This window comes from Diadema antillarum, unplaced genomic scaffold (genome assembly GCF_040938485.1).
Source record: "Diadema antillarum isolate AM-2024a unplaced genomic scaffold, OU_Dant_1.0 seq00001189_RagTag, whole genome shotgun sequence".
In the NCBI taxonomy this organism is placed as follows: domain Eukaryota; kingdom Metazoa; phylum Echinodermata; class Echinoidea; order Diadematoida; family Diadematidae; genus Diadema; species Diadema antillarum.
The window spans coordinates 716173-788261 of NW_027271987.1; the positions used below are offsets into that span (position 1 = coordinate 716173).

The window sequence follows — 72089 nt, forward strand, 5'->3', positions numbered from 1 at the left end:
GGATCGTTCAGGGTCAAATATAGGAAATTAGTGATTAATCTTACGCTACGTATCTGGAGTACAAAACCTAGATTAATTCCAGCTGAGCAACAATTTGCCCAAACAATATTGCAGTATGACCATAATCATTGTCATATATGGTAGAATTAAAGAATTATATAAATACAAAAGGAATTTTGAGATTCAAAGAATGTATCTGTAAATTACAGTGTATTCGGATAAATGCATCAAGTATTATACGTATGTAAAGCTGCGCATACCCTACGCGAAAATACATTGCTTCGGAATTGTAACCCTCTCTAGTGAAGACGAATTCACTGTTGTCTCCTAGTTTGAACAATTATATTGCAATTCATTAGGAAAAAATATAACATACATATCATATATATATATATATATATATATATATATATATATACATATATTGTTCTGTTGGTAGGTCCTGACGAAGGTCCAATGACGGGCAGAAAGCTTGACAAATAAAAGGGAGACTAAGATCGAGAGCAACGTCCCGCCTCAGTCCAATTTCTTTCAATTATTATACAACCAACAATGCGGCACCGCGCACGTTCGGGACCCAGGGAACTATCTCTCACATTATATATATATATATATATATATATATAATAGGTCCTATATTTAACAAGAAATTTTTGAAAATTCAGTCATATAACTGTGTAATACCTTAGATATTATATTTGTACATTGTTCATGGAATTGTTTAGAATTGGTGTAGGTCTATACTTGTGAAGAAATGCCATGCATAGACTAAATCAAATCAAATTGAATTAAAAACGATTTTAAATCTGAAACGTACCGCAGTGTGGGGTTGTGTCTGTTCCATCGACATGGGGAACTACCTCGTCAACGTCAGTTGCTGGTATAAAAATTATCTGAAACGTTTAGGGACAGTTTATCAGGACGTAGACCATTGAGAAATCTTGTCTTTGTTTCGTGTTTAAAATCTTAATCAGTGTTTCGAAGTCCTCATAAAAACCAATAATATTAGTATCATCCACAATTAATGTAAAGTTAAGAGTTCTGGAAGATTATCAAAAAATATATACATTATTGATATATAATATTGCATATGATTCAACAGAGGACCCAGGACTGATTCATGAGAAATGCCAAATACAATATGAAATTTCGGGAATGGAAAATTTTATATACGCATTACTTTCTGCTGGATATAAAAAATCAATAATTCTTTAAAAAGGTGAACCTAGCAGCCATATCTTTTTCACTTTGATATGAATCAAACTATTACGACTACTGTATAGATGCTATCGTAAAGACCCATGAGAATAGCACAGGTTTTGATCAAAATTAGATTAAAAAAAAGAAAATCATGGATTATCGAATTATTGTTACTTTTGCCTTATCTTTGATTATGATAAGATCTTCTTTAACTTATACCTCGCAGTTGAAGGGTTTGTTGTATATTCTTCTTTTCTTCTTCTTCTCTTTCTTCCTCAAACCTCCGAGGATCGTTTTCTCTGTTGCATACTCCTGTCTATTTCGTTACCTCTTCGTCGCGCTGTAGTCTTGTTTTCTGTCGTGTCGTCAAGTCAGTTTTCTTCCCTATAAGTAGTCTTGTTGCTGTCCCAGTCTTGTCTCATGCTCATTATTTTGTTTGTTATTGTTTTGTGTGTAACTGTTTGTCAGTCTTTCTCTTAGTGTCTTTTTAGTGGGTCCCTCCGTTTTTTCACAGAGTGCATATTGACAATTCTTTCATTTTCGTTACCTCTGCAACAATTGCAATGTATTGATACTGTTAGTTTTTTCATTATTGTTGTTTTCTTTGTACAAATTTACATGCATTGTTTCTGTCACTCAAGAAAGTGAGATTTATGTTTGTATGACTTTATTGTGGAAAAACAAATAAATTCGAACTTGAACTTGAACTTGTATTCTCTCATGAATTCAGAAAGCAGATTCTATAACCGGTACAACATGGGTAAATTATGAGTGTGTTGATAGGGTAACAAATCTCCAATTTTACCTCCGGACAATTCTTCTCTAAATACCTCGTTGTTGTTGTTGTTTTACATATGAAATAGAAAAGAAAAACTTGTATCATTCATATAAAATCTACGCTGCATTGCCATATTTTATAGCCTAGCAATGACGACCTTTGTGGAGAAGAGGTTAGAAGTCCTGACTTACAGACTGAAGTAAAAAAAAAATGTTAATTTCAATTTTGGGAAAATGTGTGAGCTTATGACAACATCGTTTGATGATTCATACTTTGTAGAGTCCAACCACAGTCACAATTTAGGCTGAATATGTATGAAGCATAAAAATTCCACAACTTTCTTTACGTTTTTAAGACAGATTTTGGTAAAATTTTCTCGAAGAACAAGTCTACACATGGTTCTCTACGTCTGTCTCCGTCACAACAGGCAACATCTAATACCAACAATACCATATCAAGCACATTCCATGCCAAGTCAGCTCCCACTTAGTATTCAATACACGGCCAGTATGCTCCACAGCTCTACATCATGCACCCATACCCACGTCCATAACCCAGCAACCTAAACACAACTTTAGTGCCGCACATATTACTATGAAACCCCAGTGACACTTGCAGTGAACAGCCGGGGTAACATAGCTGAACACATGACAATGAAGCACACTGTAATACTCTTCACAGATTTCGTGACTGCTTCTATTCCTTTGGTTTCCTGTATCTTCGCATCGCTCATACTGATTACAGAGATGGCTATCAATGAAGATAATAGTTACTGATAGGGATAATAAAGATAATTCAGATTATTTGCTTAAAAGTGATTTATATATACGTCTCGCATTTGTAAAGAGGTAAGGCGTTTCCATTTTTTTCCACCGAAGTGTGTGTGTGTGTGTGTGTGTGTGAATGTGTGTGTAGGGGAGTGGAGTAGGAGGTGGGGCGGTTCTGCACACCATCCCCTGATGTTGTTGGCTGCGGTATGCGTATGACATCCTCCCTTCCCCTCATCTGCATCCCCTATGTATACAGCCTCAACTTTGTTTTTTCGATATAATCATGGCATTTGTAGGGGAGATAAATAGAATATTTCTTTTGGCAAGGGGATGTCTGTATAGACTGTATACTCCTTTGCAAACACGCACACACACACACACACACACACACACGTAAACAAAATATCGATCAGTGGAAAACTGACAAAACTATCTTATATCGTGTAACTGTTACACTTATGAAATCAATCTAAACGTGTCCCCCCTTTATCTTCGTCGCCATTACGACGGACCATACAATGACAAAGAAATAGTTCTGGAAGGTCACTCAGAGCCAACCAAACACACACACACACACACACACACACACACACACACTTGAATATCAATTAACATTGAGGAACAGACCCCAATTGCAGTATAAAAATGCCCTTTAATCACTTTCTAAAAGCAAATGTGATACAAAAAAAAAGCGAACAACTTATTTGAAGTATACACCAAGTAAAAACTCTTACATGTTAAAGAATTGAATAAGGCACTCAATACAATATCCACTATTTAGCAGGAATCTGTAGGGACATCCTCCATAGCACACCGACGTGAAAACTCCTCCGAAATACATGTACTAAGTAGAATAAGGCTTTGAATGATTTTATTTATTTATGCACTTATCTATTATTATTATTATTATTATTATTATTATTATTATTATTATTATTATTATTACTATTATTATTATTATTATTATTATTATTATTATTATTATTATTACTATTATTATCATCATTTTGCTTACCGAACGTATATGGGCCCATGACGCCCCAGGTAGGTGTTTGACTTGTTCATGGTAGATATGTGGCAATGTTAGTATGATGAGCCCCAAAGAACCACATCTCTTGGTGTTGAGTTGAAATGAACTAGATCTTGTCTTGCCACATCTTGTCGAAGATGTAACCCAAGTTATTCATAATACAATAAGCGCGGGTCGTGTGTGACTACACTATGATCTCTCTTTTATCCAGATGTCAAAAATGTGAACGAAATTCAGACTTCGGACATATCTGGCGTTTGTGGTTATATCCTAATCTATGGGTTTAAAATGTACAAAATTATTGACTACGAACATGATATCTTACCTATTTTGCCATGAAGTACTTGTTCGGGTAAATATCCGGGTGAGGCCTGATTATGATATGCTCTATCTCTTTGATTATACGCTTTCATTGCAGCCTTGCAGCAAAATAATTTATTCGGATTCTAAAAGTGTCAAATTCTAAGAAGAGCGATGCTCGGAAGCCCCAAAATTGGTATACACGTATCTGTATCACAAGGTCACGAGTAAAATAAGATTACATAATTCATCGAAACACATAGCAACAATATCATGACTGGGATTGAAAGTTGTTTCATCTAGCCCGTTGTGATCAACAATCAAATGAGACTGCTACAAAAAGTGGATGATTGTTTAATTAGTGATGTAACCAAGGACAATCTACACGAAGATAATGTGGGTACATTGTAAACACCTCTGTAGGCTGAGAAAACAAATAATGATCAATAATGTTTCAAACATAATTATACATGAAGTTTGTCCTGGAACTTTATCGGAATGCATTGTGTCTCAATTGAACATTCTGTATGTGTGAAAGTCTCTGACTCGGTGAAAGACGTGAAGCAGTCTATTAACAAACATACGAACAATAGGGCCTTCATATACGTTCACAAATTTGGCGCAATAAAATTGGTTCAGTTCAAAAAATGAAAAAAAAATGCAGCAACACAGATTATTTATACTGTCACGAAGAAATACACCCGCAGTACTCCTATTTTGAAGTCATTACTATGGGTATCAATAGAACAGCGCATTAAATTCGTACACTTTACCTTCTATTTCCCAATGTTTACAAAGTTCTGCACCTCTGTATATAAAATCTTCATGAGTAAACATGATACACATGTACCGGTGTACAACCCATTTCAATCACTTCGATGAGCAGACTAGTTTATTGTGGTCCCTGCATGTTACAAGTCTTGGAGGCCTTAGAGAGGTGTTCGTCTTTTACCGTGGAATTCATTGTTATTTACTTACATAAGAAATTCATAATCGACAGAGTCGTTAAGGAATGAGTTTAAAACTTATTTGTTTCATGATATTCAAACTTTTCCCATTTCTGAATCTGATCTGTATCTTTTCGTCATTTCATCAATTCAGTATGCCGTGGGGATTTGACACAACACCAGTTATAACTATCAAAATGTCGAACAGTAGAGAAGACTGCCTGAACAATTACTAGTGATACGATAGTCGAAATGTATAGCGCCTTCATATATATATATATATATATATACGCATAAGATAGGGGAAACTTATATATATATATATATATATATATATATATATATAAGTTTCCCCTATCATATGCGTATGAAGAAATAGCGCGAATTCTACCAGCAGTAATGGGGATGATATTATGGTCTCTTAATGACCGATATTTTCTGACACGTGACACATTGTGTGACACATTCTGTGAGATGGCATTTGCCACGTCATCACTGTTGTCTCGAAATGCGAAGAAGACAATGGGTAGCACTACGGTCCTGGCATCGGGGTCACAGCTGACAGAAATTGAGGAGAAAAGAATTAGAAAACCATTTACAATCATTTATCATGAAAGGATTACAAGTGATTGGAACGATTATGAACATTATCAAGACAAACTCAAAATAAATCACAAAAGACATTCATCCAAGGTTGGGACACACTGTGGTTGCGGAATCTACTTATCAGCATACTACGAGGGTTAATAAAAGTGAATAGACAATATTATGCAACCAGGTTTCACCATTAATCCAAATAACAGATGTGAAAAAATTATATGGATTGCTATTAATTATTATGACATCTTATCAAAAGATACTGATACATACAAAAGATGGTTCCTTTGATTTTGTTTTATATCTGTTTGTAGCTCATGAATTCATTATTCGTTCTCTTATGCATTTTCTGAGGGTCCCATATCGTACAAGTTATGCTTTTTAGTGGTACCCTCCATTTCCATTCTCATCCTTACCTAATTTGTACTATGCATATGTATATGTCAAAAAGATACAATTGTTTTCTTCATTTTGTTACTCATTATCACATACATTTTGTTGATCTACGTTTTGTAATTACACTGCTTATACATTGTATTGAATTTTCTGATTTATTATGAAAATAAATTTGAACTCTGAACTTTTATGTATAAGTATACTACTACTAATAATAATAATAATGATACGTATTATTAATATTATTATCATCATCATTATCATAATCATCATCCTCATCAGCAAGTGTTGGTTCTAATCCTTATAGCATGCAGCAGGTACTGCGTAATTATCTAAATTCATGAAATTATTCCGTCGAAGTGTTTTCATTGCAACTGATTGACAAATTGCCCTACATCGACGTAAATAAGCACTGAAGTAGAACTAACACTCGCTGTCGGGCGAAAGCTCGGTGGTCTGGTGGAGATGACGCCTGTCCGGTGATCAGGATGTCGTAGGTTCGAATCCTGCTCGAGTATGTACGCCCATGATTTTTTATCATGGCTACTGCTAAAAAACACTGATCAATTCAGTGCTTATTTACGTCGATGTAGGGCAATTTGTCAATCAGTTGCGATGAAAACACCTCGATTGAAGAATTTCATGAATTTGAATCAATTTGTTGTTGTTGTTGCTTTTTCAGTTACACCCATCGAAAGCCAACAGATAACGTTTGACTGGCATTCACTTATTTTTACTGGATGACAGTCCTACACACAAACACACATAAACACACACACAAACGTATTTTAGAGAGCACCAACTCCGAACCCCCCCCCCAAAAAAAAAAAAAAAATCTCTCTGTTATATGCCTTTGAAGTTGAGATAATACATTATGTATATATATGGGGGGGGGGGTGTCAGGTAGAATCTTTTATTTGTGAAGGGCCAACTTACGTATATAATATCATAGTACTACTACTCTAAGCAACTTACCCAAGTACATCCGGGCACTGATGACTTGATCCCCATCAACTTCGCTGACACGTGCCACACACGTGTAAGTCCTCTCATAATCCTGCCTGACCTCGGCGAAGCGAAATATCAACCCCGTGGCGTCTATTCGCACTCCTGGGTCCACCCTTGTAGCTGAGTTTACTGCATACACAAAGTGAAATATGGAAAAGCGAATACTAGTATAAGTGCTAGCTAGGTTATGATGTGACGATATTTTGCATGACGGTCTGTTATCTGGAAATCCAACATTTCTCTCTGCTATGTATAGTGACAGCAATGGACCCCTATTCACATCTTTACACATACAACATATTATAAGACCGTACCCAGCAGTAACAGAGTAAGTTCCGTTCCGTGATTGTATTCAGTAATATTATGTTCGTTCTATTTGGTATTTGTTAAAAATATGTTATTTATGGCGTAATTTTGTACGTTTTGTATTCATTGTTATGTTTAGTATACTTTTAATGTATAAAATATATCGAACGTTAGTTAAGTTTAGTATGATTTTACACCGAGGTTGATTTTGTTTATTTGTTGTTATATATTGTTATTGTAGATTCTGAAGAAGGGCAATTAGCCCGAAAGCTTAATTAAAGGGGTGTTACTCAATATCACAGCCACGTCTCTCGCGCAAGTTTTGTTGGCAATATATGTATATGATATATAAAACAACCAAATCCAGGTGAGTGAAACAAACTGTCTACAGAGGCAGAAAACGAATACCATTTGGATAAAGCTCTCAAGTCAGTTTCTCCACACCCACGAGTTGCTGATCAACTCCAAATACCATTAGTGGATATAATTCGACAAACATTTCAATTGAGCTTGCTGCTAATCGATTGATGAAATTAATGTTCTATCACTGATTGGAGGTGAGACAACGCTCTTATATTGAGCCAGCGCAACGCAGTGAAAGATTATGAAGACTATACACCAGTATAATAAGCAATCCACCCAGCATGCAGTCCGTGTCCTCGCGATTTACATTACCGTAATTTACTTATCGTGATCTTTAACTAAGAGAATTGACCATTCATCTCTTAATCCAAATGATATTCTACCATATTTTCATATTTATATTTTCAACATACTTTCCTTGATCATATCATACTGGATATTGGCATAGGGGTAACATGTAACTTTTTTACGTCATGTATAAAAAAATGCAATAGCCCGTTGACCTTGAACTGACATCCCTATCTTTCCATCAGGATATTCGAAACATCATGCATATTTTGTTTAATCCTTACCCAATTATTGTATCACACAGGGCACTCCTAACCGAAGTTATGGTAGAGTAAAAAATAACACTGTTAGCCAAAAGTCAGCATCATCTTTGTTGACATGACATCATGAAGACACTGTAACTTGTATTCAATGGTGGCGCAGAGAAAAATGTCATCTGCCAAAGTTCAAAAACATTATAATGTCGACCCATGAATTACTTTTTTATAGTTTGCCTTGTCTATCTAGCATTTGTTTTTGTGTATACTTGCAATGTCTCAGCGAAATATGCACTCCTTTAAAACGTGTCACAAAGAATTAAAAACAGATTCATCATCTGCAGTGGCTCTCACCTCTCACGTCATCGACGTACCACTCCACAGAAGCATCATCTCGGTTTGGGACGCACTCGAGATCCAGCGGACTACCCTCAGCTATCGTCACATTCCCGGATGTTCTGATGAAGGCAAGTTCCACGCTAGTGTCGCTGGTACTTCCCGCAAAGAGGTCTTGAAGGACTTGAGGAGCAGCGAGGGTCACATTGTAGGACTGTAGCCAGTCTCGGTAAGGAGCGATGCTGGTGTAGTAGCCGTACTCGCCTTGAGCCGCACACTGCTCTGAAGTACCCCCAGTAACAATTCCCAGTTGATACCAGCGCCCTCTATACTTGACTGCAAAAGGACCGCCACTATCGCCTTCACAGGAATCCTCATTAGGTGCACCTGCACAGAACAGGTTGGGTTTTGTAGCAAGCACTTGGCACTGTGCTCGTGATACCACTGGAACATTTATTTCTCTGAGTTCGGTAGAGGGCGCCCCTCCAGCAACTTGACTTCCCCAGCCTGTGACACGACCGACAGAGGCTCTAGCCAGAAGGCGACGTGAAAAGCCTGAAGGTAATAGACAAATAGGCCTCACGTAATCTGTGAATTCCCTCAGGGGTTGCCGTAGACGGATCAGAGCGATATCGTTGATCAAACGGCTCTTCCTGTAGCGAGGATGTTTGATTATTTCTGCTATATCTCTTGTGAACTCGTGACTGCTACGAGAGTGGGTGTCATGATCACCGAAGTAAAGTACAATGTGGTCAGATCTGTACGGGACACAGTGTGCAGCTGTCAACACCCACTGCTGATCGAGAAGTGTTCCGCCACAGAATGTCCTTCTGTCAGTGGTACTGTATAAGCGAACCATGTAGGGAGCCGTCCCTTCCTCCACAGGACCTCCTCCGATGATCCTAGCGTTGTTCCCCTCATCAAAATCACTCCATCCTTCCAAACTCAACCCCCAATCAGAGCTAACATCAGAGATCAACTCTCCTTCCGTCACGACTGGCTCAATGGTCACGGTTGCCGGGTCATTCTGAACCGTAATCGTTCCGCAGACTGTGGGACAGATTAAAAAAAAAATCGACAGATTGACAAATTGCCCTTGCTACATCGACGTAAAAAAGCGCTGAAGCGCTGAGAAGGACGCATGGCGCTCGAGTAGAACAGACGTGTTTTTTTCCGAGAGCACGCTGTAGCACGCTGTAGACTGGACAATTTTGAACAATGCCGTATGAGCTGAGAAGCGGGAACATGACACAAGAGACCCGGCCAGCGTCCCGCAAGTTAAGGGCTATGGAGACCCAGACTGAGCAAGCAGCCTCGGAGTTCGAAAGTTTTGTCAGGAAGGGCATTTCAGATATTCGTGAAATGCTTACGGGTTTTGAGGAGGCTCTAGAATTTCAGAGTAGACGCACTACTGTATTAGAACAGAAAGTTGAGCCACTGGAGAGAAAAGTAAGCAATTTGGACAGTCGCATGCAATCTTTTGAACAGCGTGTTCAACAGATCGAATTCGCAGAGAACAAACTGGAACGTTTTTCTCGCCGCAACAACTTTCGAATTGTCGGAGTACCACAACTGCCGAATGAAAACCCCATGCAAGTAGCTACAAATTTGCTCAAAGATTTGTTTGGACTGGTCGACCCGAAAATTGAGCGTGCCCACCGAGATGGACCTCAGCTGAAGAACCTCCCACGTCATCTTCTTGTGAAGATGCTCTCCTACCAGGACAAGCGGTACATCGTTTCCCAACAGAGAGCTAAGTTAGAGAAGGAGAAATTCTACATAATAGATGACTTAACGAAGAAAGACCGAGAAGAGAAGAGAAAGTGGAAGAAAGAGGTACAGCAAGCCTTTCAGGCGGGAATACGCTATCACTTTTCCGCTGGGAGATGGCGGGATGGGCGTGGCATTCCTGCCGCTTTTTACGCAGCCGCTACTGGCCCGGGCAATACAACCATCCACCCGCTTGACACTCGGGATGACACTCCCCATCGCACTACGCGCTTCTCCTCGGCCAGTAGCTCCGGGAACCGAGTCAGTGAAGGCCGTTCACCGCATATTGATCCCGCACACAGCCCTACAATGACCTACTCGCACAGCGATGACACCCCTCCGCCCCTCACCCGTATTGTCACTGCCATGGTTCATACCCACCCTGAGTAGTTGTGTCCACAGGTTGAAATTACTAGTAAGTCGCTATTACTTAACTCTTAATCTTTAGGAGATGGCGGGATGGGCGCCATATCAGCCTTCGGATATGCACTTAAAGCCAAAGGACCGATATATCGCCTGTGTTAATTTCATTTGCAGCCGCTAGCTGGGTATCATTCGTCTATGCATCGTTGTGCCCGGTCGCTCGGTGGTAAGAACGTCGTTACATCAGTTTCGAAGACGCAGGTACGGCGAAGGGAGCGGTAAATCGTATCGTGACCACTGTTTATTTCATCCGCAGCCACTGTAGCTGGGTATCATTCGTTTTTGGATCCTTTTGCCCGGTCGCTCGGTGTAAAAAACGTCGCTATATCAGTCTTTGGACACTCAACTACGGCCAAAGGACCGGCACATCGCACTGTGACTATCATTCATTTCATTTGCAGCCGCTAGCTGGGTATTTTGTCTGTGAATCCTCACGCCGGTCGCTCGGGGTTTCGTTCGTTACTATTTCAGTCCTAGACACGGCAGCTACGGCCAAGATCGGCTTACCGCACTGTGAGTTTGTAGTCGTGCATTTACATCCTTATGTTCTGCCATATTCTAAGCACCTAAACAGCAGCTCCATATTCACGCGAGTCAATATGTGATACTGTTTCAGTTCCTATGCCGAAATTGTTTTTTGCTCTAAACGGCTTTTTATATGTTTTCTTGTAGGAGTCGTGCTTAGCAGTGCGGCTCTCGGAATCGGAGTCTGATTCGTGTTTGTCATAGCAGCCATGTTTTGGAAATGTTTTTTGTTTTTTCTCGAAGCAAGCCTGATTTTGTATTTTCATGTTAAAAGGGATAGAGGAAAGAACAAATACATATGTCGTATTATCTCTACATTTTCAATGCAAGTTGATGTGTGTGGTACCAAGCTCTCATACTATTGTATTAGAAGTGTTTCGGGATCAGTTAACTTACAAAGTCTGTTTTTAATGAGGTCGTGTTTTTTTGAGTAAAAGAACCTACTGTTATCTATGAATGCATTTGGTATATATTCATTGAACGTCAGAGGTCTTCGTGACAGAGTTAAACGCTTAGAAATGTTTAACTGGTTACGTAGTAAAAACGCAAATATTTTTTTCATTCAAGAATCTCATTCCTCCCCTCAAGATGAAAGTATATGGGCGAAAGATTGGGGACATGGTGTAATTTATTTTTCTCATGGTGCCTCAAACAGTAGAGGTGTTTGTATATTGTTTAAAGACGCCTCGCTGGTTACAATTAATAAACATTATTGTGATAATAATGGAAGACTTCTTATTTTGGACGCTTCGCTTGATAATCAAAAAATTACGCTTGTCAACGTTTACGGTCCAAATATTGATGACTCTTTGTTCTTTTTTGATGTTTTGGAGAAACTGTCTGAATTTGACTGTGAGTCAATTGTTTGGGGAGGTGATTTCAATTGTGTTTTAGATGTTAACCTAGATAAGAAAGGAGGCAGAGCAATTGCTCATTATAATAGTGTTGCTTGTATAAATGAAATAATGGATGAATATAATCTTATTGATGTATGGAGATTTAGAAATCCTAAAACTCGTACATATACTTGGCATTCGAGAAATATCTTTTGTCGTTTAGATTTTTTTCTTATATCATGTAATTTAGTTGTTCAAGTTGACAAATGTGAGATCTCTCCTGGTTTTAAAACAGATCATTCAGCAATATCCCTTAATTTTTCTGTAGTAAATGAAATCAGAGGACGTGGTTTTTGGAAATTTAATACATCTCTTTTACAAGATGAAACATATGTTGAACAGATTCGTAATTGTATTAAAGAAATTAAAACTTTATATTTTGAAATTTTAGACCCAACTACTTTTTGGGATTTTTTGAAATGTCAAATGAGATCTTTGACTCTTAGATACTCTATTAAGAAAGCAAAACAGAATAAGAAATATGAAAATGATTTGCTTGAGAAAATAGGTAATTTAGAATCTGATTATGTTCTAAATCCTTGTTATTCTCTGGCCCAACAGATAAAATGTTACAGAGATGATTTAAATGTTTTGTATGAAAAGAAAACTCAGGGTGTCATTATTAGATCGAGAGCAAACTGGGTCGAGAATGGTGAAAAGAACACTCGATATTTTTTGAATTTGGAGAAAAGGAATCAGAGACAAAAACTTATTACCAAACTTTACAATGATAATGGTGAACTTGTTTCATCGACAAAAGATATTTTAAACACTGTCAAAGATTATTATAAGGTGATTTACACGTCGTGTAATCCTCCTACTGTAGAGTTTGAACATTTGTTACCTAGAGACACTCAGGAAATTAAATTGTCTGAAAATTTAAAAGAAAAATGTGAAGGTTTGATCACACTCAATGAATGTCTACACAGTCTTAAAACTATGAAGAATAATAAAACTCCAGGAACTGACGGATTCCCGTGTGAATTTTACAAATTCTTTTTTACAGATCTTGGAGAAATGTTACTTAATAGTTTCAATTTCTCTTTCACTTCAGGCAAATTATCCGTGGACCAAAGGAGAGCAATCATTAGCCTTATTCCAAAAAAAAAAATCAGGATTTACTTTTTTTGAAGAATTGGCGGCCCATATCTATTCTGAATACTGATTACAAGCTTTTGGCAAAATGTCTTGCCCAAAGGTTAAAGAAAGTGTTGTCTGATATAATAAGTTGTGATCAAACCGGTTTTATGAAGGGGCGATTCATTGGTGAAAATATTAGACTGGCATTAGACATGATTGACTGTGAAGCTACTGGTTTTATGCTGTTAGCAGATATAGAAAAGGCATTCGATAAACTGGAATGGTCATATATGTTTCAAGCTTTAAGATACTTTAACTTTGGAGATGATTTGATCTCCTGGGTGCAAATTTTGTATACTGATATTCATTCTTGTGTTGTAAATAATGGTCATGCCTCTGAGTTCTTTAATCTTACGCGAGGTGTGCGCCAAGGATGCCCCCTTAGCCCGTTACTGTTTATAATCTGCAATGAAATAATGAGTATATGGATTAAAAGAGATGATAACGTTAAAGGGATTATAATCAATGATGTTGAAATAAAGATAAGTATGTATGCTGATGATACAACATTTTATGTTGAAGACACAAACTCTCTTGCCAGAATTATGTATATTATAAATCAACTGAAAATATATTCTGGCTTGTGTATTAACCGCAACAAATCAGATGTTATTGCTTTAGGATATTACAAAGCCCATCCTCCAGATGTATCCTTTTTGGGTTTCACATATTCACCAGGGCCTTATCGCCTTTTGGGTATACGTTTTACTACAAACCCAAATGACTTATTTGAACTCAATTTTAAGCCTAAAATGGAATTACTGAAAAGAATTTTTAGAGTTTGGGCTCCTAGAAATTTAACCCCAATAGGTAAGATTACTCTTGTTAAATCTCTCGGTATATCTCAATTAGTATTTTTATTCTCTGTTCTTCCAAAGCCTCCAGATGATTTCATAAAAGAAATTGAGTCTGTTATATATTCATTTATATGGAGCAAGAAGCCAGATAAGATTAAACGTAAAATTATTATTGGAGATTATAGTGAGGGAGGACTACGAATGATACACATTCAGTCAATGATTGTTGGTCTTAAAACCGCATGGGTAAAACGCTTTTTAAACCCTGATAGTAGGGGTAGCTGGAAATGCTTTTTTGACTTGTCAATGAAAGATCTCGGTGGAGACTTATTTTGGATTTGTAATCTTGATTGCAAGGATATGATTAATCAGGTCGGAAATATATTCATACGAGAAATTCTTGTCTGCTGGAGTAATTTAGTTTTTTCTCAGAACCCTCCTGACAGATATATTCATAATCAGGTTATATGGAATAATTCTTGCATTAGAATTAATGGAAAAGTTGTTATTAAGCATAATTGGATAAATAAAGGTATTATGAGAATTTATCATATTTTGAATGAACAGGGTAATTTTCTTTCATTTTCACAATTTAGAAATAAATATGAAATTCAATGCAATTTTTTGGATTTTTTTTCCATCATATCTGCAATTCCTCTTAACTGGAAAAATCTTGTTAAAAAACCTCAAACTCAAGATAAAAATTATCAAGAAGAACTGATTCTTGAAATTAAGAAAGCTCCTAAAGTATGTAGATTTATTCATAGAAAATGCGTAGATAATTTTCGTGAAGTTCCAAAATCACAAGAAAAATGGAATTCAATTTTGATAGAACCAGTCACTGACTGGAAAAAAATCTATCTCATTCCTTTTAAAAGTTCATTGTCGACAAAATTGCGTTATTTTCAGTTCAAGATTCTACACAACATCCTCGGGGTGAATAAACTGCTAAAACAAATTGGTTTGTCAGATTCTGATTTATGTACCTTTTGTTTAGATACAACCGAGACAATTACACATTTGTTCTGGGAGTGCCCTTATACTCAACGTTTTTTGAGAGAGTTCCAAAGACAAGTTTTGAAAGACGAAGTTATTCTCACATTTAACGATTTCATATTTGGAATCTTAAATGGTCCTTTCACTACATTGAATTCTGTTTTTTTATATGCCAAATATTACATATTCGCCACAAGATGTAAGAACGGTACATTATCTTTGGCGTTATTTCAAAGAGCTTTGAAACATTATTATGAAATTGAAGAAATTATATATCTAAAACAAGGTAAAATCACTGTGTTTTTAGATAAATGGAGACATGTTCAACTTATTTGAACTGTCTGATGTTGTTTCGTTAATATCGTGTATTTCATGTTTCTTGATGATTCAAGGATGGGGCTGATGCAACACTTTCATTTGGTTCGTAGTCAAATATATGGAGGTATTTTCTCTCGGAAACTGGTAACATTCGATTTTGTTTGTAGAAAATAATTCCATACTTGGAATCCACCTTGCATACATTTAGTTGTTGCAACGTCAGGTGGATATTGACGTGTTTACGGGTTGCCTGGAGCAACCTTTGCCGGGGAGGTATGCATGAAAATAGTTTAAAGGTCTATGTACCCGCGAGTTTCTTTTAACGTTGTTATGATGTAAGTTAATTTATGCATGCTTTCGGGCAGGGTATGTTCGTGGCAACCCGGTGGCTTTCTAGGAGCCTACCTGGGTGTGGCGTGTGTAATGTAAATGTATACACTGTACATACTTTCGGGCAGGGTGCATCCTTGGCGTTCCAATGGCTTGCCGGAAGTCCGCTGGGGGCCTGCCTGAGCGTGGGGACGGCGGGTGAATGTTGTTTGCTAATTTCTAGATTTTCTGTCCATGGGGCCTATTAGTATTTACGAATTTCCTTTTATTAGCTGTACATTGCAATGTGGCTGTGCGCGGCCCTGTCGCTGTGCTCAAGTGTTACACTTGTGTACGGCGTCGGGGCTGTGTGTAGTCAATTGCAATGGTCCTGTGGAAGTTATTCAATGTGCACTCGTCGTCGCCATGTCGGGCGGGCCTGGGCGGGCTTTCGGACTGCCAAAAGTTATTTTATCCAATTTTCGCATTCTCGCATGTACGACCCTTTATAGTATGTTTTTTAGTAAGAAGATATTTAAATATTTGAAAAAAAGTATAAAAAACACAGATATGTGTTTAAATTGTTTGTATCAAAGAAATGTTTTTGTGTTGAAGTAATAACTTTGTAATTCATTTATCCTCTGTAAAATTATGTTGCTTCGAGAAATCAATAAATTCTATCATTTGAAAAAAAAAAAAAAAAGCGCTGAATTGATCAGTGTTTTAGTAGTAGCCATGATAAAAAATCATGGCCGTACCTAGTCGAGCAGGATTCGAATCTACGACCCCCTGATCTCCGGACAGGCGTCATCTCTACTAGACCACCGAGCTTCCGCCCGACATTAAGTGTTGGAAGAATGTCAAGAATTTGAATAATTACGCAGTACCCGCTGCATGCTATAAGGATTAGAACCAACATCGGAAGTTCGGTGGTCTTGTAGAGATGACGCCTGTCCGGAGATCAGTGGGTCGTAGGGTCGAATCCTGCTCGAGTAAGCCCATGATTTCTTATCATGGGAACTACTAAAACACTGATCAATTCAGTGCTTATAACAGTCGGTTTAAGGCAATTTGTCAATCAGTTGCAATGAAAATAGCTCAACGGGAGAATTTCATGAATTCGATAAAAGAAAGTAGACATCTTTCAGTAGACACAGTAGTTTTCTAGGGCCTTCACCAAGATTAATGACCTGGGGCCGTATTCTGAGAGCTAATTAAGTGTCTGATTAGCACTTAATTACCGAATTGGTATTCTGAGAGCATGATTAAGTAGGGGGTATATTAACTACCATAGCAACAAGCGTTTTGGCGGGAAGGACATACGCGTTTGCGCGTATCAATGCGCGTGCACCTCTGAGAGGACTTAATCACAGAGTTAATTACGAATCGGTATTCTGAGGGTGTAATTAAGTATGAAAGTTAATGGAAAACTTAATGATACCAAAGAGTGTCATTAACTACTCCGATATCACGCAATACATCGTGTTTTCTCTGCCACAACGATGCTTACCGTATTCGGTAACCGAGGAGCGGTTGAATGTTGTTATCGTGGTATCCGTAGAATTCAGAGAAAAAAAGAAATATAGCCGATCTTCGAGGAATTGATCTTCGCGTGCGTAGGTGAGGGGTTGTAATCAAATACCGGAGTGTGCGCACGGAGCTCTTGGGTTGTAATTACAGGGGGCGTGGAGGAGCGCGCATTGAGGGCATATTTGCGCGTGTAATCATCATTTTGGCTTCTAACAACGCATCTGATTGGATGGAATAACAATTAGATGGGAGGGACCTAAGATAATCACAGGGGACTTAATCATACCTTAATTACGTCCTCAGAATACCGATTTTGCCCATGATTAAGGGGTAATTAACTTCATGACTTAATCACGAAGTTAATTACAGACTTAATTACGACCTCAGAATACCACCCCAGGGGCCGTATTCTGAGAGCTAATTAAGTGTCTGATTAGCACTTAATTACCGAATTGGTATTCTGAGAGCATGATTAAGTAGGGGGTATATTAACTACCATAGCAACAAGCGTTTTGGCGGGAAGGACCTACGCGTTTGCGCGTATCAATGCGCGTGCACCTCTGAGAGGACTTAATCACAGAGTTAATTACGAATCGGTATTCTGAGGGTGTAATTAAGTATGAAAGTTAATGGAAAACTTAATGATACCAAAGAGTGTCATTAACTACTCCGATATCACGCATTACATCGTGTTTTCTCTGCCACAACGATGCTTACCGTCTTCCTTAACCGAGGAGCGGTTGAATCTTGTTATCATGGTATCCGTAGAATTCAGAGAAAAAAAGAAATATAGCCGATCTTCGAGGAATTTTGTCATTTTATGTGAGCAAAGAGGTTGAGATCTTCGCGTGCGTAGGTGAGGGGTTGTAATCAAATACCGGAGTGTGCGCACGGAGCTCTTGGGTTGTAATGACAGGGGGCGTGGAGGAGCGCGCATTGAGGGCATATTTGCGCGTGTAATCATCATTTTGGCTTCTAACAACGCGTCTGATTGGATGGAATAACAATTAGATGGGAGGGACCTAAGATAATTACAGGGGACTTAATCATACCTTAATTACGTCCTCAGAATACCGATTTTGCCCATGATTAAGGGCCTATTAACTTCACGACTTAATCACGAAGTTAATTACAGACTTAATTACGACCTCAGAATACCACCCCAGGAATATTTTAACTGCTGTCGTTGTGCATGCGTAAGTGTGCATGTGTGCGTGCGTCTGTATGTGCATGAACGCGTGAAAGTGGACAAGATTTTTTTTTTGTACATTTTTTTTAAGTGTGTATCAAAATGCCAACTACATTTTCTTGGCATGTCTAGCCTACTGTGTGATCGATAGCCTATTTTATTTGGTACATAGTTACGACTTCTGATGCAGTATGAGCTTTTCATGTTACAAGCACAATTCAGCACAACAGCTGGAAATGAAAGAAGTCCACCAGAGTCTTGAAGTCCAGATAACTTACACATCTCTTCTTAATCTATGATTTACAAACCTGAAATTATCGTACATTAAATCTTTGTTGCTTAGTGATGTCTTACGATTAGGTATGTCGAGGATTGGTGGAGCTTCCAGAAAAAGCCAGGCGTGCGCCCGAGCCCTCACTGTGCCTTCGACGTCTGTCAGAACACAAGTATATTTCCCTTCGTCCTCGGGCTCAAGATTGCGCAAAATCAGACCACCGCCCGGTATCTGTATTCATGGCAGGAGATTAATTGTACATCATCTGCAGTTTTTTAGAAAGGCGACGAGACTCCTATACTACGAGACTAACAATAACAAGTTTGACATCAGCTATACAATGCTATCATTATACAAAGGACATAGAAGTATGTTTACAGACCTCAACCTGCTCAAGGACAGACGAATACTAATTGAAAAAGTATGACAGTGAAAGTATAGATACCTCGAAAAGTTTTGAAAATTGTTGTGCGGTAGCTTTATCATTAAAGAAAATATGTGAAGGTAGTAGGCCCATTCTCCATCAGGAGATGAAATCAATATCAAACATCGGAAGAAACTATCTGAAAATACAGCCGATGCGATTTATCATGACACGAGAACACACCAGTGATATATGGATGTTTATCGTGACATTAGGATGCAACAAACATTATTAGAATGTTGTCTAGCAATAAACCTTCTTTTTTTTTTTGCAGACATTTCCTAATGTGCTAGCGGCTGTAAGTCCCTTAGGTAAGTAGAGTTCCATGACATTTGCTCCTGCGACAATTGCTCCCACGAAACATAAAATCTACCCACAAACATAAATCGAACCCTAATTCCAATCCTCACATCAAAGTAACTCTAAAACCCTATCACAATCCTAACCCTAAATCCCAGCCTAACCCTAAGTCCTTGAAGAAAACAAGACTGGAGAAACTGTCGCGGGAGCAAAATGTCGTGTCACCGGTAAACAGAGATGACTATTCTGGCACTTCAAGAGGGCGCTGCCGCTTTTATCACAATTGTATGCTAATCATCCATTCTACGCATGTGATAGAAACCTGGATGAAAAACAAAAGTGCCTATCAGAACAGGTGACAAACACAGAAGCTCCTGAATACAACAAAACCGCTATCGTATCGTAGTGCTATACAAAATAATCCTGTGCATCATTTGTTTTATAAAATGGGTCGAAAACTAACAGCATTTTTCACGTAAATACCTTTGTGGGTCAATACCAGTCAGCTACATGTAGCACTCGCTCAAGAATCGATGTCCGAAGATGTTCGTCCTAAACATTTACGCACGTCGCACTCGGAAATCCCGCACATATAAGTACTGTACGTATAAGACTAAAGGGCTTTTTACACTTGTAAATTTTTGCTTAGCCCCGGACCAACGGTGGGGCTAAGGGGGGGCCTTAGCCCCACCGTTGGTACGGGACTATCCTTAGCCCACTTTCTGTTTACACTCGTTTTTGCCAAAGTGGGCTAGCCCCACCGATAGTACGGTACTATCTGGCCCTGCAAAATAGCAGGGGTTAGCACCGCAATTGCGGTGCTAGCACCGCAATTGCGGTGCCAAGCAAGTGAGTGTAAACAGAACGAAAAAATAATCCTGGGCTAAGCGACGGAGACGAAGTCCGACCCTCACTGACCAATCAGAAACGAGGTAATCAAGTGCTGCCGGTGCGTGCGTGTACTTGTACAGTACACAGCGTAATTATGAATATTCATGTGGTTTGGAAAGTCCGGGGCTAAGAAATACGAGTGTAAAAAGGTCAGTTTTCTCCTTAGCCCCGGACAAGAGATAGTACGGGACTAATTGGCGAGTGTAAAAAGCTGAAAAAATTGGTACGGGACTAACGATAGTCCTGGGTCAGAGAAAGTCCGGGGTTAAGAAACACAAGTGTAAAAAGCCCTTAAGAGTATACGTACGCCACACATGTTATGCACACAAGAAAGGCCGGCCGGCAGCCCGAACTAGAGGTTGTTTACAGGATTGACAGCGCGTGTAGTAGCGCGCGACGCACTTGTAACAACTGATTGAGTGCGCACTGCTAGTGTAAACATTGTTAGTGAGAAATTAATGCACGCACACGTGACTCATTTCAGCGCTTCCAATTGGCTATATTCTTGAACCCATTTTATAATCGCACATAATCTATCTAACGACTTAAGATAACATTACCCTGCTTGTTCTGTTTTTCAAGAATCCATATAGGGGCATTTTAAACCCTGAGCGTTGTGAGAACCTGTTGCCCAGATGGTTTTGCAATTTATTACCCGGAAGACTTTTACCATTGTATGAATCAAAATGAACTCATTGAGTTCAAATTATTCTTACATGGCAAACAGCCACTCGGATTACAGGGGTCTTGGACCCAACTTTATTCAAAAAAAAAAAAAGGAAACAAATTATACAGGTCTAACCTGTATGGCATCAGCATCTCCGATGGGGATTCTTTCGTCATCTTTGAACCACGTGACGTCATACGTTCGATCTTCAGGGCTGCATTCAAACAGATGTTGTTCGCCTTCTTCAGCGAAGGCATCTTCGGGTGCTTGGGCGAAAAAGCCAAGCATGTCGTAAGCTAGAAGGTACAGGAAGGAAGAACCGAACATGCATGTACTCGCTTTTAAATTTTGCAAGTCATTTCTCTGCCTAAGATTTTTTTCCGTGATAGGCTGTTACATTTCTGTAAAAATCATCCTTATTGGATAAGGGGAAGCGCAAGAGTACTTGGATTGAACATTATCACTAATATTGGTTGAATGATGCACACTAATTGGTATGTTTGCAAGGCAATAAAGAAACGTAGGGTTACCGTTGAATTTTATTTCGTATCAATACTTCTACTAGTGGTATTTCTTCACAAGTTGACGTTCCTAAACGATATAAGGACGCAAATCATGAAAATGTAATATCCTTGTTTATCTATCCCCCCCCCAGCAGTATTTCTGATTCATTCCTCCAGGAATGATGTTACATTTTCTACGAAAAAGCATACCTTGATCTATCGCTTCACATTAACGCTTTATAGATTTCAGAAAGGAAACGCAATTTAGGGGGTATCACACTCGATTTCGACATCAAGTTATCCAATCGAATTCCCTCTCTCATGGATACTCAAGTCCACTCGCTGGTACAGCAGACCACCTTCTGCCAACAGGACTACATGTATTTGCAGGGAGGCGTAGCTGCAGTATCTCGGTTCATGTTGCATCCTCCAGTGTCGTCTGCAAAATCTTCTTGAATTTCTCTTTTTCTACTTCTTCTCAGGTATATTCACCAAACTGAACCGCAATCAATAAAGACGTAATAGTTTGATTACCAATGGTGAAATTTCAAGACACATTTTTTTTTTCGTTCCTGCGAGTGAGCACGGCCTAATAAGAATAAAAGTAAACTTACTGATGCTCAGATCAGCTCTGAGACATTCGTTGCCATCCACCAAGGCCACGCATGCATACTGGCCTTCGTGTGTCAATTCGAATGCGGGTATGATGAGGAGGTCGTTGGTTGATTGGACGAAAATGCCCGGAACGCTGCCTAAAGTAGACAATAATTTACATGAAAATTAGTTGCTTTGAATACAATAAGATATTCCCCCAAGATGATGAATCTAAATATGATTGGAATATAACTTAAGTTCTTTGAAACACTGTAATCCATTGTCGTTACTGAAATATGATGGCATTGGATGGGACGGGGATTTTTATTCACTAAACATTGGTAGGCCTCATGCTCTACGTCCACACGCCACATCGATGTTCATCGGACTGAAAATGTCAATTTAGGTAAATGTGTAGAATTGCTAAGAATTATCGAGACATAATGCACAGAGATAGCAAATGTCGAAAGAGATACAGAGGTTAAAATACATTTGTCTTAAATTCCACATTGTCTCGTTTCTGCATGGTGAATTAGTCATTACATTTAAATACATTCATCAGATCAAGCTGGACTCGAAGAAACGCTGGGGATTGCTATGTGAATACATCAGTAAAGCAATCAATAAACCTCGTAAACATGCTATCAAATAATTGAACCGGCAATAGTCTAATTTAGAAAGAAAAAAATGTTTGATTATCTCAGAGAAGAGAAATAGTTGGGCAAATGTGACGTACAAAAGCGGAGAGAGAAAAGAGAATGACAAAAGAAGATAGAAGTTTCATAAAGATTTCATATCGAGAAGAAAAAGGTAAAGAGATAAAAAGTATTTAAGGTAACTGGACGAAATGCAGTAAAATTGTACTACCCAAAGCAAAAAGACAATGACAACCAATTGAAGATAATTTTACGACTTTCAAACCCAGTAAAGAGGAAACTTAAGGAGAACATGATTTCAATTTTTATGACAACATATTAATTGAATTACAACTTGTGATCACCTGATCGTAATCTGCGATCATCTTTGTACCACGCTATTTCGGCGTTAGGGTCGCTCACCACACAGTCCAGCTGGATCAAATCATTTTCAAAGCTCTGCTGACTGACAGGTCGGTCTAGGAACTCCATGTCTACATTGCAACTGCCTCCTGGTTCTTGAACTTGAGCGACTGACGATGGGAATTGTGATGAACATGGACGAAATTTAAAGTCCGTTGGTAGCATACAACGACCAGCCGTTTAAAGCTGTATATGCTATTTGTAGCATTTTCATACAACGATATTTTTCTCAACACTTTTTACGATTGGCTGTTAACCGGGTTCACTGCTTTATAGTAATATTGTGTGAGGGAAAAGGTTTTGCGTCAGCTTATATTTAAGTTCAGGTTCAACTTTATTTCCATTTCCATTGAATAAACAAAGAAAATAATATACAATACATTAACAGAACATATTTTTGACAATTTCAAAGAAAACGTACATGTGATCACGAGTAACAACAATATTGCCTCTTACTTCCACTTTTCTGCGACTCTAAGTCAGGTTATGTTTTCTCCCTCTCTTTGTCATACTATAAAGATATCAGTAACCATGGTACAAGGGGAACAAAGTTGGCTTATACCAGTGTACAATAAAGATTATTGATGACATCCCAGTTTCCCTTACGCACGAGAAGACGGTTTTACTTTTCATAAAACATATAATTTTTCTCTGTCTCTGCTTTATGATTTCTTGGTATAATCATTTGTACACGTAAATGACTGTAGTATTGGTATGTAGTGTATCAACACACATTTTATATTTTTTAAAACAGATATTTCAGACGTATTTCAAAGCGTTGTTCTGATGCTACGCTTCTCATTTCTCTACCTTCTTCGCACGTCAGCTGAATCCCCAGCCAACCTACGGATGGTTCGCAGATTCGCCTCCCGCTCCCGCCCGTTCTCCTATAGCCTGGCTCGCATTCGTGGGTGCAGAGCGTGCCTGCGGTGAACGGAGGCGAACAGGGTCCAGCAATCGCGTGGTCCGGTGTGACAAGTGCCTCGCATTCTGGTTCTGTGTTGACAGAAACGGACAAGAGAAATGGAAACACTGGTTTATTAGACGCAAAGTTGGGTTTAATTGGTTCAATGAGTTAATTGTCACTTTCCCCCTCTTCTTTCATGTGGAATAAAAAATGATAGTAATAATATTATAAAAAAAAACAGTGGTAAAACTCAACAGCTCCTCAATTTTCATTTCCATAAAGTCCATAATGAAACAAGATTGGATTAATTATCATTATTATCAAAATGATTGTCACTTTACAGTGCGTGTAAAAAAAAAGGTAATCCAACTTTGGGCGCTATGACAAATGTCATGCATGACTCAGCATATGAACTTTAATAACAACAATGACAAACTGTACTTTTTCCAAGTTTGAGTGTCACATTCAGGAACAATGAATGTGTCACTGAATGAATGAGATCTGTCACTGAAAGTGGCCAAATTAGGCCAGCTGTACGAATGTAGGTTTGTGGTTAGAGTTTGTGTTTAGGGTTTCTTCTAACATTTTATGGTCCATAACCTTTAACATGGCTACCTGTCCGAAAACTTGGTCAGTCCTAAAAAGGCCAACTCACATAATAAATTTTTCTCTGTTCATATTCAACACATAGCTCGCAGCGACAAACCATGACTTGAATATGAAAACAGAAGAACGGGTAATGGGTTAGTCTTTGTGGGAGTGACCAAATTATCGACAGCGTGGCCATGTTGGAGGTAATGGACCATTAAAGGTGAGAAGAAACCCTAAACACAAACCTGCAGTCATGTAGGGTGACCTCTTGATTTGACAACTTTCATTAAGAGATCTCATCCAGCGAATTATTCATTGTTGCTTCATAATTATGTGACACTCAAACTCGGAAAAAGTGCAATTTGTCATGGTTGTCTTTAAAGTTGATGCGCTCAGTCATGCATGACATTTGTCAATATAATTAGGATTAATGGAAAAAAGAAGAGTTCCCCTTTCCTCACAACTAAAATTTAGCTCTCCATAAATGACAATGATGAAATAGTAGCCCTCCATAGTTGGAATATCTTTTTTGGTATTACAGCACTATAATGGAACTAATGGTGTCCTTGAAATAAGCAGTAACAGGAGGAGATCTGAGCTGAAGTCATACCTTTACAAAGTGAGTCTACGTCGACATCCCAGGCTCCTGACCCAAGACATCGTACCACGTCCACGGTGGCCACCTTGTTCTGTTCGCACTCGATGTCACAGACGCTGCCAGGTCTGACGTCACACCCTTCGGTCACTCGTCCCGACGGGAAGGCTCTGGGACACTCAATCAGTGCGTCTATAAAGTATAAAAATCAAAATATAAGACGCATTTCACACGTGGGCATCAATTTCCCTGCGTCTATTCAACACAAAACTAATAATGAAAAGATTAAACCTACCTTCCAACATGCCACGTTTAAGATGTTCCCAGGTTCAATCTAAGATTCATTTTTGTCATCACTTACAGAATTCAAAAGATAATGGACGACGTGGCTTATTCCAGTGCGCACCAGAATAATAAGTGTATGACATGCCATCGTGTTATTCTAAAAAAATGATGTGCTATAACGTAATATATTATGTACCACAGTCAGCATCATAAACGCTTTCTCAACTTTTGCAATAAAAGATATTAAAGTGAACAAGTTGAGAAATGACAATGTTTTAGCATTTTAACCTCAACCAGCAACATGCCATCTATCGGAAATATCGTTTTGTGGTTACTAAAAAACAACAACAACGAATTCGGCTGAACTAATCACGTTGTCATTCATCATATCTGTACTCAAACAAGGAATCTGGTAAAATATGGCAGAACAGTTGGTTGGTATAACAGCTGAGGAATGATTCAAGACATCTCATTAATTCTGGTTCAATTAGATATTGATAGTTCATGTGTAAAATGCTCATAACGGGCTAGTTTTGATGAACCACTCCATACAGACTCTTTCCCCTGAAAAGTAATAGATATTATTCCCACTTTCTACAACAATTCGTAATTTTTCACTATTGCCAGTCCGCTATTAATCCGATTCTCCTGGCCATTGCATGCTCATGACGTGCTTTCATGAGATTAAAAGATCATGGGGACAGCACTGCTGGTGAATATCCAATCAAGATATCGCCATTGTTATTTCTTAAGACATACCTAGCTGGCAGCCTCCATCTAGTCCCAGGTGGAATCCATCGGCGCATACACACTTGTTGTCTGAGATACCACTAGGTAGGCAGAGGCTACTTGGTGAACACCCGCCATTACCGAGGATACAGTTTGTAAACTCTATAAAATCACATAAATCACTGGTTAGAATTATGAGAACTAACATGTAGAAAGAAGGGACGCATCAGACGCGTTATATGCATTTTATGCGACGTGTGATATCATAATCCAAGACATACATATTGATATACCATCTTAGTTTCTCTTTCATCACTTATAGGACGACACAGTTTTCCCATTTGACTACTATACTATAACGCATAAAGTCGAAGAAGGTATTGCTTTGGTCGAACACGTTTGCCCAACGATGGGATAATTACTTTCTGCTCATTCTTTCGAGTGTATTTATAAACCTTATCACATCACAGCGTATAGAGCTAACGCTAAAACACACACAATATGACCAAGACATTTGAAATTCGAAAGAATTTAAGCGTATCTGGACAATACAATTCATGGAAAATAATCTTCTCTCTATATAGGTATACATTTACTTTCTATATAAAGTATGCTGGTATGTGACAAAGTAGGTATAGTAATTTGTTATGCTTTCGTCATTTACATATTCAAGGCACAATGGTTACACTGTAATACAGTTGCCAACTATCATATTGTGGTAAGAATGCTTCTGTGATACAACAGGACTACGATGAAAGGTTAATAAGGGAAGGGAAATTGCTTTACCGTTTTCCGGGTTGCTTGTGACAGCAAATAGGCCATTTGGTCTGATGTAGTCGCTGGGTCCTATGGTACGGTTGTTTCTACCGGTTGCTTTTTCTGCCCTCAGAATGCTCTGTTCTGTCCAATCCGCCCAGTAGATGAAGTCGCCAACGACAACCACACCGAAGCCATGCACGTCTCGACCGAAGTCGACAAGCTGACGACGACTTCGTCCGTTGAAGTCTGCAGTTTCCATCTTGTCGAGACCGGCGTCGACCCAGAAGAGGCGTTCAGCTATAGGGAACACGGATGCATTCAGTCACACTATCGTGAACAATTTGACAACTATATTTTTAAGGTAGACCAAAGGTGGACTTAAACAACTGATATGTATCCATTCAATGAATTTAAGCTTATCTTTATTTCTGATTATTTGTTGATTTCATATAAAATTGCATTACAGCACCGACTTGACGCAAGCAATGCAATATGTACTCAAATAATGATAAATAATAAATGATAAATAATAAATGTCAATTATAGATATCAAGTAACAAATACGTCATGAAATTCTGAAATGGCAAGAAGCATTTTTCTCAGAAGAGAGGAAATATTCGGACCCCCTCCCCCTGTACATCAACTCAATGTGTTCAGCTCATGTTTCAACATTTCAACATTTGCATGTTGATTTTACGCCACGCTATGGAAACAATGTATCACTCTCAGCATTGTCAGTTTCACCATATTATGTCAGTTTAGGCAGATTATATATCGTAAAAGCGGCTGAAATCAATTCAATTGAACAAAGTTTTAATTTACCTCATCACACATCACGCTGAACTTGAAATAAACTGTAGTAACTCAGATCTGAAAGTCGTATGTTCAATTTTTGTCAAATAAAGAGATGATTATTAATTTCAAATCAATGTTTTGGGGCAGTCAAGTTAATTCATGTCCAAAATTATTATGAATTTAATATTCTAGAGTAGTCTACAATATACTAAAAACTTATTGGGAGTTGCTGAGACATTTTGGTGGCAGTATTGTTGCTTAAGACTGATACTTAATGAGGTAATCCCTCTTGCAGTTCCATTAAGCTGTACTGGGATGAACTACACATGTGTTGTGGGAAGGTGTCATGGCATTGTTTCTCTTATTTACAATAACAGATTTCAATTTATCATAAAAGTTGCTCGTGTTTTTCTGGTTATGTTGGTGTTTTGGTTGTTTAGTTCTGCTAAGTTACTGTATGAAGTCATGTCCAGTCCAGTCACACTTTGGCTCACCTTGATAGTCGATAGCCAGGCCGTTGGGCCAGCGGAGACCACCCGAGATTATCACCCTCCGCGAGGAGCCATCCATGTAGGCGCGTTCGATGGACGGATTGGACCCCCAGTCAGTCCAAAACATAGTTCTACAAAGAATAGAACAAAGACAGCAAACCAATCGGGAATAAAACAATACTCCATAAATGAAATTGGTACTAGTACACACTCCTAAACCACGAGTCAGAAGTTAAAGGGATTGTATAGTATTGGAGGAGATGAGAATTGGGATTTTAACTCTTTGTGAGATACCAAGAAGCCACTTATGAAATAGTACAGAGCATACCAATTTAAGAGGAATTCAAAGCTTATCACATGAAAATCGATTTTGGAATCACTAAGACATCCAAAAACAAAGTAAAACAAGGCGATCCCGCTTTTTTTATTAGGAATGCTCTTGTTTTCGGATATCTCAGCCATTTTAAAACCGATTTTCATCAAATAAACTTTGAATCCCTCTTGGAATTGCATGTTCTCTCATATTATTTCATGAAAGATTTCTCATTATCTGACAGAAAATATTAGAAACAAACCGGAAGTTAGGTCACAACCAAAAGTATACGCTCCCTTTCAAAGAAAAGAAAAGAATAACGAACATGTTTTATACTGTATAGTCAAGCGTTTGGAGGTATGTGTATGGGCAAGAAGGGGGAGGTGGAAACGCCTGTCTTTAGTTTCAAGCGCAGGATCTACTAGCATACATTACACGCATAATAGTGTGAAACTATACCCAAAGGACACATGACGTTTACCATTTTAAGGACTTATCTGATATGAATTAGACATTTTAAATGAAATATTTGCCCCCATTTCTTTGTCAATAGTAGATAGCTCTTGAGTGATGTGACTTTCAATTTTCTTGTCTCTACTGAATACAGACTCCGGCAAAATCATATTTGTTTCAAAGACATTTCGTCTCTGAATATACTGTTATCAATCTGATAAAATACTCGCAAATTTAAAGGGGCCTTGTATATTCCAGTTGCAAAGTGTCTAAGATATTATCCTTGTCCTGTTTACACATTCCATGCTGACACAAACAGATACCAAAATTGGCTAATGTATACCTACCCTTTTGCAGGATGAAGCACAAGCGCTCTAGGCTTTCCCAAGCCGCGTATTAATGTTTTGTGATCTGAACCATCCAAACGGGACACTGAAAGAGTCTGCAACTCAAAGTCGGTCCAGTACAGTAGTCTGGAGCTAGAGTCTACAGCAATCCCATCAGGATCTGGATGTGAAATGTGACACATCAGAAAATGGTTTTACACTTTTAAAGGAATCATTTAAGAATTATGTATAACTGCACATAACATAACGAAGTGTTTCTTATACGCAACACAGCGGTTGATTTTCTTTCCTCCTGAATTTTCGGATATTTTTTTAAAGCCATATTAGGTTTATATAAGCCTACCTAAATGCGACAAAAGAAACTTCAAGATCTATGTACATTATACACAACTTCAGGAAATCACAAAATTTACCAGTATTGCACGTAGATGATCCATTTAAACTGAATAACGGTTATAACAATAGATAATAGATGATTTTACTTTTAAGGAATGAGTTAGATGAAAAAAAAACATGCGTCAGCTCGAGCTGTATTTATAAATTCTCGAAGAATATTGACAGAGAAAAATCAAAGCTCTAAACAAGAGAGGGGAGGAGGAAAAAAAGACAAATGGAAATGGAAGTTGTGTGGAAGGAAATAGTTCACAAACACTCACGTTGCACTTCGGCGGATAGAATGACTTCCTGGCGCTGACCGTCCAATGAGCCACGGCTTATTGTCTTGGCAGCCACATCGGTCCAATACACCAGTCTGTCTACCGGGTCAAAGGTCACAGCTATTGGATTCTGGATTGAGGTCAGCCTCAAAGCTTCTGGTTCAAAATTCGGGTCGGACATATCGACTTGGAAAATAGCCCGTCGATACGAGTCCGTAATCAAGAAGAAGTTATCCTCAGGCATGTCGGCGATATCTACAGCAAGAGGAGCAAATGAATATAATGTGACTGTCCATTAAAACATACATACTTAGGCAGGCCTTATATAATACTAAACAGCTACATCCAATACTATGCAGGGCTCAACACTGCTTTGTCTGGTGGAGCTTTCGGACCACTAAATATTTTGATCTGATATTTTAGTGACCCGAAATTAAGGCAAAAGTAACAGTTCGTTTTGAATCTTAATTGCTCGATCGGGCTACCAAAAAGATAAATTTGGTGGCCCGACACCAAGTTTTAGAGGCCCCGCGAGCACACACACGCAAACGCACACACACACACACACACACACACACATGATACATACGTCTAATCAATCATATTTAGTTCGCAGTTATCTTACGCCGGACAGAACAACACTCTCAAACAAACGGCTCTACCCCGAGGCGCACCTGATAAACATGACTTCCCATTGACGTCTAGGTGGTAGCCCAGTGAACACTTGCACACGTAGCCTTTGCTGCTCGATGGCGAGTTAAGACAAAGCTGATCACATCCTCCATTTCTGAAGCGACATGGATCTGTTTAACGGGGGAAATTACGAAGCAAAAACATTGTGATTATAATTGTCATCCATTCATGGCAAATCGTGGATGTTTTCACAGAGGTCATTAGCTGGATATTCATTTGATTATCTATAATTTGTATCATGAATGAAATCATTATCGTCACATTTGTAACCATCAATCATTTCATGTATTATCATTGCATAATGTTTTGTAGTTATTACGTCAATGCTACATAATATAATTATTTTGTTTCAATTTCTGAATGGTAGGCCTACATTGTATTATGAGGACTAGTAGACATATACCTTCCTAGAATTTTATTGACAATCAGGTAAAAAAAAAATACATCGACAACCAACTAGGAAGCACGGTGGCCGAATCAGATAAATATTCAAATAGCATAGACCTAAACCTAATCACCTGACACTCTGTGCTATCTAGTGTCAGGTAATAATCACCGTGTCGGACGGTCATAATACATCACGATGTAAGTGAAAAACGTATACGCACATACACTGCAAAAAGTCCGGTGTTAAATAGTGAACACCGAGCTGGTGTTAAATTTTCGGTGCTCATTTATGGTGTTAAATTAACACCCCCGGGTGTCATTTCCAAATTTTAAACTGTTTTTTGAAGAGTTTCTTAGTAACTGCACTTCTTGTTGATTTTTAATTTAAACAAGACGATCAAGAATTTTACATTAAAATACTAGATTTTTGAAAAAATGTGAAAATAAATTTACACCAAAGTAACACCAGCTGGTGTGGTCTCTTATTGAAGCTGAACGGGTGTTAAACCATTGGTATTAACACCAACAAATATCAAATCAACACCATGTGGTGTCATTTTTGAATTAACACCAGTACAGTGTCAAAATAACACCAGGTACAGTGTCAAATTAACACCACGAAGTGTCAGGTGAACACTTTTCAACACCATCACAGTGCATTTTTTAACACCTGTGGGTGTGGTCCTTTATTGAAGTTTGATCGGTGTTACATTTAACACCCGTGGTGTTAAATCTAACACCGATGTTTTTACAGTGTAGTATCACGATTTCAGGAGTCAAAGCGTTAAACGCCTTTGTGAGTGAAAGGCTGCTAGACGAAGTTATCAAACTTGCAATATGATCAAACTTACGTTGTATCATCTTTTGCCTCGAATTAGCGTACATGGTTATACCGAAGACCGCCTCGTCTCGTTTGAGGTAATTCTGTACCGTTTCTCCTGTTTCGCGGTTAGCTGCATATATTCCGTTACCTCTCCCTAGCTCCGTCCACAGAACGAAGTCCTGGAATTCGAACAACATGAATCGGAAACACTGCAATCTTGATCAATACAACATTACTCATCACTGCGGTAATGTTTATCATGCCATCAAGGTATTACATAAGAAATTACAGGCATAAAAAAGTAAATGTGACCGCAAGACAGTCGATAACATTTTGCATTATCTATAGTTTAAATTTGAATCATTATCCTTACGCATCTATGCATCGATCTATGAACAAATCAATAAAATAATGATGCCTTTGAACTAGAGTATTTGGCAATTATCAGATGATATCTCACGGAAACTAACGGCTAATCAATCCACTCACCGTATACACCAAGTATCAGGAAACTATTATTTCACAGATCGATGAACTATATGTTCATCGATCGGGAATGTTTCTTCATAATGAATAATAACATAATATTATTATTACTATTATTATTTTGCAAACAGATACAATTAATCTTTCTGACTTTGTCTACGTTTCTGACTATGAAAACTTCAAACATCCCACTCATGAAGAACAAGACAATATCAGTGTATGGTTTTAAAGGCATGATTTACTATTTACAATTGAAACAAAAACCCAGCATTAGTGCTTTAAAATTGTTCTAAAATGTGAGTTAGGGATAGAAACAACCACAGTACAAATTAGAATCTGTATAATCAATGTATAGCATCGTTATATACACAAAATGTGAACAATAGTTATGATAAAAATGTTTCCAGAGTAAACCGTCTAAAGGTATGGTTTCTTGAGAAAAATACTGGTATCTCCATAATATTTTAGGCTTTTCGTTATTGCGAAAATTTTGTATGGTAGGATGTTTTGTGACACAACACCCCTACACGTATGCATCAAAAGTGATATCTTGAACATTTTTAAAACCAGTGCTCCCAGAGGTAAACAGGACCTTTAATAGTCAATAGTAACAGTATGTTGAGGTAGAAATACTAGTAGTATAGTAGAAGCAGTAGCAGTAGTAGTAGTAGTAGGCCTATTATATAAAAGAAATAGCAGCAGCAGCAGCAGTTGTAGTAATAGAAGTAGTAGCAGGGGTAGTAGTAGTAGTAGTAGTACAAAGTAGTAGTAGTAGTAGTAGTAGTAGAAGTAGTAGTAATAGTACAAAGTAGTAGTAGTAGTGGAAGTGGCGGTGTTCAGAAGTATAGTAGCAGTATAGTACACGGCAGTACTAGCAGTTATGGTTCGGTGAAGCATATACCAATAGAATACATGTAGTAATCATTAACGTTCATAACCAGCGCAACCGGCTTGATTGGGGATTTTGTTAGAGAAGTGGCATCGAAAAATGTGAAAACTTTCTTGTTAAAACGCTTGATATACAAGATAGAATATCATCATATTACACACACGCCGAAATAGCAATACATAAAAGCTTCCTTGAATATGTAAACACATAAATTATTCAAATTAGACTTATCATTGTGATATATCATATCCGACATTCAAATGAATGGGAAGGAAAATAGAGCGAACCGACGAGTAACGATGTTCAAAGATGAGGAAATTACTATGGCAGATAATAACCAAAATGGTAACAGTAATCACCTTATACAATGCGATGTCAAAGAAGATGGCTCCCGGTTTCCTGAGAATTTGTCTTCGGTTGTTTCCATTGTAGTCCATACTACTGATTGTACCCATTAGCAGATCTCCGTAGTACAATCTAACAATCAAACAAAATAACGTCTTTATTTGACGATGTCCTAGAGTCTCATGAATAATAAAAAAGAAGTATTCACATGTTTTACGACATATATGGAAATAGCAAAATCTCGTCAATACCGAAAATTTGTTTTAGTTCCTACATTATACCCTTGATATAATTCATGTTGTCAGTAACAGGCTGAGAGAATGCATACTTCTCATTAGACAAAAATAGGAATTTCTGAATCCTCTTTTAATGTCTTCGTATCATTATTATAACAATCTCGGCACCATTGTTGTAGCCTTCCTATCCAATGACGGCGCGCGGATTTAGCCCAGACTTTAAAATTCATTACTTTTTATCAGGGTTTCCAGATCTTTTCAAACTTCACTTAATTATATTCTCTTTTTCTTTCTGCAGTCACTGAATGCATATGATTTAGGGGTTGAAATATTCTTTTTGTACCTTTGCTTGTCGTAGTCGATGGCGAGTCCACCTGGCCTGAACAGCGGAAGACCGATGAGAGAAGAAAGCAGGACAACTCGACCTGACCCATCAAGACCGGCTCGCTCAATCTGTGCCGGAGGGCCGAACTCTGTCCAGAACATCAGTCTGTTATGGAAATATGTCATATGCAGAGACACAATCAGGTGCACGTACTTCACTTAAAGTACTTCAAGTTACGATTCATTATGTAAGTATGTACATCTAGGTCTGATATGTCTTGATTATATTGATACTGACAGTAAAACATTAATACCTTTATTTATACGACTTGCTATAGATTGATACAAAAATGATAACTAATAGGCATGCATGTCAAAATGGTAATGAAACCTATCAATGAATCAGTAAATATATTTGGCAGTCTGTAAACAACACGAATACCTCAGTTAACTTTACTTAAAAAATAAAGAAAAAAATTGAAGTTTTAGAAATATAAAAGTGACTGTTCTCATAACTCACTTTCTCTCTGGATCGATAGCGATACTCCGCGGCTTGGTCACATCGTCTTGGAGCAGAGTTGTCCTGTGTGATCCGTCGTACTTGGAGACTTCGATTGTACCACGGGGGTTGTCTGTCCAATACACGTGTTTGGTCGACCAATCAACTGCCACACCTAATTGGTTTCCAATACACAAGGAGAATAGATCAACAGCTTAAGACTCTACGCTCACAACAAATTTTTGCGACGGAACGAAATCGACTGACAGCAGCAAGGCTTATATTTTAAGAGATAGTAGATGGAAATCGTGTCAATAAGCAATAACATGATAAAGCAAACGTAATAACCAATCAGAAATAACATCGTCAAATAATTCTCACACACAATTTAGTTGATTGCTGTAGATGCAATATATAATACTGACTAGGCGTGAAGTTCAAGCCGAACGTGATGATAAAGACATTAACAATTAGTCTAAGAATCGGACACTCACCAAGAGAACATAATAGAATAATTGTCACACAAAGAGATGCTTTGCAAACCTTGCATATAGGCTGTCATAGGGCTGGAATGATAAACCAGTGTATGAACAGAGTACAAAATAATAACTATAAAACAATGCTTCAATATACTATGGACTGGAGCACTTACCCTTCACGCGTTATCAGGGTTGTGAAGCGGGAACTGCTACACCAAAGTGACTAACGGTTCATAATGAATGATCGTGACGAGCAAAATACACTTTAAGCACCAAATGTATCGTTCTTCCAGAAATTCCGCGTTCAGCTGAACATACCTTCGACTGACTTAATTCCACCAGTAATAGCTCTCACTGGAGCACCCTGTCGCAAAGTTCCTTTAGATAGGCCCTTGCTTCTAACATCACTGAAGAACACGAAGCCCTCTTCCAAATCCACTGCCATGGCAACAACGTGCTGCTGCCCACTGAGAAAGCAGGACACGTTGAAGTTGGTGCCAGAACCGATTCTCACATTGGGGAAGTTGACAGGATAGCGACACAGCTTCGTTTGAGATGCCACAAAGAGTTGTGGCGGGTCGATGGTGCCCTCTACATTAAGAAATCACAACAAAAAAGTTTAGATTTTAAATCATTAACCTGGCATTTGAATTCCTTTGAGTCACCTCTCCTATTCTGTTTTCTTCAGAGTCGTATATATGCGCTATTATAATTTATAAGAACCTTTCTCTTTCCATTCCTTTTTCTAGGATCACAGTGTGTGTATCCATTTCCTCCAAGCAGGTTTTTCTCTCTTTTCAAAAAAAAATAATAATCTAGCAAAAATACTTCTGTGAAGAATCGTTGTCATTGGCAACTAATATGCCGGCTTATATTATACACTTGTTTCAATCTCCAGATCCCATCTAGCTCTGTGTTTATAAGGTTTATCAATATCTCATCTGCTTGATTGTCAATATGGGAATACACCTGTTTCAACGACAAAGACAGTGTCAGTATACCCGTAGATGCAGTTGATATATGGTTTTCGGCAAATGCAGTGTAACTCTCTTCGGCAACTGCCATGGCATACCTGGCAACGTTAGGGTTTTAACAATGGCATGACCATCTAAAGAAATAAATCATTACCGAAGAGGCTTCCCTGGATAAAGAAGACCATAATTATTATCATTATTGCCATCATTATTTATTACCTTTATCGATATAATTATTTGTATTACTACCCCTCCTGTATACCCTACACAAATTCAAATAAGAAATGTTTCAACTTTTTTCCTTTGAACAGCAAAACGACTGATGAATAAATATTCATGCTAAGATATATGTGCTGAAGATGAAAAGATTGAAAGTGTATATACCTTGAATGTGTCACGGACCGATCAAATGAAGAATGGATTTTATCCACATTCCACTTTTACACTTATTCTACATCATTTTATCCTTTTATTATCGTGTCATGTAATGATCATGAATTTATTATGATGTACTTATATTTCACGATGATATGTTCAACTGAAAAGTGGAGGGTGTCACCCACCTACCACTTTTGCTATGCATTCCTATGTGCCCTCGCTACCGGAGATACATTTGCAATATAATCAAACTTATACGTTGTACAATCTTTTGCCTCGAATCAGCTACATGGTGATACCGTAGACCATCTAGTTTATAGTGTTATTTATGGTAAGCGTAATATTTGAGTGTACAAGTTGCATCAATTAGAGTCACAAACATAATTATGTAACCGTACATCAAAAAACCGACATAAAGTCGCATGCACTAATTATGTATTAAGACTCAAAATAAGTGAAATGGGTCAACACAGCCAATCTTGAGTTTTTCATATTTTCTGAAAGAACAAGTCTTCTATTTCATATTAAAGGTTGGGATCATAAAACGAACAGGAAGTTGTGCTTTAAGCAGTTTTTCTCGAACATTTTTGATGGAATGGTGTGATTAGACGTTTCTCATAGAGTCCTCTTTTCATTTTTAAAAAAGACCTGTCCATACTCTTTACTTTCAACTCCTATACCTTTGGAAAACATGTTGCTCCTGCGTTGAAAGTTGGCATTAATCATCTTGCAGAATGTGTTGATAAAGCATATTCAATTTCAGCTTAATCTGATAATCCCTTCATTGCTGTTGCTCTGCTGGGTAACATCTTGTTTTTTCTTCCTTTCATCGCACAGCTAGCACGGCTTGGTAAAGATTAAGCGCTTAAATAGACCCTGTACTTCAGAGCCTCTTTTCTCAGTTCACACTTTCCAGGGTGTGTGCTTTCTTTCCAGTATTGGGATAGGTTAGGAGAATCCATTTGAATTGAGTAATATATCACTTAAAACCTAAAGTCTGTTCTTTCAGAATATGCTCTAAACTACAAAATTCATGACTTGCGACTTTTGTTGGTTTTGTGATGCAGGGTCACATATGCCCATGAAAAATGTTCCTGCAAAGGATAAAGACCACTAGCTGTGATCGAGTCACCTTTACCTATGTTTACGAATCATCGTCATCAAAAGAATCACTAACACAAATATCACTATCGGCATCATATTTCATGACTTCTCCTCGTTTACTTTTCTTTTTCTGTTTTGCTTTCCTGGCTAGAACTCGCCCTTACCCTTCGCGCACGTGTGTCCGTCCGCTGAGAGTAGACGTCCGTTCTCACATAGACAGCTGTATCCATTAGGTCCGCCTCCAACGCACATGAAACCACATGGATTACTACTACATGGGGCTACGGGATAGGAAAGGAAACGGTACGTGTTCAAGATAATCTTTGATTGTATTACTAAGCACATCAGGTAAATTTAGCACTGCTTCTCCATCTTTCTTGGTTTCATTCCACTGTCGCTTTCAAGTTGGCAATAGAAATATTGGTTGTTGGATGTTTTCATTCATCTTTAATGTTTAGTCTACGTTACGAGAGAATGTATTATCGTTAGAAGGTGACACACCATAAACACTATCGTAGGATGTAAATTATGCTTCTTTGACACATTATGCTATCATTTATGGCAGTTATTGATATTCTTTCAGGAGATGAAAATAGTGTGTACAGCCAAATGTATGACCAACTTACAGTACTGGGGAGGTTGTACATCCGGGTCATAGATTGCGACTCCGTAGGGCGTGGCTTCGAGGTTGATTGTAACAAGGTTATTACCGGTGTTCTTATTTATGATGTACAAGGAGTTTCGAGCTTTTCCGGTCACATAGATGTAATCCTGCGTTGGAAAAAAAATAAATGAAAGAATTTTATCATGGTGGTAGTTCAGTATTCTTCTCAAACATGTACTAACAATAGTTCATGAGAGCAACGATGCCACATTAGGGCACCATGAAATATCCTGAATTCTATGTATGTTCGTGTGATACTAATTGTCATTATGAATGAAGGAAAGATTTTTACCCATGTTTTTCTCTTAAGTATGTGATGGAAATGTCTTCGTGGCCAGGGAGAATGGAAATAGTCTCCGCAAATCGAACATGTTGGATTCTCGCGCCACTCCCCGGAGTTCTAGGAGACGTCCCGGAGAAGTCGCAGGGACGTCTCCGCAACCAGCGAGGCTCGAGTTGCCACCAGGTCGTCATCTAGTCTCCATACCAATGAAATACCGACTTTACCAAACGCTTGTTTTTGTATACGGCAAAATTCAAATTGATAGCCCATGAATGCCAATGTTATACATTTGTTATACCATTGCTGTTAGTAACGTGCATGTATATTCTTCAATCGCAATATGTCTCCTTTATTCATGTCTTTATTTCTCTCTGAAGGACAGGCTTCTACCGTTGGTGGAGAGCGCCCTTTTACGCATGGGTGTTGTCAGTGTATAGGTCTGGCTTATTACCTCAAACAAGGCGACGCCATGGAAGCGATTGTCTCCATTCGTCTCGAGCAGTCGTCGGCGGTTCTGTCCATCGAAGTCACACACTTCCACGCGGTTATTAGACGGGTCAGCATCAACCCAGTAGACGCTGTGTGAAGGTGACGTTCAGGGTAAGATGGTTTTAAATACATGAACTTCCATTCTATTTGTAATGGTTGATAGAGATGATACTTTTTAATACTTTTACTTATTCTTCATAAAAGTAAATTACCAATTAAAACAAACTAAAACCGAAAATCTTCATTTTGACGTGAATGCACCCCGGACCATTCTGAATTATCAGATACAGTATCTATAATTTCTTTAGACTTAAGAAATGTGTGGGGATATATTTGTCTTGTGTTTGAAAGTCAGAATATTGCAATGAGAGCGGGGTTTTTTTCATGACAAACCAACATGCGGCCCGCGGTAGCTGGAATTAAAAAAACATGAATGCCCAATGATACATCTCCCGTGCAAATTCCTAACAAAACAAATAGAAAATATGGCCACGCGTTCACGAGAAGTGTGACGGATCAACAATGTAACACAGTTGAATCAAAAGTATGGGAGGTTTTTTTTTTAATCCCAGAATATACAATTAATGAAGGAAGCATAATATATTTCATTATTCACTAACGTTTAAGAAGCAAACTTGCAATGATTTCGTTTCTTAGAGAAAATGCATGTATAATTATGTATTGCTGTGAAGCATCATGTGGTAATGTATTTGGTAAGAATATTGAGTATAAATTTAAATGCCTTTTCAATTCAAATGATGATATAAGGTCTTTTGACTTGCTTTGATCAAATTGACATATTTTAATCATCTTAATGTCTTGTTTGGAATGAAGCATTTTCAATTGCTATTTTACGATATCATATGCCTGGTGTCCAATGGGCAATGGGCAAAATTCTCAAAGGTAATATTTTAACGAACGTACAGATTTGTGTCGTGGTCAATGGAGATCCCATAAGGGCGGTGAATGTCAGTCGTAACCAGTTCAATCCGGTTATCGCCGGCTAGCGTACTTCGTTCCAATTTAGGCTGTGAGCCAGCGTCAGCCCAGAACATAAGTCTGCGTGCAAAACAACAAAAATATGCTGGTCAGAATTTAGAGAAAGCCCAGCGAAGTCTTCTCTTGCTGACCTTGTAAACAGATTTTAGTTAAATGCACACAGGTTAGAATATCATTAAATATAATTATCATCGGAAACCTTTTGCGATCGATTCAGAAATTTTGTGTCAGGTAGAAATTCATCAGTGTTAGACTGGCAAATACAAAGATAAAGATTTTAATGAAGAGAAAAAAAGGTCAAAATTTCCCATACTGATAAAAATCATGGGAGTAAATAAAGACAACATTTCGATCATGCATCAAAGAACCTTAATTTTTAAATGTTGAGCTGTAACATCTAGTGTGAATGGCATATGTACTAACAGGGGACATCGAGAAACAGCAATGTCGGCCTCAACTAAAACGAGAGTTAGCACCCCATTACAACGTATTTACCATGGGCGTAAATCCCGGGGGGGGGGGGGGGGATACATATGGGGGGGGTTATATATCCCCCCCCCCCCCCACTTTTGAAGGAGGGGGATGGCCTGTACAAATATCCCCCCTGAAATTCTCCCATGAAAAAGATGTAGGAACAAAAAAAAAAAAAGAAATGTGGCGAAATTGATTTCAGCATGATGGATTATTGCATAGCCTATAATCTAGGCGGAGAAATATTTTAAACGTATGATGCAGCGAGGTAATTGTCTTTGCCAAGCGATACATCTGATGCGGCGAGACTACGAACAGTGGACACATCTACCGCGTCCGCTAGGCGCCACGATCGGTGGCAGTTTTTTTTTTCCGTGTAAGAAGACTGCCACCAATTTAAAAAAAAAAGAAAACAACGACAAACAACTGGATCATAGGCGGTGTATTCGCGCGCATCCACTGTTCTTAGTCTCGTCGCATTAGACCAGCTGCATCCCCACCTAGGTTATAGGCTACATACTGTAATGCATGAGCCATGACGTTCGCACGCCCGCCTCGTGACGAGAGCATACTGCTGAACAGTGCTAGCAGCGCTCGCGTACTTCTCTCGCACGCCAATGCATGTAGAGCAATATCGACCGTAATGTATGCTTCGGATGTTGAACTACTAGAGTAGCCACACAACCAGATGGCAACCAGCTGCATGCAACCCAGGGAGGTGCTCTTCCCACCTCCTTGATGCAACACAGTCTGTAGGGCTGCTGCCACTTCCCTCCCACTTTGCATGGAAAAGAGTGGGACATTTGATCCCTGTACAGTGTGTGCGTGGGGGGGGGGGGGGGGCAAGCTTCCCCCCTCCCCCCCCCCCCCCGGCGGTCCGGTTATGGGCTTGTAATCGTGGTGATGGTGACTATCGCCAATCATTCCCCCCCCCCCCCCCCCCCACTCCTCAGTACGGATTTACGCCGTTGGTATTTACCCTCTAGTTATCGTTTTAACTGATGAAATTGAAAATACACGACTGATAAATCTATTATGTCATAGATACAGCTTTAAAAAATTCAAGAAACGCCAGGTACATTACCCACGAGACGGATGAAGCGCGATTCCTGTCGGCAAGTCTAGATCATCGTCGATTACAATTGTCATCTTTGCACCGTCCGCGCTACACACTATGATCCAATCGTATGCCGCGTCCGTCCAGTACACGTTGCCCGTTAACCAATCAGTGGCAATCCCATACACCGCTCGTGACGTCCATGCGAAATACGCGCGGGCTGCATTGCTGGTCCTTCCCAGTGTGCCTTTAAGCGATGTAGCAAAATAAGGTATGAGAGGAATTCCACTTCATATGTTTACGTCGACTTTCATGAGAAGAGTAAATTCATGATACTCGGACAAGAGTTAATGAAATTGAAGTCATAATTATGTCTCTTATTTTTTTAATGGTTTACCTACGTTGATGAACAATAATCAAATTAGGCTTTATACTTTAAGGCCTAAAGATAAAATTTGTAAGACAACAATTTCTTTTAGGTCTTTTAGGTCTTTTATTAAAGCGTCTAAAGGTCCGAGCCCAAGCTGGCGTGCACTATCACACTGAAATTGTCCCAGGGTGAGACAGCAGCATGATATGATTCTTCTTGCACGGATTCGCAAAAACGAGAGATTAAACAAGAATAAAAGAGCTTGTCCCTGTCCCAGAACCCTATTTAGGGCCCTACCTGTGATTATGATCCCAAGGTTTTCCGCGTGCCACAAGACTTCGTGCTTCCCATAGTTGATGTTGACAGAGGTCCAGTTTCCTCTGGGCACCCTGTAGAAGAACGTGGTAGACACAGATGGTATTACCGTGCCGTCGGGTTGGATGAGCTCCGTCGGATCGGTCCCGAGGCTGTTGATACGGGCAAGACCCGTTGCAGCATTCACCTCCGACCACAGGACTCTGGAGCCAACTACGTCATCAACTGCAAAGAGGCAAAAGTAATTTTAACTGAATACCATCATGGACTGTTGTAGCCAGTCTGCATAACTGCATGATGTAACAATATGGCAAATATACCTGCTGCAGGTACATTGTATAATGTTTGATGTAGTGTCGAGATAGAGGTCAAAACAACTCCCTGATGTTACTAATGGCAAGCGCCACAGATCTCTTTCTCACTCTGGCATTACTGTGTACATAGAAAATCAACACACACAAACACGCACAAAATGATTTTTGTTTTTTAAATTTCACCAGTATCCAACTTGTGTGCAATTAGCTCAGAGAAAAGAAATAAAAATCATCAAGGCTTATAACACACACACACACACACACACACACACGAAAGTCAACCTCGAAATTCCACGATACTCGCTGGAGCCAAATGAAACTGGTAACCAGCCAAAAAAATCGCAAACGCACACAAAATGATTTTTTTTTTTATTTCATCAGTATCCAACTTGTGTGCAATTAGCTCAGAGAAAAAAAAAATCATCAAGGCTTACACACACGAAAATCAACCTCGAAATTCGACGATACTCGCTGGAGCCAAAAGAAACTGGTAACCAGCCAAAATCGCGTAGTGCCAATATCACAGGTGAAGGAAGGAATATGCCTATGAATCTTGATATAGGGAACCAGAAAACATCCCTCCATACCATGATTCTAATGTTCACTTTGGGTGTCATTTCATTATCAGATAGGGAATCAGAAAACATCCGTCCATGTTAGGATTCTAAAGTTAACTTGTGGGGTCATTTTACTATCAGCTTTGCCAGCTTTTACCTGCATGCTGATGAACAAAATATCGGCTGGAAGGTTTTACGGATTTCATATCGTTACAATATAATGTAACAGCATAAAGTGATATGGTATGAAATGATTGGCACCATCCATTATCTCCACTTATGATAGCGGTCTCCTGTATTATTTTCATCCTCGTTTACTTATCTTTTTTATTGTAAATTAGTATATCCAATATTGCTGCTGTGCTGTCGGCCTATGTTTTAGGGAAAGCAGAGTACGAAATTGACAATTCCTATATTTTGATTTGTATCCGCTGTGCTTTCCTTGCATACTTCGTTACTTTATATCCATGAGAAAGAAAAAAGAATTACAGAAATAAACTAAACGAAACCAAACTAAGCTTTACTGTACCTGGGAGAGGACAGTCTCTTTCACCAGCAGGGCCTGTATATGCTGAACGCACATGCACTGCAAATGACCGTGTTTGATTTGCAGACTAACATAACAAACATGAATGTTTTGAATTTGCAAACTTTCATATTCTGTCTAATAAATCACTGTAATTGCTGTCCTCTCTTTGGTTTAATGTATAGAAATCAGCTGATATCCTATATTAGTATTTAAAAGAAAAACGCAATTAAGACGCACACATAGGGAAAATTTCACATTGACTGTGACATCGAAATAGCGCATAAGCTTTGCCCCATCAGGGAGTGAGAGCTAGGCGTGTGACGGGATCGCCTGAATACAAGTTGCGGAAGATGCTCGTTACACCAAAGATGCACCTGAAAGAAAATCATTCTCCTCCGTGTGCTAATAAAGACAACGACCAACCATCCAATTCGTGGTATGTTAGCTGATTCCAGCGTCCATCACAGAACAAAAATACAAAAATAGTGAACTCGAAGTATTTTGATAAAATCACATCGCATTATAGATATTTCACTTGAGCCGCTACTACATACACATTAGCATTAAATTGAGTGATGAGTACTCAAACCCTTATTTCCCCATTTTTTTCGTCAATTTTGTATGAAAGTGAAAAGAAAGAAAACCCAGATATGCAATCGCAATGACTTTAGCTTTTCATATCCAAATGTAGATTGATGACATTTTGCCATTGCGCTGCTGGAAAGAATACAGTGTACCACAGTGGGAGAAACACTGTGAACGCAGTGTGAACACAGTGTGGACACAGTGTGAACACAGTGTGGACACAGTGTGGAAATCTTTTCACACTATTAAAGTCGAGCATTTTGACAGAGTAAACACAATGTGAGTTATCAATTCACTGTGTGAGACAAAGCATTAATCTGTGAAATCCACACCACAGTGTGATATAATCTTCACACTGTTAATTTCGAGCGTTAACGTACTGTGGGATGCTGTGTTCTTTCCAGTAGGGTGGTGTCGATCTCTACCGAGAGTAAAATCAGTGAAAGCCTTTACATAACAACATACAAACTTACTTGACAGGAATGAGATATCAAACCCAGCTCTGTTGGTTTGAGATTGACTAGCAGTGAATTTGATGGTCAGAAACCTGCCATTGGAATCTAATGAACTAGGTGGCTGTGTGTTGCAGTATTCGCCGATTCGATGCGTGCCGATAGATCCAAGGCCATCGAAGATCTCCAAAGAGGAACCTCTGTTGTTCAGGACATAAGAACAATTCCATGAAACCAACAATTTGTGTGACACACTATTCAGAAATATTCGAAAGTGCTGCTTTTATGTGGATTATCAGAAGTCCCCTACTCCTCCAAAATAACTTTTAGAATGCACGCAAAGGGAAGGTGAGTTCTTTGGCTTGACTTTTCAAGTTATACGTAATACGTAATACTATGATCAACTTTCTCCACATCTCCGGACTAATATATGTCGTGACGCTATTAAATAATCTCAATCATGATCTGTCTTTGCTTCATTGATCCTTTAAATTCCAAAGTCATCTAAACTCCAGAGCAAAACTGCCCCAATGTAATCCACTGAAGAAAAAGAAACAAACAAACGAGCTATGCAGGAAAAGTGATGAGCAGGGAGGAAGGGAGCGTGTGCTTTTATCGAAAATGAAGAGTTTTAATTAAATGACTGAGCTTCAACCAACCTTGAATTGTAGAGGGCAAGCTTTCGTCCTCTCCTGAGGACTTTCTCAAGCCTTATGCGGTGGAGTGTTGTCTTGCTGCCGTTGCCTGTCTTTATTAATCACTGGACCATAGATTGGTGAGAGGGTATAGCCCGAGTCTCTGTTGAGAGCTGAATTGACCCTTCTGATCCAAAGTGCTTCCTTTATTTTTCTTTTCAACCAGTTGCTTTCAAAGTCAATGATACGCGCCTCATCCCATTCAATGTTGTGTCCTGTGTTGTAAGAGTGCTCAGTTATCGCCGAGTGTGATGGATTGTTTAGTCTCAGTGCCCTTTTGTGTTCCTTGAGTCTCTCGTTCAAGGTTCTGCTGGTTTCCCCGATGTAACAATCATGGCAATCAGCACAAGTGATCTTATATACAATGCCTGACCTTATTTGCCTTGGGACTTTGTCTTTAGCATGGACTAGTCTACTTCTCAGGGTATTAGAGCTCTTGAATGCAATATCAACGTCCTTGTTGTGGAATGCTCTTTTCAGACGGGAGGATATGGTGTTTACGAAGGGGAGGACTACCCTATTGCTAGTCTCCTTTCTTTCCTTTGTGGGTGACTTAGTTCTTGTTTTGTCCTTGGCTTTTTGTCTCATCCAAGCTGGGTATCCACATGCTGCAAGGGCCTTGTCAATATGGTGGAATTCACTCTGTAGTGCATCATTGTCAGAGGTTACATTTCGAGCTCTCAAGTACAAAGATCTAGCAACTCCCTCCTTTGTGTTAAGTGGATGATCCGAATCGAAGTTCAAATAGGAGTCAGTGTGGGTTGGTTTCCTGTACACAGTGATAGAAACTGAATGGTCGTGGTTGACAGAGACCTTTGTGTCTAGGAAATTCAGTGACCATTGAACTTCTTGCTCAACAGTGAATTCAATGTGTTGGTCTATACTATTGATGTACTTAGTGAATTCGTCAATATGGTCTCGGTACCGTTGACTACAGAGTGAATTCCACCATATTGACAAGGCCCTTGCAGCATGTGGATACCCAGCTTGGATGAGACAAAAAGCCAAGGACAAAACAAGAACTAAGTCACCCACAAAGGAAAGAAAGGAGACTAGCAATAGGGCAGTCATCCCCTTCGTAAACACCATATCCTCCCGTCTGAAAAGAGCATTCCACAACAAGAACGTTGATATTGCATTCAAGAGCTTTAATACCCTGAGAAGTAGACTTGTCCATGCTAAAGACAAAGTCCCAAGGCAAATAAGGTCAGGCATTGTATATATAAGATCACTTGTGCTGATTGCCATGATTGTTACATCGGGGAAACCAGCAGAACCTTGAACGAGAGACTCAAGGAACACAAAAGGGCACTGAGACTAAACAATCCATCACACTCGGCGATAGCTTAGCACTCTTACAACACAGGACACAACAATGAATGGGATGAGGCGCGTATCATTGACTTTGAAAGCAACTGGTTGAAAAGAAAAATAAAGGAAGCACTTTGGATCAGAAGGGTCAATCCAGCTCTCAACAGAGACTCGGGCTATACCCTCTCACCAATCTATGGTCCAGTGATTAATAAAGACAGGCAACGGCAGCAAGACAACACTCCACCGCATAAGGCTTGAGAAAGTCCTCAGGAGAGGACGAAAGCTTGCCCTCTACAATTCAAGGTTGGTTGAAGCTCAGTCATTTAATTATTCATCATCCCCAGCCGATGAAAGTTTTTAGTATCATGAAGAGTTTTATTCATTATGCCACAGTGCCCTATACAGATGTATGCAAAATGATGATTTACTAGTATGACGCTGTAGTTTTCATGAAATAAAGAGATAAAATCTTGTGTGCATGTTTGACACACAACGCATGTAGCTAAGGATTTATATTGTATTGTATGTACAGCAATATGTACAGTCATCATAATCGTAAGTTTGTTTCGGTCATTCCAGTCTTTTCCGTTATGTCATTTATACAATGAATTTGATGTATATTGTATATCGCCAGTATTTATCAGGGTAACTTGAATACAGATGACACTTTCACTTGTTATGTACTGGTACTAGACTTATAATGGTTTTCACTCACAGGCAATCAAGGGTATCGAACCGCAGGCGAACCCGAAATCTGTCCAAAGTTTGGATGATCCATTCACAAGATGATGAAGGCGGATATGGACCAGGAAATCCAGGGGAACGGATGACACCTGACCCGGAATCAATCGTACCCCCGCAGTTCTGGCTCCTCGTTTCCTTCGCAACATGGCTGCAGAGAGAATATGATAAGATTACACCGCTTTCACTTTTTTTAATGCAATATTAGGAAATCTGTCAATCTAAAAAGTGTACTGCGGGGGAGAGTGTGGGAAGGACACTTTGTATTTTCACATTTGAAATGTAACAATCTGGTGCACACATTAGGTGAAATATTTGGACCGTTTTCTATTAAAAAAAAAAACAAGAAAAATTTTCACATCTCGGGAAACAGGGGGGGGGACGATATGTTTGCCCCCCCCCCCCCCCCATTTATGCCATTGACCGTTACTGTTGTAACCTCTAAGAAGCTATATTCATATGGACTTCACGAACTATACATAGGAATCTCGAACACTGAACACACACAAAATAAAGGGATTGCCAGTTTCTGATCAAGGAGGGGGCGCCCCTTTAATATTTTTCAAATAAAAGAAACAAACAAAAATGAAAATTGCGGTAAAGCCCCTTTTTTTGTCAGCTGATGAAACCCGGAAGTGGTACGATAAAATACCTGTTAACAACTGGTTAAGGTATTTTTTTTTTTGGCTTGTCGGGTGATTAAACCTGGAAGTGACACAGATATATCCCCCCCCCCCCCCCGTTGCGGAATTCCTGGATCCGCCTCTGGATTTCGAACGATCTCATTTATCTTGATGAAGGAAGCGGAGTGCAATTCAGCCGAACTACTTACAGGATGTGGTACAGTTTATCCATTTTACGGACATATCCTGACATATTTTGTGAGTACAGTTTGAATGAGTAGAGTGAATATAGTTTGGATATTGTCTGAAAGATATCCCTTGTCTTAATGATGTGAACAACACTTTGACACTAAACGTGCCTTAAACGTATTTTTACATACCTTTTCTTTTAACTGGGGCAAAAATTAACTTTATTTATTAGTTACGATACAATTATGGCAGACTAATAGAGAGCAGTGAGTTGTAAGTATAAATAAATTACTATGAAACTAAGCCGTATAAAGACCGTCAGTACTTAGGACAGTAAATGCATGTCCAAACAATTTGCACCTTATAGCCCATATACGTCGATCATCCACTACAGCACCAAGATTTGTCTGATCTGCAGTACGAAACCTTGTTTGTAACCAAGTTTATTAATAATTTACATCTCTTTAGTCTAGTCCTTTACATTATTGAATCTTTCAAGTTTGATTATAAAAAAAACCCCTGAAAATATAATAAGACATGTTAGATATTGGGAATGGGAAATGCTTAGCCATTATCCAAGCTCTGGATGAATTGTTGCCTTGGTGTATCCATCATCGATGGAAGATTATTTTCTGATCTTTCGATAAACTTGTATTCTATGAAGATTTGAGTGGAAATATGAACAAAAGATATCAGATATAAACGGTAAACATGACAGTTGCACACCAGGGGCCTAGGGGAAAAAACCCCAAATGGATTAGATTAGCCTGTTCTTTTGGTTGTTATCTTTAATATTTGTCTTTTGTTTTCCTTGCAATAATTATCTCAGAGAGTAAGGATTTTTGTGATTGTTTCTATCAGATTGTATGTAATTGGCTTCTGTTCGATAATTTAGTAAAGTTTCAAGACTCTAACAAACTTGCGAACTTACTTCATGAGAGTGAAGAGATGAGATGGAATAGAAATGGAAACCCGATAAACAGCATGAACAATTTGTCAGAAACTCTCGTTGTGATAATTCATATAATAATAATAATAATAGTAAAGGACATTTAATAACAATATACTCTACTGCGCATTACAAAATGACATGCATACAAGAAATTCAAACAGAAAATACATTACTTCAAGAGATGACTTTTTAACCTGGCTTTAAACTCATTAATTGTAACTGCTTGTCTTACAAACAAAGGGAAATTATTCCATAATTTTGGGGCAGCGTACAAAAATGCCATGTCACGAAGAGTAACTTTTGATTTCCCCGATGGATATTTCAATAATGTTTGATCCCGTGAACTTTGAAGATGATAAAATATTTGAAATTATGTTTTTAACTCTACAAGTTCCTGTATGTACCCTGGTGCTGTACCATGAATAGCTCTATATACAATTAGCAGAGTTTTAAATATGATTCTCTGCTTTTGCAGGCAACCAATGTAATGCACTTAGTAATGGACTACAATGAGAAAAACGAGGAGAATTACAAACTAATCTAGCACATGCATTTTGCACCCTTTGTAGTTTACCTAATTGATTATCAAGGAAGTCATAAAATAAACTGTTACAATAATCCACTCTGCTTGTGACAAACGCATGGATGATTTTTTCAGTACTTTCCCGTGTCAAATGCTTCCGAATATGTGCAATATTAAACAAATGATAAAATGAATTTTTATATACTACAGAGATTGTCTGTCAAAAGCTAGGCGTGAATCAAACCACACTCCCAGATTCCGTGCAGAATCAACAGGATAAATATCAACATCAATCACTTTCAGGCTTTCAGTGCCAAATTTTGAAACTTGCTGTTGAGTGCCACATATCACAAATTCGGTTTTCTTATCATTAAGTAGACGATTGTTGGATAATAACCATTTGTGAAGATGCACAATACATCGCTCTATAATGGACACAGAATAATTCTCATCTGCTGCAGTAGGTGAAACAGATATGTACAGCTGTGTATCATCCGCATAGGTATGACACATTACTTCTGGGAAATTGTGTTGGATTTCATGGAACAACCTACAAGCATACAAAGTAAAGAGAAGGGGACCCAGGCAGGAGCCTTGGGGCACACCCCAGGGTACATCAAACTCCTTGGACATACTGGAATCGACCTGAACCCTCTGTCTCCTATCATTCAAATAAGACTCAAACCACGACAATGCCCTGTCAGTGACATGTGACATGATTGTATCCCCTTGCTCGATTATCAATTAAAGAAATAGTTGCGACAATGTTCATTACATTGGCATGAAACGTATCCACAACATCACATGTGATTTAAAGCACATGGCACAGCTTACAAACCTTCTATAGTCTAGGTTCAAGAGCAAAGAATATCTAATTCTTTTTGATTATTATGCAACATAATGGACTTTAAATTAGACACTAGTACCTCACAACGAGAAGAGCCAGTATCACGTGACTCATACGTCTTGTCGACATCATGTCGGATGTCATAGCGGATGTCGTTGATGCAGGGTCCTTGATAGCTGCCGTCAGGAACCCTTGAGGGATTAAAATTTTCGAAAATTTTATATCACTGAAATAACAATGTACATTACGTGCTGTCTCTGGTCTTAAAAAGAAGGTTCAAGAGAATGGAGTCACAACCGTCTTCATTGCTTTGCTAGATGTACCAAACTGGATCTGCATGTGCAAATAGGAAGACAATTGACTCATGCCTCATTGCATAATCACCAGCCACTTTCTAAGGAAGATGTGGCTTTGTGATGGTAATTACTGTTCGCTATCCCTTCTTATGGAAGGTAAGTGGTACAGACACGAGGATGCGCGAATACAAATTGCGCCAAAAAAAAAAAATGCTGAAATAAAGATGAAAATTACTCGACTGGGCATACCCGGGCACTTATCTTATATATCTATCCATAAAGAATTACACTTGAAGATTATTCGATATTAATTTCATTTGTGGAAATTAAATGGGAAGCGATAAAACCGGATTTCGAGGATGGTACAGTTTTAAACATTTTCACATGGTATAGTTCTGATTTACACTTTTGCACAAATTTTGGGACGAGATTTTGTTTACATGCTTTATCATAAAGCAAAGTTTCATTTCATTCAATAAAAAATAAGCAAAATGTGGCCAAAATCATGTGAACGTTCAAAATGAATCTTCAGATTGCTCATTAGACGGCGGCGTCGAACATCGACCATCCAAGGCACAAATGTACCTGTGATTTTTTTTTTTTTGTACATCAATAAAAATCTGAAAACTGTTTAAATGATTATAGCCAGTGGGAACTCCAGCTCTTAAACCTCCTTGGTCTTACTTTTCTAGGATAACGTATATTTGGGCGCATCTGGACTTGTACTCAATACCACAATAATTCCATTCGACTGTTTATTGCATGATTGAAAGATATAAAACAACACATAAAAACAAAAATAATCTTGCATTATACATACGATGTATTGTCAAAAGGTATGCAGACTGAAGTGTGCAATTAGATTTATGATTGAATCACAGACAGTCTACCTCCGCCCACTCGGGTAGTCATCTGGATCGCTTGCGTGTTCCCTATTTTTCCGGAAAAGGGGTATATTTAAGGGCTGTAAATTAGGGGGAAATTATCCCGAAAAATTGTTGAAATATATCTGTATATTATACATATATATATATATATATATATATATATATATATATAATATATATATAATATATGAATTTTCCCAAAACATCTTTAATTGTGTATAGGGTTGTTTTCAAAACTGTTCCGAACAATCAAGAAACATAGTCCCCCACAGGGTTAGCCATGCCGAGCTTGCGTTCTTTTTGCAGGACATTTCTCCACATGCGCTGCATTTTTGCTTTGTTTGTTTGTTTGTTTTTTTTAGCTTGCATGTCTCTCAGCACATGGTTTATACTAACTTCCGGAAGTCCGGAAGAATTTGGTTTTATAATTCGTCCTCCACACTTCGCAATATCCGTTGATTCATCAACAAACGTTGGAGCCTTGGTGATCTGAAAACTTATATCCTGAAAGCGTGGTCGCGTGGTCAAAAGTCGAGCAAACAAGGCTAGAAAACAGTTTCAAAAACAATTTCGTTTTGTGGGAACTTATATCCTCATCATTTTGATCACGTGATTTTCTTATTTATTTGTTAACTACCTATTCTCTTACAAAGAAGTTCAATGAGTTTATCATTGAGTTCCTAGGCTAAGGTCTGTATAAACACTATAACGCATAGCTGATATTGGAATGTAAAAGCTTTAGTGGGAACGGTTCCGAAGGACTATTAGCATCGGACATAATGTGCCTATGGTGCCCATAGCCTAAGGATACTGAAGCTGCTGTCAAGGGAATATCGAACTAGGGACTTCTAGATGGAAGAGTTAATGGAGAGTTACTGTATTTAAAAAGCTTTCTCTTTATCACAATTTAGTCAAGAGCGGTTGTTACTCAGGACCTCTAACATGCAAATACATGTTGACTTGTATCTATTTATGATATCCTCAGCATCACTTATGTTGCCAAATGAATATACATACGTATCATTTATTCTCTTATCTTTCTCTTCTACAATTTTTCTTCACATTCTTTTTTGACAAGTCCCCTCTAAATAAATGCAAGCCAAGATTCTATTGATTTCATCATTAGTCCATCATTGTGTAAGTACTATTATGATTAACAAGTGAAATTTGACTGCATCTTCCCCTATATTAGTGCATACTGAGCATAGCATGCAGGTTTCCATGTTGCTAAGATTATTAACAAATTAGACACTGGAAGAAAACGTGAATGCTATGCTCCGTCTAGGAGAAGATGCATCCCTATGTCTTTTTGTTAATTACATTAGTTCTTTAGCAGTGATTGACAGTTGATTTCGTTGACAGAATCTTGGTTTGGAAGATGTTGTTGTTTTGTTTTTTTGCAGACTTATCCAGGTATAATCTGAATGCAAGTAGTAGAAAACTGGTTATAAAATATATAGCACATGTTAAGATTTTCTTTTGGCGACATAAGTGATGATAAGGGTATTATAAATCAATGCAAGTCCACATGCATTTGCATTCTTTGGGTCCTTTAACCGAGTAACAATTACTCTCTTGACTGAACGGTAATGAAGAAAAAGCTTTTTGAAGATATTATTCGTAAAAACTGTGATGAGAGGAAGAATCGAATTTAGTTAGGTGGAGTGGCATACCTGGAGTCCTATGTGCAGCACACCTTCACCAGTTGTTGTTGGGCGTCAGTTCTGTGGGACGAATCTTTGGAAGAGTTGCTCGCTTGTTTGATAGCCAGAGAAGTTTTCATCACGAGGTGAGAGAACGAGACCTTTTTATACATGATATTTAGGACTACGGACGTACCAGCGGAATGGCGTTTTCCGGAAGCCACGCGCTGTCCTGGATTGTTCGAAGTACACATAACGTCCGGGTTTAGGTCAGCAAAACAATGATAACAACCACCACCACAACAAAAACAAGGATGTGTGTTGAACATTACACTCACATTTTTTATTGTCATTTAAGAAGCTAATCTGAAAAGGACACAGTTTTCTGACCGCAATGAAAAAAAAAAGAATCCTAAAGAGACCGACTCATAGAAAAAAGGGAAAAACAGACAAAATAAATTATCAAATAAAACATAGTGACATAGAATAAAAATAAAGGACCCAGAAACGGGTGTTTTCTCTCTCATTTGTTTCCAATCAATGATTTGCCTTCACATATTAGCTTACACAAATCTATACAATGTGTGCATGTATGATGTACTGTATGTATAGTTCTATTGAATTCAAGTCATTGCTTGGATCAAGAAATAATATCATATACATGTCAAGACAAGAAGAAAGGACAAGGGTATTGTATGTGGAGTGGATTTTAAAGTAACGCTGGGCAAAGACTTTGTTTGTTTGTTTGTTTGTTTTTTCGCTCCATGATAGATACAAAACTCACGTATGTTTTATCACGGTAATTTCACCTACTCCACAAAAGGACAATATCATTGTACAATATATTTTGTTTCATTGAATCTCTGAAACGATACATTACTTAATGTAATCGATACTAGCACGTGCGGCCATACTTAACCATCATCGATACAGTGTGCCCGATAATGTAGAAGCAATGAGCATTGATTTTTTTTTATAGTTTCCCCTGTATAAGAAATTAAGACCATGCTGGAAATAATTATTTCATTGCCATTCGTCTTAACCAAAAACAGAAATATACAAAGTCTTCTTTAATAATAGCCCGCCCGTGTCCTTTGGGAGAGAAGGAGATACGCATACACTGAACTCAGTAAAACCTTTTTCGAGTTACGGCGTATATTCATATCTCTTGGTAACTGATGTTAGCCATAACCTATAATGCGAGACCGTTTGGGGAAAAACAGCTTACACATAATAAAATCAAATATGTACGAACTAAAAAACAAAACAAAATTTCTCTCTGTAAAGATATGAAGATATTCCATGATAAAAAAGTAATGATGACGCATACAGACCGGGTAGCAGAGAGATCTGTTTTTAACAAAATGAAAAGAAAATCATGTTAAGATTAATCTGAAAGGAGGCAAAACCAAAAGAAGGTGAGATTCGGTTGAGAGAGAGAGAAAGAGAGAGGGGAGTGCGTGTCATATGTGTACCTTTGTGTGTTGTTGTTGTTGTGTGTGTGTGTGGGGGGGGGGATAAGTATGTTTTTGTGTGTTTGTTTTTATTGTGTGTGTGTGTGTGTGTGTGTGAATTTGTGTATTTTAATTTTCCGTAGAAGGCGGTTAGATGGCATATAAACAGGCTTCTTTGTAAGGGGGTGCACGTCACGAGACCGACACCCACGAGTCATACAGCCCACAAGTTATGCAGCTCACAAGTCATACAGCCCACGAGTCATACAGCTCACAAGTCATACAGCCCACCAGTTATCCAGCCCACGAGTTCGACACTGAGTAAATAAAGCCCATGAGTTCGACATCAAGTAAAATAAGCCCAGGAGTTATACGGCTCACGAGACCGACACTACGCACACAAGGCCCATGAGACCGACAGTAACCAAACAAAGCCCACGAGACCGACACTACACTTAAAAGGTCCACGAGACCGACGCTACGCATACAAGGCTCACGAGACCGACATTACGCAAAAGAGGTTCACGAGACCGACACTAAGCAAAGAAGGCCCACGAGACCGACACTAAGCAAAGAAGGCCCATGAGACCGACAGGATGAACAGCGCCACCTATAGACCAATAAATTGTATAGGGTGTCCTGATAATAGCATAGGAAGATATGAGAGATGGAAAAGAAGAGTTGCCATCTCCGGTAGGGTGTTACCCCATCAGTTGCCCCCCCCCCCCCCCCCCCCCCCCCCCCGAAATGATCAGGATCTTTAATTGTGTTTGCATGGGTGTGTGTTTGTGGAAAAAAATGAACAAAGTACAGTAAAAGTGTGTAACAGATCTTTCTACAATAAACCTGCGAGGGTGTTGATGTAGTATCAATTAAAAATAAAAAAATAACGTAATCATCTATTAAGGTAGCGTTAGGGATTGGGAAAAAACAGATATATCCATGAAAACAGTTATTGTACTTCACGATAAAATGTCGGAGGAGAATAACACAAGCCACAAAATTGAGGTGAATCCCTGCGACATAAAACGTTTTAATCAATAGAATTACTAGTACATCATAGTTACAGAGAAAATTACAAATAGATCTTACTGCAAAACGACAAAGCAGGAGGGTAGAATATCTAAAATAGAATAAGTAACTAGTGAATCGGGAAAGAGAAGAGGTAAAATTTATATCTTGTCCATTTTCTAGCTAAAAACTGGGAAAGCCTGTTAAAAATAGCACGATGGCATTATCAATGCTGTAAAATTAATTCACACATCGTTATTGTCCTCTGTTAAATTCATTTGTGTTTTTGTCTTTTTTTTTGGGGGGGGGGGGTGAAGAATACTAATTCTTTTATTTTTTTTGGAGGGGGAGCGGGGGCATGAAGAATACAATTCAATTTTCTACTTGATAACAATGTCGCTCCCTGACACACTTGCCCCCCCCCCCCCCCAGAAGTATGTGGAAATACATATTTGATGATGTTCATAATTATGTAGATGGTCACCATCTTTCAATTGATAGCTTTACGAAATTACACCCGCCAGTATGTTATTTTTTCGTTCATAGAACACCCTGTACAGGTGATTGACATGTAGATGGCGCTGTTTATCCTGTCGGTCTCGTGGGCCTTCTTTGCCTATTGTCGGTCTCGTGGGCTTTCTTTGCTTAGTGTCGGTCTCGTGGGCTTTCTTAGCTTAGTGTCGGTCTCATGAGTTTTTATTGCTTAGTGTCGGTCTCGTGGGCTATGTTTGCTTAGAGTCGGTCTCATGAGCCTTTTGTGCGTAGTGTCGAACTCATGGACTGTATGACTCCTGAGCCGTATAACTCGTGGGCTGTATGACTCATGGACCTATTATTGATGTCGGTCTCGTGGACCGTATGACTCGTGGGTGTCGGTCTCGTGGGATGCCCCCGTTCCCCCTATGCCTGAAATTGAAATAAATGCTACTGGTGTGACTTTCTTTAGATCCCCATAAAGCAGCAGGTCCAGACGAAATCTCACCATGGGTTCTACGTGAAACTGCAGAAGAGATAACTACAGCATTAACCACGATTTTTCAGTTATCTCTTGAAACAGGGGAGATCCCGGAGGACTGGCGGCAAGCAAACGTAACACCCATCTTTAAGAAAGGGGACAAAGCCGACCCAGCCAATTACCGTTCAGTTAGTCTCACTTCTGTTTGTAGCAAAATAATGGAACACATCATCCACACTAACACCATGCATCATCTGGATACACATCAGTTATTGGACGAATATCAACACGGGTTCAGGAAAAAACACTCATGTGAAACTCAACTAATTTCTGCTGTACAGGACATAGCTCAAGAAGTAGACCACAGGAAACAAGTTGATTTGATTGTGTTAGATTTCCAGAAGGCGTTCGACAAGGTCCCACATCACAGACTGCTAACAAAACTGCAATCGTATGGTATAACAGGAAAGACTCACAGATGGATTAAGGAATTTTTAACCCACAGGAAACAGAGGGTGGTGGTGGAAGGAGAAAGATCAGAATGGGTCACCGTAGACTCAGGAGTCCCACAAGGTACGGTCACAGGTCCACTCTACTTTCTATTATATATCAATGACTTGCCTAATGACTTAAACTCCACCTGTCGATTATTCGCTGATGACTGCATCATATACAAACAGGTCTCGAGCGTAGAAGATGCACAAAACCTACAGAGAGACCTAGACACTCTAACTGAATGGCAGGATAAGTGGCAGATGGACTTCAATGCCCAAAAAAGTCATGTCTTACACATCACACATGCAAAAAAACCGGTTAAATACCAGTACTCATTAAACAACAGCACATTGATAGAGACAAAGTGTCACAGATACCTGGGGGTTGATATATCATCAGATTTATCATGGAATGCGCACGTCGACAGAACATGTGCTAAAGCCAACAGAGTTGTAGGATTTCTAAGGCGAAACCTTCATGACTGTAACAAGAGAATTAAAGATACGACATATAAGACTCTTGTTAGACCACTACTAGATTATTGTTCTACAGTCTGGGACCCCCACACTCAGACTCTGGTATGAGACAGACTAGAAGCAGTGCAGAGCAGAGCAGCGCGTTTTGTTAGAGGTGATTACTCTAGACACAGTAGTGTTACTAAAATGAAGCGTGAGCTGGGCTGGGAGATGCTGAAACATCGACGCAGAGTAGGCCGCATCACCACATTCCGCGAAGCGCTTGCGGGTCGCCTATCCATCCCAGTTCGAAAAGCCCTGCGTCCGGTCCGAAGGGTTCTCCGGAAATCATCCACTACAAGCTTCATCCCAATCGCCACGAACAAAAACTGTTATAAATACTCGTTCATTCCAAGAACAATCATAGACTGGAACTCACTCCCATCAACAGTTTCCAACATCGCAAGCAAGGACTCTTTTAAAGCAGCAACCCTACAATACATTCAGGAGCAAAGCAACTAAACCCCACACTTCTCTCTCCGCGCAACTTTAACACCAGCGCACCCCCTGTCCGGTTGGCCCCTACTAAGGGGTGTTGGACAGTATACACGAAGAAGAAGAATTATCATTTGCCTTACAAGGGGTAACATTAAATTCATCTTTTGGAAATGGTAATTGAAAAATGCAGGAGACCACCATCTTCGGCTTTTGCTTGCTTTCAGTGGCGGCCTCGGGAAAGCAAAATGTATCGAAGGCGGGACGGAAGGTAAGTGAATGAGTGAAAAATGCAAAAACGAGAAATCAGTTGACAAAGAGAAATTGGGGAGTGCGAGGGGGGGGGGACGATTAGAATACATTATAGTACTTACTAGGCCTTACTAATAATAACAATAATTCACAATACTTAAATGGCCCATTATCACATGAAATGTCTCTAAACGCAACGGGGACAATAGAAAAGAAAAAAGAAAGAAAGAAAGAGTACCGGTATGTGTAAAAGTACATGTATGTGTAAACGTGTAGAAATTATTTACGTATAGTCATGATAGTAACCGTGTGTCTGTCAGTTGTTTGTGGTTGTTATTATAGGTCTGCGTCAACATGTGAATGAACTTTGACTGTGAGGGTGTAAGGGTGTATGTATGTTGATACGTGTGTGTGTGTGTGTGTGTGTGTGTGTGTGTGTGTGTGAAAGAATGTGTGTGTGTTTGTGTGTATACCAGCGTATGTTGGTATGCAATTCAAAGAGGACAGTATAGACAACGTGATAAGAACACATGTGAACAGCTTTGTTATAAATTGATGATAAATTGTATACAAATGATTCATTGTAAATCTTATACATCTTGATGTCATATATCTAAATAATCACAACGTTGATATATCCTTAAAATTACTTTATGATTCATATGAATAGGAATTGGTCCGTTCGTCGGAATAATTCGTAATGCTTATACTCATAAAACACACACACACTACACACACCCACACACACACTTTCAGGGACCATAAAAGAGGTGTCAAAGAGAGAGAGAGAGAGAGAGAGAGAGAGAGAGAGAGAGAGAGAACACCCTTAACACAGTATGAGCCCGAATTACAAGCGTGACAAGAGACACGTTTAACTCGAAAAAAGGGTCATGGAGTCTTTTGAAGGTCAGTGCTCCTCCTCAGTTACCTCACTCTTGCATGAAAGGGATGATTCTATGTAGGCGGAGCGTAGCCTGGCACGAAATGAAAGGAAAGGACGTGCCCTGGACTTAAAATGGCCTTCCTTTTTTCTTTTCTCTTTTTTTTTTTTGGGGGGGGGGAGGGGTTACAGCCAAATACCCTACGATTGCCCTTGAACGGTCGATGTAAATAATTATGCAAATGGAAAAGTGAGCCTACGTCATCCCCTCACAGCTTGCCATATATTTTGTATATAAAATTTGTAGGGGTTTTACATCCCAATACCCAATAAGATAATACGCTACCCTGGAAAAGACTGCCTGTGCTTTCCTTGTGGCGAGATCAGTACACTGTTTCAGTTGACTTTGACCGTGAAATGCGAGTCATCCTATATGCTCTCGCCTACCACATAGTGTAAGAGAGTTCGTGTACACCGAATTGTCATTTGAATACACATTTAAGAATATTCTAAATATTGCTGTGTCAAAATGTCATGTACGGATTTGATATGTCAGAAAAAAAAAAGAAGTTTGAAGAGGATCATTTCGAAAGCTATACATCATCAATATTACGATATTTTGGTTGTTTTCAGCATTGGGTGTTATTGGCTTTTGTTTATTTGTTTGTTTATTGTTGCACCGTGAAAAACAAACAAACAAACAAACAAACAAGTTCAAACAAACAATTAAGCCATTTGGCTTAAATCTCATGTTAATACGACTTTTATGAAGGCGGGGCTTGTTCGCAATTATTTATCAATTTATTGAACGCATCAAACTATAGACCGATTCTGTGACGCGCTATGTGTATTTTTGGCATGGGCAGCGCCATTACTGCGGTGTCTCAGCCGACCCCCCCCCCCTTCCCCTCTCCCCCACCGCCTTCCGCGCACGGAATGAAAAACTGATGCATGGTTGTTTTAGCCAATGGGCGTCTCGTACTGAGTGCGCGAATGCTTGCTAAATGCGCGAACCTTTGATACAAGTGCGCGATAAACATGTTGCCGGGGGGGGGGGGGGTGGGGGAGAGGAGGGGGGGGGGGGGGGTCGGCTAAGACACCGCAAAATGAGCTCATGGCTGCGCCCAGTGCCACAAAATGTCTGCTGCCCTCAACGAACCCGAATCGGTCTATAAAAGCGCTCGTAAAGCGCAGACCTTACCCAAGCAGTTCATTTCCCAATATAATTTGATAATAATAAATATGATAATGATAATAATAATAATAATAAAATTTTCCAATAGATCTATATAGAAGCATTTAGTGTATACGTCATCAGCTTCCAGCTATACTAGGCGGCGCGCCTCCCCCAGCGGAGCACGCGCTTAACAGCGCGTATGCAAACTTCAAAACATCCGCACCTTAATCTCCCAGGTTTATTGACCCTATCTGCCAAAAGAGCAAAAAGCCTTCAAAAATCCATAGAAATTCCAGCTTTGATCACTACCAGAATGTAATCATCTATTCCTTTTGTGTTTATCAATTTATCCTTCAAGTTTCATTCAAATCCGTTCCCAACTTCTTGAGTTATTTTGGAAACAGACAAACAAAGGCCGATGAAAACATAACCTCTTTCCTTGGCGGATGTGACAAGGTGCACAAAGGTCTTTCATAGGAGTCCTCATCAGTAAGCATGATCGAGACTTGAGTTTCCACTGCTGCATATAGACCAGGGTCTGTTAGTCTGAAAGCTTTCATTACAAAAAAAGTGTTGATGTTCGAATGCCAAATCGAATGAAAATGGTCAGAGATTCGAAACTGCAGTCACATTGACATTCGCGAAATTGTGACGACTAAACTCATTTTAAGAAAATGTGAGTAATTTTTGTACGTAGCAACTGCTGAAGTTAACCTATACAACAAGGGTTTGATATGTTATGCGACTAAACACGTAACTATTATAGCTAAAGTTGATAACTCAACAAGTTAACGACACTTTAACCTAGGCGGGTAGGCCCATCAATAGAAGAGTTTAATACTATAGGTTTCCTCGGTCAACTTCATTATACTTTTGTCATCCATGTTCCTACTCTGAGCATTCAATTTCACGCATTTCACGCTCGTAGCACTGAAGCAACAATCCAATTCAAACCGGTAATAAGTCTTACAGCACGTTTTTGTAATGATAATATCGACTTTATTTTGTTAACACCGCAATTCCCCCATACAATATTACAGTAGGTGATATGGGGTAATATGAGTGCATTATAAAGAATTTGAAGGGTATGTTTGGTAAGATATTCTCTTACTTTCCCGGTATTTTTTGATATTGTTGAATAAACTTGGTGTATATGATCGGATCATGTAAGGTGTGAATCGATAGATACCCTCCCCCCCCCCCCCAAAAAAAAAAAAAACATTTTCGCACTTTTTTCACACTTTGTCTTACTTTTTCGCACTTTCGAAAAAATTTCGCACTTTTAAAAATCAATTTAAAATATTTTTTTATTCACATTCGTCCCGAGAGGCACAAAACATGCAATCCAAACTTCAATTTAGTCAACTGACATTGTAATTCGTTTTTCCTCAACCATTTTCAAAGACATCGCATTCAAACTCGTCAGTTGTCATTGAAATTCGTCCCCGCCTCCCATCGACTGGAGAATGTGAGGATCAATTTTGTCTTTGTTCGCACAATTTCATTAACCTTTCAAACAAATTAGTCAGACGGTATTGATGGTACGATCATGCTCAGACGTACTTGGACAGGAGATTGAAGGATAAACAGCAGTTAGAGAACATTAAAAACAATAAAGACAATCATGCAAAATTTACAGTCATTTACAATTTCAAATTCGTCCGTCACACTAGCTGCACACAGAAGTCATATCAGCCAAAGCAATTTTACATTCTAGCGGTATTTTTCGTCGATTTTTTCTTCAAATTTCATATCTCTTCTGTTTTGATTTCTTGGTTTCCAGCAACCGTTCACTTTTTCCACATGTATATGTTCTGTCACACAAACGAAACAGTGATCCAGGATTCAAGGCACATAACCATGATTAAAGACTATTTTACATTGTGTAGAGTTTAAGCCCGTTGCAATGTAAGAAAGGGGGGACATTATGTCCCCCCCCCCCCAAAAAAAAAAAAAAAGAAGAAGAAAAGAAATAAAATAATGTGCCTGGATATTGTCAATCATTGTTTTCGTTTGTGTGAAAAAATGTGTATGTCTCCATGTGTACTCTGATGTCTGTATGTGTGTATGTATGTGTATGTCATGTATGTGCGTCTGTTGGTTTTGTTGTTGTTTTTTTAGTTTGCGAGGGGGGTTGGGTACACTTTGTGGATGTTACTTACAATAACTATGTGAAAAAAGTGAATGGTTGCAGGAAAAATGAAATAACCAAGAAATCACAACAGAAAAGATACGAGATCAATTTGAATGAACAATTGACGAAAATGATCGCTAAAAGAGACGAAATTGCTTTTGCTGTTATGTGTGCAGTAAGTGTGACAGATGAATTTGAACTGTGAATGACGAGAATGTGTGACAAATTACTAAATTGAATAGACTTGTTTGAAAATGATCGACAAAAGACGAATTTGAAACTAGGATCGGCACATTTCCGATTTCTCGGAACGAAGTTGAACTGCAAATCTATAAAATTGAATGAAAAAAAAATGAAAATGAACTGGAAAACCTGTATTAGATGACCTTGGCGTCATATAAGTCTCATATGTTATTAATATTTTTAATCATAAAAGAAAGTGTAGCTTTAATTCAGTGAAGATATTCACCAAATGAGAATGGAATATTACTTTTGATGTTCTCAACAGCGTTCATGCGAAAGTGAAGCAGGTGAACTGTAACATCAAAAATTGCATGTCCCTCACCACTTATTCACCTTCCTGCTCAAAAAATAGCGGGATTTTCCCTTCGGCTAACCTGGTATTGAAACATGATCAGTTCATTGTCTTCATTTATGTTATATCAATCCCTGTGCTAAATAATGGGGGAAAACAATCTGAAGATCATGAACTTAAAAACAAGCCAAGTTCAGGAAGTTAGTGATGGCTATATGGGGTGAAGATATTGGCAAGGAAATGTAATGTGACTCAGAGGAGATTTAAACTTTTGATCATCGAACTATCCCCGCTCGATGTTAATTACCACCTTTATCAAAGAAAAAAAGCTTTCTTAGCCTATCTGAAAAGTAGAAAAGAAAATCAATCTAGAGTTAAGTGGGAAAAGGATGTCTTTCTCCAACTTGTTACAGGTATTCTCACTCATTTTAAAAATGTTCATTCAATTTCACAAATTTTTACTTCAATTTCGTCGCGGGATGTCTGGAATAGTCCAATCTTACTTTCAAATTCGTCTTTCGTCGTTCATTTTCAAATAAACTCCATTCAATTTAGTCATTTGGCAAACATTTTCGTCATTTACAGTTCAAATTCGTCAGTCTCACTTGCAGCACTCAAACCAGCAGGATTGATTTCGTCTTTTGTCAATCATTTTCGTTAAATTTTCATTCATATTCGTCTCATATCTCTTTCCGGTGTGATTTCCAAGTCATTCATGCATTTTTTTCTGTAACCGTTCACATTTTACATTCAGGATTTAACATACACACAAGTGCCCCCCCACACACACATACAACCACAGATACAGACACACGCACACACAAGCAATCCGAGTACACTCTGATGCAAACAAACGTAGCGTCTCGAATGCGAAAACACTGACAAACGATTTCTAGGCAAACATAATTAAAGACAAAATTTTAAGTTTCGAATTGTAGCCTGTTTAATGTCAAAGAATGGATAATATTCTATTTATATGTTTGCTGCTTTCCAGGGTTCAAAATTTAAAGTTTGCTTCATGCATTATGATGCGAAAACATGACCCCAAGGCCCGAATTCACGAAGGTGGTACAAATGAAACCATGTTTAAACCATGGAGAAAAACCATGGAGCGCCAAGAGTCGCATGGAATATTTTCTTACGAAATCAATCATTTCGTCGATGAAATGATTATTTTGTAACGAAATGACAACATTTTTGTAACTAAACGAACATTTCGTCCACGAAATGATAATTTCGTTAACGAAACGGTCATTTCATCGACGAAATGACCAATTTCGTAACGAAATATTCCATGCGACACTTGGCACTCCATGGTTTTTGTCCATGGTTTAAACCATGATTTCATTTGTACCACCTTCGTGAATTCGGGCCCAAGAGTCTGTGCAACCTCAAGATAATCGACGTCTTCACCAAGAAAATCATCTAAGATTCTATAGGTTTTCCCATTCATTTTCAAACTTTTTTCATTCAATTTCACAACTTTTCACTTCAATTTCGTCGCGGGATGTCGGGAATAGGCCAATCTTACTTTCAAATTCGTCGTTCATTTTCAAATAAAGTCCATTCAATTTAGTCATTTTCAGTCAGTCCGCAGCACCCGATAATTCGCTCGTAGTTATTCAACTCGTATGCACGCCCGCTCGAGGCCTGCATACGTAATGACCTGCGGAAGGGGATTTTGTCCTTGGACTTTCAGCAACAAAAATACACCTTATATTCACAAATTTGGTATCAAATTCAAGGAAAATATGTGAGCTCTCGTCACATGTTACTCAAATTATTGTAAATGAAAAATATCATAGCGTAATTTGAGCTTAAAAAATGATGAAAAAGCAATTCGTGTAGTACACGTTCAAGACGTCAAAAGAATACCAAATTCACTTTGCGTCCCAATGAAAATGCATTATTTGGTAGTCCATCTCTTAATCTTTGTAGCTATGTAAATATCTTGACAATTTGTTGCTTAATCCGGTCAGAAACCAGTAAAATATACATCGATGTCAGTGCTGGTCAGCTTGAAACCGTGCAATCTCAAGAGTAAGCTCTCTCATTGGACAGCGCTTGCATTCAGCGCTTGCATTACGTCAAAGCTGCTACGGTTTCATGCCACGTGCGTGCATCGCGCATGCTTCCATACAAGCACACCCTCGTGTAGTTCAAGCCAAGTTCAAGCGTTGAATGCAAGCACTGTCCAATTAGTCCAGTCAAAATAGGGTTTCACCCACCACTAATTGCAACAGTAGGAATTCCACTGCAGTGCATCTTGTTATGGGCTCCTAAACACCATACTAAAAGTCCCAAGAAATCCAGTGGGGCAAATTGGCTAAATTTGCATAATATGCAAATTAGCTCCCATAGTTATAAAGATGCAGTGTTTCCATGAAAACTAGGCTTCTAGGATTCAGATTGGAACACCGAAAGTGTTGAAACCTATGTTTGTAATGTCAGTTAGTGCGATGCAAACATTTCCATGCACATTGTCTGGACCTCATTTGCATAATATGCAAATTAGCTCCCATAACGATAAAAAATACAATGTTTCCATGAAAATTAGGCTTCTAGGTTACAGATTGGAACACGGAAAGTGTTGAAACCTATGTTAACAATGTCAGTTAGTGCGATGCAAACATTTCCATGTACATAGTCTGGGCCTCATTTACATAATATGCAAATTAGCTCCCAAAATGATAAAAATACAGTGTTTCCATGAAAACTATGCTTCTAGGTTTCAGATTGGAACACCGAAAGTGTTGAAACCTATGTTTACAATGTCAGTTAGTGCGATGCAAACATTTCCATGTACACAATCAGACCCTCATTTGCATAATATGCAAATTAGCTCCCATAACGATAAAAATAGTGTTTCCATGAAAACTATGCTACTAGGTTTCAGATTGGAACACCAAAAGTGTTGAAACCTCAGTTAGTGCGATGCAAAGATTTCCATGTACATAATCTGGACCGCATTTGCATGATATGCAAATTAGCTCCCATAATGATAAAAATACAGTGTTTTTATGAAAACTACGCTTCTAGGTTTCAGATTGGAACACCGAAAGTGTTGAAACCTATGTTCACAATGTCAGTTAGTGCGCTGCAAACATTTCCATGTACATAATCTGGGCCTCATTTGCATGATATGGAAAGGGTACCGAGCCAACGGAATATTCAAATGCTTCAAAGCGCCCGATATGAGCATATTAACAGTGTTCAAATGTGATATTTCAGTTTCTCTTCACCAAAAATAAACTCTACAGCATCAGTAACCTAGCATGAATAATATTACGCAAATTACAATTTTGTTATCAGACAGATAGTGATAGCTTATCCATCAATTACGTAGAATCAAAGTACGAAATTAAACAATTACTGTCAACATCTATAACTCCAGTTTTGTAATGAATGAACTCTATTTGGAGGGTGATTTATTCGAATCTTGATGATTCAGCTCTTGCATCCTTGAGGGTTTTGAGATATTGAAGATGGCCAGTCAACTTTAGCAAACCCTGTGGGTAGTGCCCAAAGTTACCCCTATCGATCATATTATCGACACGACCAATTACAGAACATGCATCAACCAACGCGATTTCGGTTGTTCTAAGCGTACATCTTTTTTTTTAAGTCGTTCGGCCGTCTAGCAAAGACTCTTTTATTTCCATGAAATAGAATTGGCACTGAAAGCGGAGATATTTTTCTACAATGTGTATATCTTTTTGAATAAAAGGTGGTGCACAGTCAAAGCGACTCGCAGGAGGTACCCAAATTTATCCCTATACCCTCACGGCCCGGTACAAAACATAATCATACGCACGTGAATACAGCTGTTTGAAGCGAAAAAAAAACTCTATAACGTTCTTTTCGTTTCATTTATCCATTAAAATTCAGTGAAAGTTATAGAAGAACTGCTTCACAACATCTATAAGGTGAAAATAGTTCACATACGAGGGCAACCACGTGGAGGGTACCCAAAGTTACCCCTTCCAAAGGCAGTCTAAGACATGCAATGATCATGTACCGACGCAAGTAATGTTCTATAAGTACATGCCTTTCAACAGTCCTTCTGGTCCTCTAGCAAAGAAACTTTTATTTAATGAAATTCAATGAGGTTAACAGAAGATATATTGCTCTGCAATTTTGACTTACACTGACATAGTTAAAGTGGTGACCATTCGAAGGGAGCCTCCTATGTGGGAAGTGCCCACATTAATTGCCTCTATACATGACCTTATAACGCAAATACCAACGCAGTTACAGTCGTTCAAAAAGTGCATGTCTCAAAAAGTTTTATGACTATCACTTGAGTTTTATGACTATGTATAAATATTGTAAGGTGCTATACAATCATTGTACATTCTTATCATCCTACATAGTTTTACGCACCTCATTTTCTGTTCCAAAAAAAGTGATGTCTATTGTCGAAAATTGAAATAAAAATTGAATTGAATAATTTATTGTATTGAATTTAATTCCTGCCATATCAAGACACTTTTATTTCTATAAAAATTGCCGGGGTAAAGATAAAATATTTAATATATAATAAAAGGTAAAGATAAAACATTGATCTACATTATCTATACAGTACAAAGGGTTCACTTGCAGAGACCACCTTGTGGGAGGTGCTCAAAGTAACCCCATGCATCCTAAAGGCAGTGAAAAACGTGGTATGTACAACCGCGAAAAATGTTCCATGGGTACATGCCTCTGAAAAGTTCTTCCGCCTGTATAGCACATACGCTTTTAATGCAATTAAGGTAATAGGGGACGTTGCTTTACAATATTTATTTTGTCAAAAAGGTGGACATTCAAATGCAAGCCCTTGGGAAGTGCCCAGATACTCCTACCCTGACCGTCGTGGTCCCAAAACAGGTTAACAAAACATGCATTATATGCCAAATCAAACTCAGTTGAACATGCATATAGAAAGTCGTTTTGCCGGGTGGTAAATAAGACACCTTACTTTTCATGATTTTCGAATGGTAGAGACACTGCTTTACAATAATCATATAGTCAAAGGGATGCATATTCAAAGGCAACCGAGTGGGATGTGTTAAAGTCATTTAATCCCCAGAGCAATATAGGAAACATGCACTACCACATAGCACGAATATGTTCCTATATTCCATGCCTTCATATAGTCGTTACGGTTGTACAGCAATTGCCCTTTTGTTTTCAAGAAATGCAATTTAATTACAAGAAGAAAAATTGCTCTACATTAACTATATTGTCAAAAGGGTGAACAATCCAAAGCAATCCCTCGGGAAGTGTCCAAAATTACACCTCCGCTCAAGCCTCGTAATTACAACGCAAGGATACTATGAACGCAAATACCGACGTTCTTTCGTGCATGAAGTAGTTCCGGCAATACTGTTACAGTTACACACTTTTACGTCAGTGACTGTCGTGGAAATGATAGAAGAAGCATTGCTTCACAATATCTATGCAGTGAGAGGATGCACATTAAATGTCAATCCTGTGGGATGTGCCCCAAAGTACACCACCCTCGTGGCAATATAGAAAACATTGAATATCATTAACGCGAATATACTATATGTACCAAACGTACATGTCTTCAAACTTCGATCGCGCCGTACATTAAGGGCACTTTTGTTTTCAAAAATATGTTTTAGTTAATAGAGGAGACATCACTCTACAATATCCATATTGTTAAAAGGGTGAACATTAAAAGACAATCCCTTGGGAATGGTCCAAAGTTACATCTACGCTCATGCCCCCTTAAGACAAAACACAGATATTAGCAACGCAAACACCATTGTTCTATAAAGCATGGATGGTTTTAAAAGTAGTCCCGGCAATACAGCAAATGCACTTTTTATCAGTGAAAATTCATGAAAATGATAGAAGAGGCTTAACTTAACAAGATCCATACAGTGAAGAGGATGCACATTAGATGGCAACCCTGTGGAAGTGTCAAATAATATTCCACCATCACGGCAATATAGAAAACTTATTGTCATAACAACGGGAATATATGTTCCAAACGTACATGTTTCTAAAATTCCATCGTGTCGTATATCGAAGGCACTTTTGTTTCCAAGAAATGCAACTAATTAATAGAGAAGACATTACTCTACAATAACTTTATTGTCAAGAGGATGAACATTCAAAAGTAATCCATTGGGAAGTGTCCAAATTTACACCTACGCTCACGTCCCCTTAGTGCAAAACACAGATATTAGCAACGCGTATACTGTTGTTCTAGCGTGAATGGTTGTAAAAGTAGTCCCGGCAATACAGCAAATTCAATTTTCATCGATGACAATCAATGGAAATGATAGAAGAGACTTAACTTTACAAGATCTATACAGTGAAGAGGGTGCGCATTAAACGGCAACCCTGTGGGATGTGCCAAAAAACAACCCACCCTCACAGCAATATAGAAAACATATAATATCATATAATGCGAATATATATATGTTCCAAACGTACATGTTTTCGAAATTCGAAATGCCTTATAGCAAAGGCACTTTTGTTTCCAAAAAATGCAACTAATTAATAGAGGAAACATTGCTCTACAATAACTACATTGTCAAAGAGGTGAACAATCAAAGGTAATCTCTGGGGAGGTGTCTAAATGCACGCCTACGCACACCCCTTTATTACGAAATACAGATATTAGCAACCCAAATACATTTGTTCTAGCGTGAGTGGTTTTAAAAGTAGGTCCGGCAATACAGAAAATACACTCTTATATACATGAAAATCACGAAAATAATAGAAGAAGATTTGCTTTATAAGATGTACACAATAAAGAGGGTGCTCATTGAAGGGCAATCCTGTGGCGTGTGCCCCCAAAGTGCCCTTTATTCATTTGGCAATATAGAAAACATATAATATCATATAACGCAAACATATATGTTCCAAACGTACATGCTATCAAAATTCGATCGTGCCTTATAGCAACGGTACTTTTGTTTCCAAGAAATGCAACGTAATCAATGTAGGATACATTGCTTTACAATACTTATATAGTAAAAAGGGGTGCACATTAAAAGCGGCCCCTTGTGAGGCGCCCAAAGTTACCCCCTCAACCCCGCGTCCCCATATGCAAAACGTGCGTTATGCCAACGTGAGTACTGTTGTTATGAATGTACTCTTACAGCTACCGCTAATTTGCATTTTATGTAAATTATTTTTGTATGACCAATTCGAAAAGGCATCCATCGTGTTCATTGACCTACAAAATATAAGTTTACACATTTAAATCTTTAAAATTGGATAACGGGAAGCTAAGATCTGTCAATTTTCTCTCATTACAGGTGCTAATTTGCATATTATGCAAATTGTACTATTTTGCCCCACTGGATTTTTTGGGACTTTTAGTATGGTGTTCAGGAGGCCTCAACGACTTGCACTCGCAGTGAAATTCCTACTGTTGCAATTAGTAGTGGGTTACCCCCTAAAAAGCGCTAGATTGACTGGACTAAATGAGAGAGCTCTTTCGCGCCACTGTACACTTTGTGTCGTGCATACTTCCGGCTTAAGAGTGAATTTTACAGACATTTCAAAACGGAAAAACAAGTATAAATCATGCTTGCGTCTCCTTGACTCAAATAATATGATGAGCATCTAAGTTTCCTCTCTACGAAAAAGCCAAAATCAGAAACAACAGTTTCTTAATCCGGTCAGGAACCAAAAACGAACTTTAGACGACAAAATCTTCCGTGAAAAGCAGGTAAAATTTACACAAATTCAACTGATTATATCATCATGATAAGAACCGATATTATACGCAAATTTGGTATCAAAATAAAGATCAAAGTCTGGAGAACCATTTACTGTGACTTGTAGCTATGATGAATGTATGTACAAGTCGCTACACTGTGAAAACCATAGCCCTGTCAAAATCTCGCAAACTCTCGCACATACGAGACACCTTTCGAACGCAAAGATCGTCAACGAGAGTGCTGAATAAATTTTGCCGGATTGGCTCATTAGCATACGTGCTGCGGACTGACTGTTTTGGCATACATTTTCGTCATTTACCGTTCAAATTCGTCAGTCTCACTCGCAGCACTCAAAACAGTAGGATCGATTTCGTCTTTTGTCAATCATTTTCGTTAAATTTTCATTCATATTCGTCTCATATCTCTATCCGGTGTGATTTCCCAGTCATTCATGTATTTTTTTCTGTAACCGTTCACATTTTACATTCAGGAGTTAACATACACACAAGTGCCCCCCCCCCCACACACACAAACACACACAGACAGAACCACAGATACAGACACACACACAAGCAATCCGAGTACACAATGGGTGCGTTTATCAACTCCTTTTCTCGGCAGAAACAGGTTATCCAAACAGCTTTCAAGGAATTTTTACGAGTTGATAAACGCAAAGCTGTTTTGATAGCCCTTTAGGAAAGCCTTTTACGAAAGGGTGCGTTTATCAACTCTCCTTTCTCGGCAGAAACAGGTTATCCAAACAGCTTTCAAGGAATTTTCACGAGTTGATAAACGCAAAGCTGTTTTGAAAGCCCTTTAGGAAAGCCTTTTCGAAAGCCCGAAATTTGTGACGATCCAAACAGGTTTCCTAAGCAGGCTATCAGAAACCTGTTTGTAAAAGCCTTTCGAAGTTGATAAACGCAAAGCTGTTTTGAAAGCCCTTTAGGTCGCCCTATACTGCGGTTGCGCAACCATGCGTTTCCAGTTTCTGAAAAGACGCGCGCCACGTAAAGTGCACACGAGTACTTGTACACAGGTGTATACA

At 38.7% G+C, this 72089-nt stretch overlaps 1 protein-coding gene across 1 annotated transcript; it reads right to left on the minus strand.

Moving 5' to 3' along the window:
* Window positions 1-5384: 5384 nt before the first annotated feature.
* On the minus strand, window positions 5385-53679 carry LOC139744580 (uncharacterized). Its single transcript, XM_071655014.1, has 30 exons — window positions 53544-53679; window positions 50767-50878; window positions 47528-47704; window positions 44825-45003; window positions 42349-42591; window positions 41709-41928; window positions 40079-40213; window positions 39117-39243; window positions 38345-38489; window positions 37883-37999; window positions 35581-35853; window positions 34805-34958; window positions 34304-34450; window positions 33739-33856; window positions 32033-32183; window positions 30776-30904; window positions 30102-30356; window positions 29446-29605; window positions 28336-28463; window positions 27074-27343; window positions 26318-26449; window positions 25289-25465; window positions 23991-24176; window positions 23123-23290; window positions 22143-22280; window positions 21161-21321; window positions 18824-18974; window positions 8595-9626; window positions 6994-7155; window positions 5385-5583 (listed from the first exon to the last, which is right to left on the minus strand). Exons 2-30 carry the CDS (start codon window positions 50829-50831, stop codon window positions 5558-5560), a joined length of 5526 nt encoding a protein of 1841 aa, XP_071511115.1. The 5' UTR covers window positions 50832-50878; window positions 53544-53679; the 3' UTR covers window positions 5385-5557.
* Window positions 53680-72089: the final 18410 nt, after the last annotated feature.

Bases quoted from the DNA above. Each gene is read 5' to 3' on its own strand.
- LOC139744580 (XM_071655014.1), bottom strand. From the start codon at position 50,831: ATGACATCCGACATGATGTCGACAAGACGTATGAGTCACGTGATACTG. The intron at 30,905-32,032 runs GTAAGTTTGATC...CCCGTTAAACAG, and splicing joins GAGGCAAAAGATGATACAAC to ATCCATGTCGCTTCAGAAAT. The intron at 9,627-18,823 runs GTAAGACATCAC...TCTGTCCCACAG, and splicing joins AATCCTCGACATACCTAATC to TCTGCGGAACGATTACGGTT.